The 72,089-nt window shown below is 31.9% G+C and overlaps 5 protein-coding genes and 3 non-coding genes across 9 annotated transcripts; 4 read left to right on the top strand and 4 right to left on the bottom strand.

Moving 5' to 3' along the window:
* Positions 1–1,016: 1,016 nt before the first annotated feature.
* Positions 1,017–1,089, bottom strand: TRNAT-UGU (transfer RNA threonine (anticodon UGU)). The gene has a single exon. It is a non-coding gene; the product is annotated as a tRNA-Thr (tRNA).
* A 4,397-nt stretch (positions 1,090–5,486) lies between these two features.
* TRNAT-UGU (transfer RNA threonine (anticodon UGU)) lies at positions 5,487–5,559 on the top strand. The gene has a single exon. It is a non-coding gene; the product is annotated as a tRNA-Thr (tRNA).
* Positions 5,560–6,388: 829 nt separating this feature from the next.
* On the top strand, positions 6,389–6,461 carry TRNAT-UGU (transfer RNA threonine (anticodon UGU)). Its single transcript has one exon. It is a non-coding gene; the product is annotated as a tRNA-Thr (tRNA).
* A 29,297-nt stretch (positions 6,462–35,758) lies between these two features.
* On the bottom strand, positions 35,759–37,276 carry LOC137919292 (cysteine synthase A-like). Its single transcript, XM_068762324.1, has one exon. It carries the CDS (start codon positions 36,896–36,898, stop codon positions 35,921–35,923), a length of 978 nt encoding a protein of 325 aa, XP_068618425.1. The 5' UTR covers positions 36,899–37,276; the 3' UTR covers positions 35,759–35,920.
* A 1,403-nt stretch (positions 37,277–38,679) lies between these two features.
* Positions 38,680–52,437, top strand: LOC137919379 (juvenile hormone esterase-like). Of its 2 annotated transcripts, none has more exons than XM_068762438.1 (4): positions 38,680–38,771; positions 49,380–49,520; positions 50,373–51,670; positions 52,014–52,437. In XM_068762438.1, the coding sequence occupies exons 2-4, from the start codon at positions 49,395–49,397 to the stop codon at positions 52,177–52,179; spliced, it is 1,590 nt and encodes a 529-aa protein (XP_068618539.1). In that variant the 5' UTR covers positions 38,680–38,771; positions 49,380–49,394; the 3' UTR covers positions 52,180–52,437. The 2 variants fall into 2 exon arrangements, with proteins under 2 accessions (XP_068618539.1, XP_068618540.1); XM_068762439.1 differs by lacking the exon at positions 38,680–38,771 and adding an exon at positions 45,024–45,067.
* Positions 52,427–59,306, bottom strand: LOC137919497 (uncharacterized). Its single transcript, XM_068762592.1, has 6 exons — positions 58,991–59,306; positions 57,094–58,391; positions 56,245–56,410; positions 55,390–55,542; positions 53,919–55,207; positions 52,427–52,795 (listed from the first exon to the last, which is right to left on the bottom strand). The coding sequence occupies exons 1-6, from the start codon at positions 59,123–59,125 to the stop codon at positions 52,621–52,623; spliced, it is 3,216 nt and encodes a 1,071-aa protein (XP_068618693.1). The 5' UTR covers positions 59,126–59,306; the 3' UTR covers positions 52,427–52,620.
* A 6,115-nt stretch (positions 59,307–65,421) lies between these two features.
* Positions 65,422–65,900, top strand: LOC137919319 (10 kDa heat shock protein, mitochondrial-like). The gene has a single exon (XM_068762363.1). The coding sequence runs from the start codon at positions 65,438–65,440 to the stop codon at positions 65,747–65,749; it is 312 nt and encodes a 103-aa protein (XP_068618464.1). The 5' UTR covers positions 65,422–65,437; the 3' UTR covers positions 65,750–65,900.
* Positions 65,901–67,233: 1,333 nt separating this feature from the next.
* On the bottom strand, positions 67,234–68,799 carry LOC137919141 (glucose-fructose oxidoreductase domain-containing protein 1). The gene has a single exon (XM_068762115.1). It carries the CDS (start codon positions 68,638–68,640, stop codon positions 67,435–67,437), a length of 1,206 nt encoding a protein of 401 aa, XP_068618216.1. The 5' UTR covers positions 68,641–68,799; the 3' UTR covers positions 67,234–67,434.
* Positions 68,800–72,089: the final 3,290 nt, after the last annotated feature.

Here is a 72,089-nt window from a genome sequence, read left to right as displayed (position 1 = left end):
ATAGTGACATGAGGCACATAGGAGGTCTTGTCTAAATAGTTTTGCTTTTTAGAATATGTTATTGCTTTTCATATATATATTTAAGATTAATAGGACGCCTTACTTTATAATTGTTTGCTTTTAATTTTTTTTTTGTATATAGTTGTACGTCTGGTTTATTGAAGTATATTTGGCTTAACTTACTTTATTGATATGTTTCTCGAAATATAAAAAGTCCACTTTAGTTATCGAAGTCTCTCATAACAATGCAAAGGACGATCACTGAGAAAGTTTTAGTGGATAGGAACCCCCCATACCACACTAACCTATTCTCCCCCAAAAGACGGAGTATCATGAACATTCAGAGAATTTTCCAAAAGGTCGCTAAATATAAAATAGCTATCATACTTTTTATATAAGCATTAAAGATTTTAAAAATATATATATTGTGTCTTTATCACTAGAGGTTACAATTAAATAACAAATAAATAAAACAGTACTTAAGTGAAAAAAAACAAAATCATGGTTAGCTTTGATGCCGATAGAAGAGAGGCAATTGCTCTTAATTGAATTTCATTTAAAATAATTACTCTATAATCACTAATTTTACGATCACGCTTGTAATGTTATTGCTACCGTTTGTCATTTACATGTTACGACGTTAACGGTTGTCATTTTATTATTACTTTTGTATAATACATATAAACGTTTAGGCCCGCTGATTGACGGAAAAGTCATTAACCTTATTGATAAATCAAAGCTATCTTATGAATTAATACGATACATCATACACGAAATAAATTTAGATTTCCGATATTATTTCTAATACTCAGACTATCATAACAACTCCAGAATATAGATCTAAAAATCTTTATATTATTTACTGTAATATTAATATTTAAACATGAACCTCTAGAATTTGTCATTATAATAAAGTCCGTTTTGATAAGTGTTGAACGTATTTAAACAAGTATTTATAATGTCGATGTAGTTAATATATGTAGATGTAGTATATAAAAATTAAGTCGTAATCTGAATGCCTCCAGAGAGATTTGAACTCTCGACCCCTGGTTTACAAGACCAGTGCTCTAACCCCTGAGCTATGGAGGCTACACTACTTAAGCAAATAAATTAGTTCAACTATATCGTTTGCGTTGGAAGTAATTGTAAATTTATAACAATTAAAATTAAACTTAAAAGCAAATTATACGAAATAACATGAACGCTCATCATTATTATCATTTCAGCGGTTGAATGACCACCGCAGGCCATTGGCCTCTCCCATATATTTCATAGAGCATGTTGCAACGACATTAGCAAGGTCGTCTGACCTAGGAGGTGGAAGCTCTACACTGCACTTGCCAGTGGGTGATCTCCGATCTTAAACTTTAACGCTCTAGCCATCTGTTTTAGTCCCCATGAGAACAATACGTCCGTAATAAGTGGTATTATTGGATGACTAGAGGCTAGCTTTTGTCCCAAGTAAGGTAACACAAAAACGATGCCGCGTGTAAGATTACGTAAGAAACATGAGAAGTATATAACTATGAGACAAAACCCGTAACTCTCTTAAATATATACATATAATGAATAGTCTTGAAAATAAAATCGTGCTTTAATACCCTTTAGCATCAGGTTGACGCAACACTTGTCTCTACACTCTACAAATATTATTTAAAAAAAGGAATTTGATGATTTCCATTCATATTTTATTCGGTACACACATAAATATATAGGCACTTATGACAACCAGTGAATTGACAGCTGAGATCAGGTGGCTTCAACTGTCGTAAAGATGTTTAAAGACGTATTTATATGTGCAGGTAATATTTAATGTACTTTTTGTATTGTATTTCCTTCATTGTCTCGGTGTTTTTTGATTAGTATTCTACTTCCTATAGTTCGATAAATACTTATTAACTTATTAAACAACAATCAAAAATACGCCAAATAGTATGAACAATAAAAAAACGAGCAAGAGATTACTTCCGACCAGTGCAATTAACAGTAAACGAAGCTTTAGCTTGTTATTACTAAACAATCTTACGAGTTGTGCATCTGGTATCAACTTGATCCGACGAATACAGTATAGAGTAAATGCACTTACAGAACTTTCTCGAAATATTTTATAATAAACTACGAGCACCCTATATAGCTTTAGCGGGAGTACGTGTCCGTCCGCTTGCCATTTTGGGCGCAGGCATGCAAAACAGCCGGGCGCGCTGACATCGCCCCACATCGGATCCCGGGCTACCACATTTGGTCCGTGTCCGGTGACCGACATCTGCGTTCGTGATTCGTGTGCGACGTTACTTGATCTCGCAAGACTTTATCGTAACATGATCGATCTTGTTTAATAACATTGTTTCGAGTAATAAAACTATAAAATTAATTCACTTTGTCCAATGAAAATTACTAACCCAGACGGCTAAGCTAAGGAACTTACTGCAAGTACATAAATTGAAAAATGTTATGTTTTTTACTTTCAAGACATACATGCATGACTATTTGTATAAAGTCACCAGAATAATATAGTCTTAATTAATAAGGAACTCAATATGCTATAAAGTTTAATTTTGTATGTTGTAATGCCCAAATCAAAATGATTCTTTTACAGTGCGTTTAAGACTATGATGGATTGGTCACTTTATCATACTAAGAAATACGTAAAAAAGTGTTTATGATCTTATCGCTTGATACTTCGCTTTGTACCATTGAATAAACTTAGAATTCAATATTATCAGTGTTTAAAATTATATAGTTCAGTTTTCGAGAAACAAGGAAGAAGGAAGAAGTTTTGGTAATCGTTTATTTATTTTTAATATTAAACATTGTCGAAAATGTTTATTTTAATATAGATATAAAGTTTTGATGATATTGTGCGTTTAAGTAAACTAGGGTTAGCTTCACCAATTCGAATTCTTTCCTACGGTGTTAAGATGAATATGTAAATAATATTTATTGTCGCCCATTCACAAAAGATTGTTATCGTTTATGTGTACATCTACGTGACGCAGTAAGTTTATTTTCGTTTTGCGCGCAATAACATAAGCTAGATGCTGTCACCGGTAGCCGACATTTGCATGTGGCCTACGCATCTTGTTAGTCAACATTACGTGCCTGTTTTGTTCAACAACCGCTGCACATCTTGGCTTGGTGGTTGCGTAAACGCATCGTTTCCAAGATTGCGTTGTACTCTATTTATCGCTATAAAACTGTAGCGTTAATCGAATGATGATTTGAAAGAGTATATCCTGGACTAGAACGCTTATAAAGTACGTTCATTACTTTATATATGATATATATCAGATAGGTTAAAGTAATTACTTAAAAACCTTCCAGGTTTCTTCCAAATCTTTTGAAAGAAATCATTAACCTCTCCTCCAGCGTCTGTACAATGGTTTACACGTGTGAACAAATTTTCATACCACGACAAGAACTATCAAGTAAACGTTACAAGGAAGAATAAATGTTAGACATTTTGAAGTTGCGTAACGTAAAATGCTGTTTGTTTCATCAGTGATTCCCTATCTATACGAATCGATATGTCACAGATTTTTTAACATATTACGCTTTACGCTCGCCGCTTATCTTTTTATGTACGAGGATTTAGAATGATATATCTTGACCACGTAATTATATTATACAGAAAAACAGTCAAGCTAGCGCACTACTTTTTGCGACAAAATTCGGAACTTATTGGTGCCATCTGGTAAGCAAACTTTGTAAACTAGCTACATGTAATTATTAGAGCATTGAAAAGCTGCGATATTAAAAAAAAATTAGGTACTTGGTTATTAAGGATAACAAACCAGGCGATAGCAAACGTCTAAGTCAAGGTTCGACCCGCTTGGGCGCCCTTGTGTCTGAATGCTAAATGAGTACTTTCGACAAGTCCCTTGAACCTAGTAACACCATGGGGCGTTTGATGGAGCCATCTAAGAGCTCGACAGCATCCCAATTTGACATAATAGTAGCGTGTAGGGGTCTAGGCCGAGGCTCACCCAGGAGCCATCGAGCTTTGCTACCAAAAAGCTGTCTTAAGCTAGACGCCTTCAGCGCTCAGCCGCCTCAAACTCTAGGAATCTACAACTGGCATTAGGACAGCAGTGTAAGTCTATTACTAAAAGAAAAGATGCTTAGTACATTTTACTCTCAAAACGGTAAAAAAAAACGCCGCATTACATAAAAGGCCTAAACCTCAAAAAGGCATTAGCTAAAATTCACGTTTAATAATTTCATAGAACAAGCATTGGTTATGTTGAAATAGTCAACAATAATGTTTATAATGCTAATATTATTAAAAAAATATGTTGTTTATTGTTTTACATCGTTGTGAGAAAAGGTAAATTAAATATTCATTGTCCACTTTATTTTAATAATTTAAAGCTATAGGGATGCTTGAGATTTCTTCATATATGACATCATATCTACTCATTTTTATCCTACAAGTGTTTTCTACGTCTCATAAACTAAGTATAAATAGAAATAAATTTAAAGGTCTAAGAATTGGTGTGTTTTGCCCACAAGATTTAAATATTCTAAAATAACCGACATAACCTTTTGGCAAGTTGAAGTGGCAGCAGGGAGGTCAAATACCGTACAGGACAATGGCCGCTGGGGCCTTTAAGTTCTGGGAGGACTACAGATGGGCAAATAGCGTAGAAAGCCCGCCCACAAGGTGGATAGACAGACGATCTTGTTAAATTCTTGGGAAACGCTGGATGCTTCTCTCATACTGGTCCTATAGAACATATATGTGAAGGCTTATGTCCAACAGCGTACGTCTTGCCGCTGAAAGCATAATAATGATGATTAAGCGTAATATACTAGTTTCCTTACAAGTGCTGAGAAACGGTGAAGGAGACAGCGATGTTATATTGTTTATACAAAATACGTGTTTCTTACCCTATTTTTCCTTAAGGCCTCAAAGGTTCTGAAAGGACCAGGCATCGGCTAATGCAACTAAGGAAGTCCTCCTGTAAGGTGTACAGACGACCATGTTAAGGTACTATTGGAAATCTATGTAAGAGTCCAATGTTCAGCAGTAGATGTCTTATAGCTGAAATCATAAAGTTAATGATATAAAAATGGATCGCCTAAATTATTGCCAATGCAAGTGACTCTAGTAATAAGGCTAATATTTTGTTAACTTTTGCTATGTACTAGTAATGTTCTTATGTACAGTAAAATGGAAACTATGCGAGAAAATTAACAAAACTTAAACTTTTTTCCTGTTTAATAAAAGAATGTTAGAATAATATTTCGTCAACTACTTTTTGTAAAAAAAGTGAAGCAGAAGTTCGAAAGTAATTGTTATTTATTATTAAAACATTAAATCAATATTATGATAAATCTGATTGTTTGTTCTATTGCAACAAACAATTTTTTATAGTATGAAGTCTATCAGAACACCTAGTTAGCAATGAATAGCGTCTAGTAAAGTCAAAGTAACACTTGCAAATAGAATAGAGTTATAGATAACAGTATGTATGTAGTATTATGCAGCCTCCATAGCTCAGGGGTTAGAGCACTGGTCTTGTAAACCAGGGGCCGAGGGTTCAAATCTCTCTGGGAGCATTACAGATAAATCATTAATTCGCTCAAAAATTTTTAGTGTTTCAATTATTTAACAAATCTATAAACGGTATATAGTATAAAGTAAAGCATCTTATTTATGAACTATAGAAATACATCTACAATCGTGAACCGAGGCTTGTAATAACTGCTGCTACAATAGCTTGAGGAATTGACTTTCATAAAGCCTACCCCGACGCAAAATATGGTGTACATGAGGCTTGTTTGCGGAAACCAGCCCGCTAAGGTAAGATAAATACAGAAACCAAAACTGTACGAATAAGCCATGAGGTGGGGGCCGAGGAAAAAAACTTGAGCCGCAATGTTGACGACGGCGTGACAGAACAGGGCAGCCAATACACCCCCCTGCCCTCTTCCTATTTCACCGCGCTTAAATCTAAGAGGCCGTAAAAAAATTTTTGGTACTAAAGTACGTCATAGACAATATTTGCTTTTTGATAGTATTATTAAACAGTCATTTTTTTTGTGTGAGACTTGTATTAGCCAGCAAGTTATAATTAACAAAATGCCAAAATCTTTATAACATATGCTTTGACTTTACCTTTGTCAAGACGGCGTTATGATTGTTGTAAAACTAATATTATTTAACTTATCAAATAGATTGTATATTATATCCTTGGGAGATAATGTTTTAGGTAGAATAATTTTTCAGAGCAATGCAACGTAAATTATTTTAATATTAGAATGATATGACTTATTAGTCAAGTATTGTATAATTTAACATAAGTACGGCGGCAAGTAAACCTTATCTCCAAATGAATACCATAGTAAGCAACGTAATTAGTTATATAATTTCAATATTGCAGATGTAGCCTCCATAGCTCAGGGGTTAGAGCACTGGTCTTGTAAACCAGGGGTCGAGAGTTCAAATCTCTCTGGGGGCAAGGAATTATGTGGCAATTACAGCCGACACTTTTTGTAATTTTTTTGTATAAAATGCTTAAAGAATCGTAGTAAAATATATGTGGTAATATATAAATTCTTTTGTACGAAACTTTTTAATATTTTTAAAAATAAACATTTTTTTAAATACAGCCACAAAAGAATTTATTATATTTTTTTGTAATAAAATTAATTCGAGTAATTATTGATATATTATTTTATATATATTAAATAACAACTTTTGCCACAAAATTTACAAAAAAGAAGTTCCATACCGAGTAAGCCCCATTTAGTTATAGATTCCTAAGAACCACATCAACATTCTCTTTGCTCTGAGCAACGCTACGGACCGACGTCACACAGGTTAAGCCTCCCCTATGACACCAATCCGGCCTGTACTAATCAAAGTACGACGCTTTCCGCCCTATCTCCGGGGACTTTCCACAGGGTAAAGGAATCATAGAGATTCTGCATGTGACCCCGACGGTTGAACTGGATAGAACCCTCAATGGGGCGTTCGCTAAGATGGTATATATACTTTGATATTACAAAACTTTAACACCGCGATTTAGAACTTTCGATCTTTAAAAACATTTATCGTCGAAATTTTTAATAAAAAAACATTAAAAAATATACTTTTATATCACAAAACCCAAATCTTAAAAACATATATCCAATTTATTTATTTTGCTTTTGAAAACACTATTTTAAAAGAAATTATGAATAGTTTTTGCCGGGAGCGCCATCTATTGAAAGAATATTACACTAAATTTTTAAAACAAATTTTACATTTAAATTGTTAAGTAAATTAAAATTTACTTGCAAAATTTCAAATTGCTTATTTCAATTTTTAACAATGAATAATATAAATATTTCGTTTCCAGTTTTAAATTCTCGTCAAAGATATTGTTTAAGATTATATTTGATATTTTTTCATTGTCACTTACAGTGTTACTTCATTTTAATGTTCAGTTGTGGACGTTCTATGGTTTAAATGATGATTATCTTATATAATATACGATGATAAAAATTAATTACTACATGTCAAGTTGATTATAAAACTCGTATTTTAGCAGTTTACAGAATCGTTTATTAACTTTTTAGGATTATTTAGTTCATAAATCATTAAATTGAAATATATCGATAAAATATCTATAGTAGCTAGCATTTAGACGATGTGAGAAAATAACACATAATACGTATTTAAATTATATTGTAACTCAAGTTCGTCTTAGGCAACTTCAAAGTTACTAACATTATTTATTGTAAGACCAATGTCATAACAAATAAAAAACAGTGAAATCTTCTTCTGTTTATTTTATACAATTTCTTGTTTGCTTTTACCTGACGAATAAGAAAACATAAAAAGTAACAATAAAGGCCATAACTCTCCGTCTGAGGAATCTCAGTGGCCATGACGAGCGTAAAACCCAACTTTGCTGTTCAAGGTACAGAGTTTTGAATAGTTTGTTTGTTACATCCGTGATTCGTAATGAGAATGTAACTGGAACGCGAGCAAGTTTAGATCTTATATGTACAAAGGTAAAGTATGTTTTCGCTTGTGAGTAGTGAGATGTGCAGACGCAGGTGTTCGGCCGCCTGATCGTCGCCGTGGCTCTACTCTCGGATATGGTATTCATTTATTAATTTGCTTGCGCTGACCAACACATCGAGATGCCACCGATATCAGTGCAAATCTTTCGCGCCATTTTTATTAGAAAGGAGAGAAGCGTGCTGTGTTCATTATAAAAGCTTGATACAATTACAATAAAATTTGTAAATTATATTTTAAAGTTTCCATTTTAATTTATATATAATCTATTTATGTGGGAGATGCCTATACATTTATTTGTTTTAAGACTATTTAAATATTTGTTTATGTATTTCGCTAATATTCGCATAAAGTTTGTAAGTATTTGCATTTGACAAAGTCGCTACATTAAGTCGCGCTGGAAGAAAGAAAGTTGGTGTTACTAATTATTTACTTAAAATAATAGCCTTTCTACGATCCCTCATATATATGAGACTTTCTCCTCCGATAACTGACTCATCACAATGGAACCATAAAACTTGAAATTAAGCAGGAATATTTCTTTGGACAAATAGAAAACAGTTAAAAATAAAAAAACGGATTTTACAAAATTCTACCCGATGGGCGTTGAAGGGCATTCATTAAAAAATGGATATATTCATGCTAATAATGGATTTTATAATATTACAATCTTATAAGGAAGAGCAGGCCATGTAAAACAATCGGAAGATATCTAGTATTGAAAAAAAAGACGCAATTAGTATTTAAAATCTTTTATTTAACGATGGCGTTTTTCAAAAAAAAATATTATGAATAAAATTTTATTTGGAGCACAAACATGTGTTGTGTGCCAAATAAAATGTTAACCATATTAAATTTATAAGTATATTTATGAAGTGAGATTTAAAATAGACTTCGAAGATTCCATTTTCCTGTTTAACGATTTTATTTTTAAAAAAGCTGCTACACACTTAGTACTTTCAATAAATACTTATTAACCAGACGCAGTCCAATATAAACAAAATTGTTTAATGAAATGAATTTCATACGGATCACATTATTTATTTATGTATTAATTAACGAAGATTATTTATAAAAAAATATTTTTCGTACACTCGAATGCTTAGTAACAATGTGGTTAATTTTCATTATAATGCTTTAAGGTACTTGATATTTTTTGTTTGATTACACCCTAACGTGCATTTTTTATGGTTTTAGTAATTTACTTTGTGGTTTTTATAGATTATATATCTTTGTGGTATTTATATATACTTAATAAAAAGTGTCCTTTTTACTATTTTCTCCGTACATTTCTATTTTTCTTAACTTAACTGCCTTCTTCATGCATAACTGAAAGTACGAAAAAAATAGCTGAATTAATAAAGCACATTCCGGAGTTTTTTGTTTAGTAATGCATTTGGAAATACTGTAATAATAATAAGTTTTGTAACCTAGTCTAGTCCAATATTACTATCATTGTAACAATTTGTACCGAAAGGCTATATATTACTAATTTTTATAGTACATCAACGGTTTACTTACTTTATCACTTATGTGACCTAATTAATTCCATAACCAAATATTTGTTGATATTCCATGCTCTCTAACTTTACGCGGATTACAGCTTTGTCAAATGAGATCGCGGATGTGTAATATGCGAACTAAATTATTAGACGAAAGAACTAATCTATATAAGATTTAGTATTTCAAAGATCGCCTTAAGTAAATCAATATTACCCTTGTCGACTCTTTCAAAATGTATTATAATTATTCACGGAGAAGTTGTGATGTAATTTGAAAGACGTATACATTACTTATTGATCTGTATACTCTGTCTTCTTCTAAATAACTAGTTTCAATTGCACCACATTGCTCTAAATATTTATATATACAATAACGGTAGTTATTTTATAAATTATAAACAGTAACTAAAACAGAGAGTTCCAAAGAGACTATTGCTATTTATTTCTGACAGGCGTTGAATTTTAGTATTCATCGGCATAATTTTCACCATACGACGTCCACAGCTAGACATAGCCTAGACACAGCCTTCCCATGTATTTACAATGGGATCAGGGGAAAGCGCCTAGATTTCAGCACCTTCCAACGATCTTAACCAGGTCGTCTTATAAGTAGGTAGACTTAATACGCAGCGCTTACCGGTCCGAGGTCTTCACTCCAGAAACTTAAGGTTGGCGGCCATCTGTTCAACGCGCTGTGTGGTCCGCTCAAAGTCACTTCAAATTGCCTATCTGCTGGACTGTCTATTACTTTCGTTTGTCCACGGACCTCTTCATTTTATTTAACCATCAAAATGATCGAATGCTATGAAAAATAAATATGCTTGAGACTCTGGCATATTCTGGCATTAAACTTATTTTTATTACAAAAGAATAAACTTTCTTAAAATTATTCAACGCACAACCACTTAAATTATAACCAATAACGTATTTTATATTAGGAAAAACACTTCTATATCCTATTGTGGTTTTTTATTTGTAACACAGGAGGCAACTATCTATCTAAGTTATGCAACAAATATATATAAACCTTTGTGGAATTAATAAAATTCGCTCGGACCGATCCCATTAACATAATTAACTCACAAATAAACTTAATTAAAATATCGTCGAAAGATAAAAATGGTTTAAGTAGCAAAGAACGCATAAAAATTATCATTTGATGGAGTATCTTCTTGTATTGCATTACCTCGAGTCGTAATTTGTCTTTTTTTCTGTTTTTTGTCAGACCACCCACATTGTTATCAAAGCAATCCATTGACTAATAACAAGTTAAAGGCAAATATAAATAAATGGTATTTCCAATACTGAACAGATTTTGAAAAGTATTGTTATTTTTTTAATGTTCGCGCAAAATTGCAATAAAAGGTGTAGCAAAAATACACTTAAAAGAATTATAGTTTAAATTCGCTGCCTAGAGCACATGCCTTCAAAATTATACTTCAAACGATTAACGTTTGGTTTTACTAGCTATCTAATTTAGAAACAATATTTCAGCTATTTACATTATTTTTCTCATGCTGACATCTTTTTCAAATCGTATCAATTTAATTTTTGTTACAATTTTTGTCTTCTGTTGATACATAATACACACGGTATTCTCTCTTATAGTAAGCATTTACGTGTCATTTTGAACTTAAATAGCTTAAATTCAGTTTTTAAGTTTGGAGTTGGACTGATTGGATGGTATTAACTAATAATGGATGGACAATGTTCAAACGAGTTTTAAAAATATATTGTAATCTCATAATTATAATATAAATAAATAGCTACTTAATCAATCTATATAGTTTAGGTAAAATGATTTTGTAACACGTAGGACATGCATTTTAGGGCAAGTGAAAAAACATGCACAGTGGGTGATAGTCGATAAGATTTAGTCATGTTAATCCTGGGAATTGTCGTTTAGACAAGGAATTAAAACATGACCCTTTTTCGTAAATTATGTTGCGTCTTACTGGTGTTGTGTAGTCAAGATATACATTGGAAATTGGGTTTTCTTTCAATTTTGTAAAAAATAAAATGACAAGAAGAGTTGACATAGAAATTTAAACCGGCATGCAGACATACCCATAAAGATTAAGACCGACCACTAATTGCTGTCTCCGGTATTCTTAAGTCGTTTATTACTTTACGGAGGCATTGTGCAACACAATTTCCGGCCGAGCTTGTACCCACATAGTTCACTTAGAATTTGTTTAACTTTGCCGCAGATGTCTGAGAACAAACTTTTGATTTTGATGTTTTCGATATCTAAATCCTTTTGAAATTCCTTTGTACTCTACTTAAATCTTTATGATTTACATCTATATTCCATAATCTTTATTATTAATATTATTTCCACCCATATACTGAATCATCACGATATCCCTGGAAACATAAAAGGCTTAGAGATTTGAGAGTTGGCAGGAACATTTCTTTCACCGAGTAGAGGCCATGTACGGGTCTCTCGAAATTTCTTGCATAAGAGGGATGTCACGTCGTTCATTAAATTGGCGAAGTATATAGCGGACAACAAGTATACGCATATGGTCTAAAACATTTTTTTTTTGTAAAAGCAAATAATATAAAAAAAAAATTATTAATTAATTTTTTTAACGGCATGCGAATGAAATGCAAAGTCTATCCTGTCTGCTACAACAGATAGTATATAATAATTAATTTTGTTATGTAGCAATCCGAATTATAAAAATGTTTTTTCTTACTATATTATCATTATCTTATTATCTCTTTAATATGGTGTATCATGAAATTAATTGACAGCAAATGAGCTATACAAATGTATAAAAATAAGATAAATGTAACTTTAAAACTTTTACGCCTATAACCAAGTTTCCTTTATCGCATCGATAGCATATTCATAAATATGCATGTGAATACTTTCTAAATCCTGTATAGACAAACTGTTTGCCTGGCTGCATTCCGGGGCCGGCGCCACGCGGAACTCGATGCCTCCACTCGCCGAATTCCATCCGATGTTTTGCAAACCAGTCGAAATGGAAAAACCCGATCGTTCTACCGTCTGTTTACTATTTTGGACTCGAGAATATTATTTGCTTTTGGTATTTAGAACGGCTACTGAACGTTATATATTATCACTTTATCATCCCATAAACAATAAGCGATCTCCGTAAAACAGAGTAAATAAAACATAAATTGTTATTTGTAAATGCGAAAATTACATTTTTTGTTCATTTTGTTCTCAAAATTAATTTTAAGTGGTTTTTTATTACATTTGTATCCAAACAAAATTTAAATTAAAAATGTGTTTTGTGTTACATTTTATTAACAAAGTATTTGATTCTTACAGTATAAAAGCCTTTCATATTAATAAATTCATATGCCTCATAAAAAAATTTGTAATGACCGTTAAAAAACCTTTTTTCTTGTCTGAAAAATTTTGTCGTGAAATTTTACTCGGTTCAAGTTTTTCAAAACTTCTAAAGCTGACTATCATCATGCCGGGCAGATTCATTTAGTATATTAGAGATGTCAAAGATAATTAAGATTTATAATGATCTATTTACATTATTTAAAATGGTTGTTTAACTTTTGTTGTAAATGGATCGTTTAAATAAAAAAAACCTTTAATTTAGTTTCATAACCTGTATATTCAATTTTAGTTTACAACAGCGTACGTATCTTTTGTAATCCGATAAATAGCTGAACAAATTGTAGCAATGTAGAATGTGACACATCCGTATTTGAGCCCGCGGACCGGTATTGACTATAATATGACTTCACAGGTGTACGCCGCTCTTTAACGGCTTCGCGTTCATTAAAATAGCGCTTCTCGCCTCTAAATTAGAAGATAAATTGGTGTGATATGGAATCAGGATATTCCCAACTAGAAAGTATAACATAAGTCCCGCACTCAAAAGATTTATTTTATAACACAGCTCTGTTTTCTTTTTATTAATGAGGTAAATACACAAGCGATTTATATTTCATTTTTACACGATAAATCGATATAAATTGTGACAATTTAAACATAGATTTAATTAGCTCCCCTATGGTCATTTTAAGAACTGTAAAACCTCATCTAAATAATAAATTTAAATTTAGAAATAATAGCCTCCTCTTCTTTTGTCATTAGATCTTTGTTCATGATATAGAAAAAATTAAATCTAAAAACTAAGCGTAAACTTAACCAAGGTCGGACTTAAGTCTAACGGGGATCATTTGGAGTATATATTAGATGGACAGTGACAGTTCTGATCAGCTTGGACGTACTAGACTTACACCGGAACACTAGGACCCTATACATTATCACAGAACACTGCCAATATGGCAATTATGTTTATTTTACCATATTTACGATGATATGTGTTTGCAATATACGTTTAATTCTACGTGACGATATTATTTATTTAAGAATTTCCACATACGTATGTGATAATAGGTGTGTAAATATCTTTTTGTGGATTTTTTTACTTATATATGTTGGTTGGTTGGTTACCTGAATGAAATTTGAACATAGTAAATGCTTTAATTGGACACGATACACGCGACTACTTCGTTGGCGTAGCAATTAATATTTGTTGTAAATCGTATCCGCGTTCGATGACAAAGTAAGATATTATATTCTCGAAATCCCATCCAGCATGTTTTTATGCCTAATAAAATGGTGGATAATAATATTTTCTAAGAAACAAATTTATGTAGGTTAAAAATTTTTACATACATAATTTTTTTCCTAAATATTTTTTACATATTGCGAACACGTTGTCGGATAAAGCTGGATGCCGGCCGCTGCTACCCAATCAGTCCTATTGGAAATTTTAAGAAAAGGGTTATGTCCAGCCTTGGACGTCCAATGGCTGGAATTATGATAATGATAATGATTGCGAAATTTTTATATTTCTGATAGTATTAATCATTGTATCTCCAGTGCCTATAAGACAAGTTAATTCTAACCAGGGCCACGGGTAATTACTATTTACATATCTATCCACAGTCATATCAATGCTCTCTTTGCAGTAATAAATTAAATTAAATTCTGGTTCTTGTTAGATTTTAACGAAAAAAAGATTATAATAAAGCCCAAAACCCAAGAAAAATCATTTATGTGAATTCACATCTGTACTAAACGAACATAAGATGACACGTTTCATTCTCAAAAATTTTCAAAGGTTTAATCTTATACTTTATAACAATACCAAGATTGTATGGTGAAATATAAGGCTACGGTATTGATTTATACCAAGACGTACTCCTAATAATCGGATTCTTAAATTATTTCGTATTTCTTATAATAAATATTGTTGAATCCTATAAATTACTAATAGGATTATCCTATTAATAATTTATAGCTTTAGCGGTAAATCTATGACATTTTTTTTACTATTTTTTTGATTAGACAGCGAAAAAAATTTAAACAAATCTCAAAAACAATATTATGACCTTATACATTGGCCGCTTGCGGGTCCCAGCATGTTCATAGTAGACTACATATTATGATTAATATTTAGTCCAGAATTATTTAAGAATTAAATCTCTTATTTACTTAATAATTTACTATATCATTGTAAAACCTAAACTTCCCGTTTACTTAATTTGTTTTAATCACGTACTATTTTATTCAAATTACTTTATTAATTTTATTGTTATTACAGTGTTTTTCAATAAGTTTGCATTTTGATATAAAACTTGTAAACATTATAACATTATGTATATTCCTAATAAGGAGAAACACGTTTGTTATCTAATACTAATATTTAACAGTATTAGAAAGTCATTGTTGATAAGAAATAGACGTAAATTGCCTGGGGCTTAAGTATGTATATCCAAAATTAAATTAAAAGAGTTTCTGGTAATAGCATCATCAATGCCATTAAACAAATTATGCTTCCATCAAGTTAAGAATTACGACATCCGATTGCTTCGTCTATGCCCTCGCCCTTTGACACGACGCTTCTCAAAACACGAGTGGGCGGCCATGTTGGAATGTCGTTGGTAGTGATTAAATAAAAAATATGTCTCCTGGAAGCGGCTAAACGGAACATAAATTACGTCGTAATGTCGAAGGCTCCATGGCAACAAGCTGTACCGGCCGCTTTGTAATGGCGCGTTTCAACACAATCTAGTCTCAATTAAAAAGAGAACTTGAGAGTGCGGACGACGATATTAGCGTGGACGGCGTTGACATCGTGACGATGAATATTCAAATTGAGGTGTAATTACACTTTACTGAGAACAGCATTAGCGAAACTTAAAGAGAGGATATAACCACCGAGGGATATTTTGTTAGTCGAACACTCCCGGTGGAGAGAAATATCTCTAACAGAAGTTAATTGATTATCTGACATGTTGGTCGCGGTCTTATATAAAACTTGTCTAGATAGATATAGCAGTACCAGAATGGTACTCTTGGTAATTTATTGAATAAAATGTTGCCAGTCAAAGTTCTTTCTACATTTCCTTGTAGCCTTTAATATGTATTCAAAACATTTGATTTGCTACATAAATACAGAGGCGGACATTTTAATTTCATTTTAGTATCGGTAATTTTAGAATACCACAGTGTCATATATCAAACGTCTCTTTCACAAAGACATTAGCGATTACAAGCGTGCACAGCAATATTTTGAATTATAACAGGCATTTAAAGAACTCGAGACACTGGTCTCCATTAATTTACTGAAAACATACAAATTATACTTTGTTTCCAAATTACCGTTTTTATAATCAGTGTACGACATATATTCGTTGACGAAATAAAGTATCCGATAAAGCCACATAGCGCGCTGTGGTCTTAAGATTTTGGAAAGAAGACTATACACCGGCAAGTGCAACGTGGTACGTCCACCCACAAGGTGAACAGATGACCTTGACGTAGAAAAAGAAAAGAGATACTGGCTGCTACCAAACAGTTTTTTCGGAAATCGGTAGCGAAACCCTGCTTGTTCAACAATGGATGATGATGATAATATTTTCTTCGATAAGAATATTTATTTTTCCTGTTCATAAAGGATAATAATATGTATCTTATCTCCTAAATAAATGTCAAATATTTCGTTTTCTTGCTAAAATTTATGATAATTTATTTCTGTTAATAGTTTATTGTAGTCGTGTAACTATAACTATAACTAACTGTAAAGTTGTATTGTTTAAGTAATAATCATTGCTGATGACATGGAGTATTAAAAGAATAGGTGTGACCGTGTGGTGGCTGCTGTGAGAGATTTTGGATTAAGACATGTTTTAACTTTTCCTTCCTAACGAATGGCGTTTGATATAAAAATGAATATATATTTAATTTAGTTTCAACGTTACAACTCTATGTATTTCCGCAGACTTGAAGTGTATGCTTAAAATTCAGTTTGCGATATTGCGAGTTGGTCGGCGCCAGGATGTGGCTGGGTTGAAGTGGTCTGCGCAACAACTTCCTCAACTCGTCGATACCTGATTTGTACCTAATGATCTATCATTATGTCAGAATGTACCACTTCATTACGCAACAAAGTCATCGACTCATTAAACAATAACTCATTGAAGTGATAAGAACTATTACAATGAATGGCGAAAGTGTTTGTAATCTATACATCTTATCTTCTATAAACACAAACGTACTGTCCACACAACCCGCATGATGCAATTGCATTTATTTCTTTGCATAGAATTGTCTTTTTAAGAAATATAGGAGCGGATAAATAGGCTACAGTAGTTTTAAGCTGGTTACAAGAGCTAGGAAACATTTGTTTAAATATAAATAAACTGTCCCCCGCCCGCTACGGGTGCCATAAAATGTAGAGAGAAATATTAAATAAATAGAACAAAAATATTCTGACCAACTATTATTCTTACAAAAGTTAAAGTTTTTAATGAGCTTATTTTTAATATAAACGCCCTTTAATAATTTTTACCTAAAATTCTTTTCATAACTAACTTTTACTCGGCAAAAGAAGTACTCTTACTAAATTTCAAACTTAGAAGCCTTATTGATACATAGATAACGTGTTGAGTCAGTATATATAGTGAATCTTATTAAATAGGTGACATATATGATTTATGATATGAAATCAATGTAGTGTAGCAAAAATTTGAGCTGTGTAATAACTTTATCGAATTTTAATTACAGATATCAACTATGTAACAGCTATTGCAATGAGAGAAAATATAAGAACAACGTTGCCACTCTCTTTCACGCTTCTTATGTTGGTTTCTTATTGGTTCTTATGTTGTTGGTTTCTAATATTATATTAAGTGCTTTGTGATTTCACTTACAAATTACAGTGTATTTTAAAAATCCTTAATGATTATCATTTACACTCATAAAATATCCACAGCTGGATGTAGGCCTTTTCCATAGATCCTCACATGACTAAGCAAGCAGATATTTAACTTTGTTCTGGTCATAAATTCATTGAAAGATAATAAAACATCTTAAATCAATAACAAGTAAAACGTTCAGTCTTGGCGACTAATATTACTTTGCATCCTTTTCCAGTTATCGTGACCACATGTTGAGACATCAAGTAAATAAAAACAATGAGTTTCACATAACACTTGTTCAATGTGTATGTTCATATTGTCGATAAAACCATTATCGGCACAGCAACCGCTCTGTTTCATGACCGATGTCTTATAACAGACCGATAAGTTTATCTTGCCCCTAAACATGTACAATAGATAACCTACCAATTATAAAAATCAAAATAAAAATATATATCACTAATTACTTTGAATAATGATAATGTTAACTTCTATTGTCTAACAAAATACACGCTTATGTTGACAGCAATATGGCTTACGCCGGTATTTCACAATATTTTGTAAGAATAGGGATTTATCAGTAATCAATCACTGTATATTCTTATATCTTAGAACACGCTGTTATATTTCTATAATATCTACGATATCAATGCATCATTTAAATTTATTATTAAAGCGATTCGCAGATGTCAATCATTTGTCTGCAAAGATGGGTTAGTCTACAATTATCTTTAGACGAAAAGGATTTAATCATATGCTTGAATAAAACATTCGAATGTAGAGCTAATTTACATTTTTTATTTTGATTATTTATTTTATATTAATTATAATGCATATATTTAAAAAAATCAATTAATTATTGTTACATAAATAGCCATTTGATTTACGTGAGAACTTATTTATATACTTACATCTGTAATTGCATAACATTCGATCATCGTCATCATTTCAGCCGCAGGACGTAAGCCTCCTCCAATTCTTTTCTTCAAAATTTCCAATGAGACCTGAACCTGACCTGAGCACTTTCCTTACCATAACATGGTCATCTGTTTTGAGTTCTATGTGGCCCACTGTCATTTAAAACATATATTATCATCACATTTCTGTCCAAAAATTTAATCATATGTATTACTTTGGTACTTCTTTTATTTAGACAACTAAAATTCTAAGTTACATAAGTCAATTTACGAGAATATTTTCCCAAGTTAAAAAAGTTATATACAATTTGAAAACATTGAGGAAATAAGAAAAATATAATAAACATACAAGTCAAAGCAATAACTTGTGCATGATCGGCTTAAAAATTTTTACACAGCCGGACCGATAGGTTTTCTACGATAAAACTCGAAGTAAACGCGTATGTACATCTTCGGAGCTATCTCCTTGTACAGGTGCAGTAATCACGGCAAGGAATGCCATGGCAGGTGACAGCAGGGAACTAGCCCCGCAGTCGGCCGCGGGCGGCGTTAGAACGTTCAAATCACTTCTATCAACCGCAGGACTATGACCGCCCATAGACTATACAAACTTAACACAAATCATTTTCATTTTTTCTTCGTGACCATCTTAAGTCAAATTATGCTTAGTGCAGATTAAACAAAAATAAAAAAAAAAACAATCTTGTACGAATACAATACTTAGCCATTTGTCATAGGCCAATAATTTCGTTTAATTAAATTTTTTTTTACCATAACATCAGAATAACATTAATTGAACTTAACAATACACACTGCAGCTTGTCGCACGGAATAAATTATATTGAACTTTGTGGACTACTGTGCAGCCTTAGACATCACTGAAAGATTAAGCGTAAAAAACGCATGATGCTTTTTATAAAATTTTCCGAGTGTAAAGTACCAAATTAAGTTCTTTTGTGATGATATTTTTAGCGTCTCTGTTATTAAGACTGTACGTTTTTTTTAAATTTGTTTAATTCGTTTTATTAATAGGGCTTCGTCTATAAATTGAAGAGTGGAGCAAATACTGTTCGGACTGAGGACAATTAGTATAGCTTGTTGACGTTAGGTGTTCAGTTTAGGAAGGGAAAGACCTTCTCTGTGGCATTTCAGAAGTGCCTCAAGAACATATAGTTTCTGTAAGATTTTTTGTATGATCCGAAAGATTTTTTTAGTGGCCTTTATGACAGCGCTCTGTGCTTTTTCTAAGCCAAGATTGTGTAATGCGGCTACACCGGTCCTAGATAATATGTAATCTGCAAAGATTACATATTAAGAAGATAAATTATAAAAACGAAGAGAAATGAATGCTTTTTATAAGTAAGTTCGTTACATAACTTTGAAAATAAATTCTACTATTAATATGATTATCATTTCAACCGTCTGCTGCTAGACATAAGCCTCCCCTATATATTTTCAATAAAGCCGACTGGAAACAGCCTGTATCATATCTCTTACGATGATATTAACATGGTTTGTCCACCGTGTTTGGACGTCCATCACTGCGCTTGTGGCTTGTGTTGTCCGTGGTCACAACTCCAGAACTTTAAGGCCACAAAGACCTTCCGCTTAATATAATTTCGATTAAGAAAATATTTCTAATACCCTTTAAGAACTCAAGAGGACTTAATTATTAGGAAAAATAAATTAAAAATACTGGTAATGTTTTTGGAAAAACATTAATGTGTAAAATGTACCAACAATTTTATTTACTTTATTTGCTTATATAAGGTTTTAGATAATTAAAAAGATTGATACGGGTGATGAGTAGTTTGTTTCAGAATTTATTATTGATATATTACCTCCTTTCCTTTTTCTTCTTTTAATGTAATAAACAAAGACCCCATGGGAAAGAAATAATACGTATTAATGTGTCCACTGTTGGGACACAAACCTCAGGCCATATAAATAAAGTCGGAAATTAATTTATTCGCTTAGAAATGCAAGCAGTTCTTTGGTTTTTATAACAGGCGTTTTAAACAATGATATAAATATTTCTCTAATTGGTGAATTATGTTATAATAAATATTGCAAACATTTTATAAAAAATTTTGTCCGCTTCTTACCACCAACTCGCCTAATGGAAAGCGACGATGTGGTCGAAGGTAAAGCACGGAGACTCAGCAAATAAATATTCACTCTCTGAAGAGACCGGGGTTATAACAGAGATAATTTATTGTACCGTTTTATTATTGTACTATACTATATTGTATTGTTATATATTATACTACACATATAAACATATACATATAAATATATATATTTATAAATATGAGTGTGTGTGTGTGTGTGTAAATATTTATGAATACATACAAGAGTTGTAATTATAAAATATATTTTTTAAAGCTAAGAACTCTATCAAATCTTGAGGGTAAAATTAGCTGACCTCTCCTCCACAAAAGGAATATTCCAACCAAATTTCATGTTTCTTAACCTTATAGTTGTAGATATATCGAAACCCAGAAGCAAAAGCAAATTTTGTACCTAAAACTCGATTTCAACGATTTAGTAATTCTGTCTTTTGGCAATGTACATATACGGTTTCACAATAATATTTCAGATTAAGTTAAGAACAGGAGTCGTTTAGCCAAATTAAAAAAAAATTAAAATTTATGAAGATCTTTTGAGTTTTAGGCGTTTAACATTACTTAACTTCAATGTTAAAATATTGACCAGCTGAGTTTCTTTCGTCTATTTAAATTTAAATTGGGACATTTTCGTGAAAAGAGAAGACGATGATTAACAAAATAAAAAGAACTTGTACGAAAATTATTTCGTGCAAATATTAAAAAATGACTCATGTAAATACATCTTTAAACTTCTTCACAATTGCTGAGTCCTAGTACAACTATAGGCCCCTTTTACTTCTTTACCACCTTGTTGAAAAACGGTAATTCAACTCCTTTCGGCGTATATGGTATAATGCTATTTCATTAATAAAGTGCGTTGCCGATACCGTAAATAATTTAAGAATTAGATAAAAAAAATTCTCGTGTCTCACGCGATATCTGTTTTGTTCCATATGTGCGAGTTAACTTTTTCTGTAACGTCTAAATACGGTATGTCTAGACATTGCGCGTTCTGTGGCGCGCTGTAATTCTAGAGGACTACGAATACGGTATGGTAAGTAACACGATTAAAAAGTACCGCGACAGGTGGCTGGCTGTTAGAAAAGCGTTAGGCGACTTAGTGAGGCGGGCTTCGTTCGCCTTGCTATAAGATTTGTAAGGAATTAGTAATGTATTAGAAGCCATTTATATGCGTTCAAGTTGTTACTGTATCTCTCGCTTTAAAAAAGCGTTTTAAATATTTATGACTTTTAATACCAGATAATATGTATCTTTCATATCTGCTTTATCATTATTTGGCATAAATATTTATCTAAGAATTTCTAGATGCGTTTTGACCACCATAAGCAATATTAGAATTAAATCTGATTTTAATATTTTCACTTAATTAACGAAAATGAGTCCAATTTTTAAAACATTGAATATTCAAAATTAGATTTTAGAAGGATAGATATTCATAAATCTTAAACAAAAATTAAATATTGTAATTTAAACAAATATTCAATTGTTAGACGCAAGGCTAAGTGAAACTTTATTGTTTAGGCATTTCTTATTCTCTTTTTTTTGTTATTAATGTGTATCTTCTTATTCGTAAATTCATTAATTAAAACGAATTATAAATTTGTTATTTCAAATAGGCTTTTCTAACCCCTTTCGCAAAGTCAATAAATTCATGTAATGTACATACATGATTGGTCCTAATTTTAACATGTACCTGGCAAGAAACTTGATAATTACTCTTTTTCGCTATTTTACTTTATTTTTCATATTATAAATCCATTATTTGTCAAATTAAAAATCAGTATATTTATCCGAGCCATGTTTGTATCCTATATATTCTTTAAAACAATAATATGCTCCATTGATAGTTAAGCTATGAATTTTTTCGCTGATAAATGTGAAATTGCAATTATTAACGAATGATGCCACGCACCAAGGGACATATACAGGGAGTTTAAACTTTAAAAGATTATAAAGTTTAAATTCACTGTACGTGCGCCGATACGTAGTATAGCGGTTAGATATTTTATTATTATCTCTTAATATTCGGATGTACAAAGCGTTTTTCCCTTCTCCGTTAGTTCTGTATGTATGTAATAAATGTACTTATACGTAGGCGCCTCGCACCTGCCAACGTCTAATAATCACGGAATGGACTCTCTAACACGATTCTAATAGGAAACGCTCGTAATGGCCGCCGCTGCCCGCCACCTGCTCGCCTCCTCCAATCACACACGATCTCTGATTAAACACCTACAGTTTAAATGAAGCTTTATTGTTCGTCTGTCGTTAAGAAATTTATGATTTAAGCACACGGTATTGTGTGGGCAAAACAAATATCTACGCTTATTCTACGCCGTAAAAAAATATTCGTTAACAGTTAAAACGGGAATGGGAATAGCCGGACCTTCAGTCGTTTCATTTAAAAACATCATTAGTTTGATGTTGTTATTTATTGTTGTAATGATTTTAATATATTTATCATTGACACATATGCATATAAATGTATGTATATATATGAATATGTGAAATGGTAACCCAACGGTATGGGACTGAGAATTGCAATCGCAGGTCGAAAATTCGATTTCCGGGATACATTTTTATTTATGGTTTAAATTTTATGTAATAATTATATAGGATTGCCACGGCTTTCAAACAAATTTTGCAGAGGAAGGGCAGCAGCGTCCTCGACATTAACGACCACAGTGTAAATATATACACGTCAACTGCATAGTGAAGGACAACTTATGTTTCTTTTATCTCCTTACTATAATCATCCAAAAATAATTACCTTAATTTTTAAGACAGCCAATTGTACTTTTATTAAATCAGTGTATTTCGTAGTATTTGTTCCGTATACAACAAATAGTATTTATTAAATTAAATTGTATCAATACAGTATCAGTACACGATTATAATAATTCTTCGATACTTGAAATATCTTAATTTATGTTTTATATTTTTATTAATTTATATATGCTGTTCAAGGAAAAGACTTTTCGCTGTTGTCGTGTACCCTTACATAACAGTTGGCCGGATGTACAACATTTGTTTATAAAATAATTTATTAGTCAATTAATGATTATTATTTAATCTTATCATAGCTATATGTCCCGAGTACAAGTCGTTAAAGCCAGCGCATTCAATTAAATAACATTGCATAATAACATATACATTTTCATTAATAGAAATTTCTATTTACTTCATAATTTTTGCTTGCCTATTTTAACATAATTAACGTAATTAAGTGATGTTTCTTTTTTCAAACCTAAACTATTTTTTATTTTTTCGTCTGTGTGTTCCAATATATCAACTAAATATAGATCGACTTTTTATTAGCCTTATTTTATTTATTGAATGTTGGTAGAATAAGCTATAATTTAACAACGACGTCAGCTTAGTAATAAAATAAAAATAAAACCCTATTTAAATTTTAGAGACCTGATAAATCTATCAAACATAATGAATCTTTTTTTTTTTAATTCATGATAATTAAATATTTGTTGACATTACATACGCAATAGCACTTTTAGAGTGTGACTATATCAATACATTTACTTTGTCATGTGATCTATGAAGGTAAAATATTGTTAGATCTGAAGTGACGAGTTAAAGTTTTGTTACACAACATTTTAAGCAACACTGACCTTCTTAAAGATAGAGCGATAACTCTTATTAGCTGAGTAATTTTACTGTTATAGTAAAGGTCTACCCACCGAAATATAAAAAGAGTACTGTGTAACGGTAGAGAAAGATGCAGCGGAGAGAAAGATGACCCATTTTTTAATATATTAAGCATTAGTAAAATGACAATATACAATAATATACATATATAATGTAGCACTGTATGTCAAAAAATACACATTTAATCTTTTAATATATATTTATTTTAATTGTAATGTTACGTGTCCACGTGCTTCATGTCGCAAGTATAATTGTAACGGAAGTACTCCCGCATATATAAGTACATCGCAATGCAAAAACTGATCTCAAATGAGCGCAAATGACTGCGTCCTGTAAGGCGAACAGGTGCGCTCATTACAAGTAGAAAATCCACCGAGAACACACACCTGTCAGGAAAATGACAATTTTCTCTAGCCCGAGTACGATACTCGCTGGTGAGGCCTGCGGCTTTCAGGTGAACGGAAATGTTACTTAAGAGTGGCAGCCGTGTTAAAGCCGATATGAAGCCCGTATAAACGTTAGTGGAATACAATGTAGTATCTAATTTAATATTGATAGTTTCTGTGAATCATAAAGGTTATTAACCAGGACTTTTTAAACAAAACACAGTTAAATACCACGTATTCCTTACGAAGGAATACGTGGTATTTCACATTCATATGTTTTATTCGCCTATTTTCTACATCTGTGTGCCTATTAGATTAAATGATACAGTTTTCGAAAGTTGAAATAGCAATAAGCTTGTAAAAGAGATCCGCTGCCAGAAAATAATGGTCATCCTTGTAGTCACATGCCTATTTAAGTTAAAATTTCATCTCCCTCTCTCTCTCTCTCTCTCTCGATCCTTCTGTAGAGGGTAGAGACGCCTATTGACTCCATCAACCATCTGTTTCCATCGTTTGTGTACCGTTGCTTGATGTATTGTGTCACTATAGTGCTACTGGAACCGCTGTTTCACGCCTTATGTATCCATTGCTTTACTGGCAAAGAGTAAAAAATCCAACTCCTGCGATATCTGATCTGATCAAGTTTGGAATTTTGCCCTAGATTTTATACCTCCACTTTCCCAACCACTATCAGACTTAAGTTATTGTCAACCATATGAGCAACGAATAAATCGGGTAGTCATCTGCTTGAGAGGTTTGTGTCACTTTTACAATATATTTGAAAAAAAATATTAAAATAAAAAAGTTGATAAATATTTAAAATATTTGTGGTTTTGATAATAATTGCATACCTAGTTGATTTAGAATAGAATGGAAGATTTGATTTACTTAATCAAAAATTGCGTAATATATACATGACTATCATTTTAACATTTTTAAATTCGGACGCAGGCCCGGGGCCTAGCTAGTTAAAAAGGTAATGCTGGCACACTTTAAATAATACGTTGTCACGACAACTCGAAACGAGAAATATTAAAGGCCGTGAGCACTACGTGACCGCTAACAATGAAAGTTGGAGAGATTGATATTGATCGGGACTCTTACGAAACTCGAACTGGATGTAGTGACACGCGCGGAGCCGCAGGGGATATCTAAGTAAATTATAACCCACCAAGTTCCCGCTCGCAACTTTGTACGCGTGGGTTTATAATGATGAAACGTGCCGAGGAACTCGTAATCTATTTTGACATGAACATTTCTTTACTTCACAAATGATTTATATTTAAATTTTATAAGAGATTCGAATCAGATATTGAAATGATTTTTAACTTTGATTTTAAGCAAGCTTATTTAAGTATATGTATATTTTAAGTTTTTACGCAATTACTTTGTGTTGTTATATGTAAAAGTAACGCAAGTGTAATATTTTTCATTACTTAAGCCGTATGATGATGTGAGTTAGCGAGCGCAGTTATTTTTCTTTGATATATGTTCAGAAGATGTTCCTGTACTTCGTCGGTGAATATTTTTGCCTTAGCCAGCACTTCAGTAAACCACGAAAGAGGCGGGTAGAGTCTATTCCATTCGCAGCTGTCATTGTAATGTTCTCATATTTTTGTACCTAAATAATGTCTGTATCCAAGTTAAAAAGAAGATTATAAATAGTCCTCCACTCTTTAGTAAAGGCAGTCCGTTCATTACAGCATTATAAATAAGTCATAGTTTAGTTTCTGATAAGTCAGTTAAAATTTTACTTTACTTATTTATTGTGACTCTGTGCGGGATTCATTTTCAAGACCCTTTTCTGACCTCCGAACATTACTTCACTACGACTAGGTACTCGAGTATAGATAACAAATAAAAAAAGAGTCGGAATTATTATCATCATTTCAAATATATGATAACCTCTGCTAAACGTAGGCACCCCCATAGATTTCTAATAGGAGCAATTGAAAGCGGCCTGCACCCAGCGTCATGTGACGGCCGTAAAAAATTCTTTTGTCCTATCTAGCGTAAAAATGAAAAATTCTGATAAGCAAAGGCATTTTTTTTTTAAATTATATGTCTAAAATATATGAATTTGACCGATATCCCATATAATTATGTTCATCCATAACGTATTACGGTTATGAATAAATGCCGTTTCCTCGTTGGCATTTATAGCTTTACTAGGTAGAGTAGAGATGGTAATGAACCGAAGGAACTGCAGATCGGCACTTGCATTATTTACTTATTATTTCTGAACTTAAACTTTTTTTACTTGATTCACTGAACGAATCGATAACTCAAACTAAAAAGTATGAATAAAAAAAGTATCAAAAACTAAACTATATGTCCGGCATTCTATAAGTGAATACTACATGAAATGAAAATAAAACAGGAATTAAGTTAAACTTTGATTTTCTTAAATATTAAACGTTAAGCATAATAATGGACATATATTTAATATAATAAAAATATATAACAAATATCGTCATTTTTATATTTTTTTGTTTTTACATATTAAGGTGTTAAACACAATTAAAATTCACAAGATAATACAATCCAGCATTGAGCATTGCTAATCCAGCGTTTGATTCCTAGGATACAGTCTTATATCATTATTTAATTTTTGTGCATTAATTATATAGTAATGCAACTGCTTACAAATAAGTTACTAGAGAATGAGCAGCAGCGTCTTCTGCGTACCATAATACCAAACTACATGCGATCGCCAACCCAACTGCCAAGCGTGGTGATAATGGTCTGTCCCTTGCAGTGGGCCTCTATGAGTTAAAACGATAACGAAAAATGTAATTTAAAAATCCTATAGTACCCTTTGTACATAGAGCTTAAATAACAAATCCATAATTTTATTTATTTTGAAAAAGCATGTCACGCAATTTCTGCATATAATATCGAATTATTCCCATATATGTCAACCCAATAGAGAAAGTTGTAATAATTACTTGAACGGAGAAAAACGAGCAGTTGAAAAATTGCACCGAAAAAATGTAACATAAAATACAGTATACATGTGTAAAACATTAACTCATGCAATGAGCACAATGTTAATGGCAATAGCCCCTATGTTAATGACTTATTTATAAATACACATTGCCACGGTGAAACAATTTTATTTTAATCTATATATTCTAGTAATGGAAATAGATTTTTCGTATAAAAAATTTAAAAGAGACGTAACCTTTAAACACACCATGGATATACCGTATACGAGACGGGTCCATCCCGCTGTAGGGAGAATGTCCGGATACGGTGCCTGAGACAAATGACTCACGTAGCAGGTTTAAAGCTTCTTTGCAATACATTGGCGTTCACCGATTGACTCCTCTTGTAATTTAACAAAATTTTGAAATGTTCATTCTTGACAAGTCTCAATTCAGTGGGTTAAAGAGAGATTTCGCTGTCATACATTTCGCTCTTGCCGCCAATTTTCGAAGACCTTTTTACGTAATATGCATTAGCCGTGTTACAGTTCAATCGGCAATCGAGTTAAGTCGCGTACTTTACAGTTACTTTTTCTTTGGTGTACAGTGCGATGCAAATAAACGTGACAGTATTGTATTGAATTGTTTTTGTGAAGTTTTTGCTGTTAGCTCTAAGGCTTTTACAACTTCATCGGAAATGAGTTCACGGAACGGAAGGGTCCGTGAACTATACTACACATACTACTACATTATGGTACTTTAATGCTTTCTTCCAAAAAGATATATTCTAATGATATGCAATCGCAATAATTATCTATATGTCATAAACGATATAGCTTTTGTCTCTTTTAGATTTTTAAAGTCAAATTTTGCGCAAGAAATTCACTTTATTTCGCCCACGTAAACCGAATTGTGACAAACATATTAGGTACAAGTGTTTGCAGGTGTTCCTTGTAAGTGGCCAATAAAGTTTCGTGTACATTACATATTTATTTTAGTTTTAAACTTTTAAACGGCCTCGGCTTATACAGGATGTTCGAAATAAGCCTCAAAATTAAGAGTTTTTCTACAAAATTACATATTTGTTAATTTTTAACATCTCATCTAATTATTTTAACTTATTACTTTTATAATTCTGTAATTTATTTTAGGTAAAAAAATGTTATGCAAGAAACTAATGTAGTATTATTTGCCTTATATAAAACAGATGTTTAAAATCAAAGCTTTCTAAGTCAAATTAAAAGCAAGTTTATTGACACATGTATTGTATATTAATAGTACTGGATAATTGCCAATTATTTCTGGCGTTTCATTGACAAGGTCTTTTTGCGTCTATCTTGTCTATTTTAATCATCGAAAGAGAAGTGATTTTTCTAAAGTAATTATAACATGCATATCATTCAAACTTAAATTAACACCTAATTAAGAAAATGTACAATAATTATCGATTTATGAGTAGTACAATAATTATCTCGTATATTAAATATATCGTAGGGGGATTAACGATGCAATGAATTTTCAATTATACTCGTTTATACTTTTACAAAAGGGTAAATGTTTGAAGAAACAAAAGTTTATTATTTATTTATTATTGTTATTAGTTCTTGGGCCAAAAAAAAATTTTTGTTTAAGAACTACGGTTTTGTTCTTGCCTCTACTCACAGATTTTCAGAGGATGGGCAGCAGCATTCTCTTCGTACCATAATAGCACAATACGATCGCCAACCCGCCTCCCGATAGTGGCGACTATGGTATATTATTTATATATATTATCTATTACGGTACAAAATATCTAAGGGGGGCTATAAATGTTTTTTGGAGAAGGATATGCCTTGCAGTGGACATCTATGGGCTAAAACGACAAGGAACCGTCTAGAATTAAAAAAGCCTCTAGGCAGTACATATTATTTTATTTAAAAAACTATAAAACCTTACTTGCAAGTATAACTAACTAACTATTTGTTAGAGAGAAGCGATTCATACAACTGTATTATCCGAAATATAATCGATCGATGGGTTAAGTCCAGATAGACTATCTATATGAAACCGTTAATTACTACACTCAATTTAAGGCTTAAAAGCTCAAAAACTTTATCGTCTTTTACTATTCAATAAAAAAAACGTAATGACGGAACGCGCTCTATAAGATGTGAAGACAGGCCACCTGTGCACACTTTGTGGTTCCCACAACGCCTCCGCGTCAATATTGACACAGATTAAATCAATTCCATGGATGCGCGCTATCTCACGTCACATGGACCTGTCCGAAGAGGAAGCACACCGTTAAACACGCCTACACACTCCCTACTTACAAGCAAATTAAATAACTAAGACTGAAGACGGATGCCTATTGAGCAACTTTTAAAAAAATTGCTTCAATTTAAGCGTATTGTAGTACGTCATCCGTAAGAGTGATTACACAAGATCTTTTCATTCAGAACGCAAGAATCTAGACTTGAAAGTGAACTTCAGAATTTCAAACTGACTAAAAAATTAAAAGCGTTCAAATATAATGTATGAAACTTGACGCCTTGGTTCGAAACTTCTTTCGCGCCTCACCTTCGTAATAAACATTAGAAACGTTTATACATCGCGTGCATAATACACGTTTTAAAAATTTACCACTATTAATAGGAAATGAATACACATTTATATTACATTCTAAACTAACCTGTACTGTCTTGTGCAACGCTCTTCCACCTGTCTACATCTAGAACAGAATACAGAGGACGTGACAAATTTTATACAAGTCATTGACATCAAACTTATAATAATTGATAATATTTGACAAGAGTGTACGATTAAGAATAAAAATAAAATAATAAAGATCGTCAAAACGAGTAGCGCCAGCACCCATCATGACCATCGTGGTCATCAATAGATTGGCTATATTCAAAAGTTGAGGGGCGCTGTTAGCCGTTTTGGCTTTTACAGCTTCATCGGACTCAGGGCTCGCGGATCCGAAATCCGCGAGCTAATAAACTAAATGAAAATCTACCTCAGATGCTTCACCTGACGTAAATTTGTTTAGGAATATATTTTTATGAGTGTTAGGTAAAAAAATACTTCCTTCTTTATATAAATATAATTTAACAACGCTAACGTCATTATCGTGTATTAAATTAAAAATATTTAAAATTTAACTATTATTAAAGTAACTTTTTATTTCATTAAATTTACGTAATGAGTTTTTATTCGTTTCTCTAATAAAATACTTACTTATTTTTATATATTCCTCTATACTTAACTTTTCTTAATCAATTACTAAGCTACTTAATACGAACGAAAAATTAGAAATTACCCTGTAGTTGGTTAAGTAACAACTTTTCTGATTTTACAAAAAGTTTTTATAACCCCGTTTCGACAACCTTGTTTTTTTTGAGTAATCTCGCACTTTTATAGCCTGTTTAAGTTCTCATATACATCAAATTCTTCCTTGTATTATCAATGTCAAATAATCGCTGTATCAGTATCATTATTAATCATAAATAATTTCAAAAATAAATCACTTAGATCATATCTAGACCTTCTTACGACAAATCACTAGGCTTAAAGTAGATTATAATACAATCATTTGGTTCGATCAACTTGTCTTTGGATTAACAATAAATTACAAAATATCTCTTCAAATCTAGCTACGAACTATCTGGCGTTCAAATCAATAACCATTTTCTTTATTTTAATGTATCTAGTTATTAGACAAAAATGGCGTAAAACCTTCAGATATTTTTCGAAGATTGTTTAATATTGTAAAAACGCCTTTTCATTGATGTTATTACATTAACGAACTTCATTAGGAATATTAAATAATAAATTGTATTATTTGAAAACTATGTACTATATATATATACTATTAACTACAAAAAAGAAATTTATTTGTGATCACAAAAAAAAATAGTTTCGTGGGCACTTTTCTGATCTGATCGCGTTTAAGATTCTAGTTTCTTTAGAATTACGCTTTGCTGGCATTTTTCTCATAGCGTAAGTGTTTGTACAAATAGTCTAAAGTATTATGAATATATAAATCAACCTTAATATAGATCTTGTGCAAGCCCACTATAACCCAGTTAAGTGAAAAGTCGCGCTAAACTAGTTTCACGTGAAAGCCTAAGTCAAGCTCCTCTCTTCTCTTTCAAGGAGACCTCCCTTTACGTCCAGTCACTCCAGGTGCACACGTCCGCACCTCTGCTTAAGTAGCTTGAAGGCGTAATGCCCTAACAAAAACTTCCAGAGGAACCCTCGTGCTAATCTGCAGCAAACAGATCTCGGCAAAGAACTTCCACGACTTTGCCACGTTATAAGCGGTGAAAATGTAAATTTCAACGGATAAACCGTATTTATCTTTACACAAATAAAATCATTTAAATAAATTTAGACAGTTTTGTTGGCTTGTACGTCGAGAAGCGGTCAAAAATATTCAAGAAAGATTTCAATTGTCGTACAGTTCGCATTATTTTTTTTCCGAAATATACGTATATTATTATATATATCCATATTTAAACTACTTTGCGCAACATTGCCCAAATTATGCGCCCATGCGCATAATTAGCAGCACCTTACAACTTAATTAAAATTAAATAAAAAAAATTTAAGGTCGTAGGAAGACAACGGATGAAGGCTACTGCCTACTACCCAACCGGTCTTATTTGAAATCGATGGAAGAGTCAATGAGACCTACGGACAACAGATGTGATGATGATAATGATATGTTCATTACATATTATTGTGGTATTCTCTTTCGTTCATCATTTTCACCTTTAACGCAATAAATTACTCATTGTCTTACATTTTATAAACTCTTATAAACATCTTTGTTCAAATGTGACTATTAAGGATTAAGTATGATTTGTTGCATAGTTGTAATTACAAAGTTTAAAGTTCGCCCTTTTAAATCTTAATGGCGCATGAGCTATAAGCTTTTAATCAATAATTGCAGCACTATCTCTCAAAACCTATAATGACATCTGTGAATCATTAGAAACATACCGAATATACTTGAGTGTGTGAAGATTTTACCGTTCACGCAATAAAAATTTCAGTACTTAGAAGACACATTTTATTTATTTTGTGCCAGGAATAAGCGCTTGACCCATGGTATTTACAACTTCTTCGGATTTGAGAAGGCAAGTTTGTTAAGCAGTTTAGCCTAATTTGCAATTAGGATCGATTACATATCTTATTGACGAGAAGATAAGTCTACCACCTGTTCGGACAATATATGCCTCAGACTTGATAAGAACAGGTGAAAGAAATTCAACGAGACTATATAATTATGATTTATGATATCATTTATCTATATAAATACACATATATTTATATATATACATATTGTAAAGTCATATATCATTTACAGTGTGATAGTAAAACGTCTACATAACTCATAAAAAGATTTAATTTAGTTTTACGAAGTAGTGTTTTATATGTAAACTTCATGGGTAAATCGATAATATTTTAGCGGACTTATTTTATTTCCTTAACCCCCTCATAGCTGTTTCTGTTCGAGCTGCAAATCGCTTTAAGTATGCCATTTCGAGCGTATCAGAAACTGTTGAGTCAAAGCAGTCATTATTTATTGAATTCCTGGTCTGGAAACTAGACTAAGTATTTTTGGATAATAATAAACTTTTGTATCCTCAATGACATTTAGTCCAAACATCAATAGAACACATATTTGTGTAAATATGATCAGAAAGTTCGCGCTAGTAAAACAAATAGATAAAGTTTGATTAGGCACTCTAATCTCTCTAAAGACCTCTCAGACACGTGCACAAATAAGCAAATATCATTATACTTATCTCAACCTATTCTTTGCCGTTATTTTTTCCTTTATTAATCCTGTCTTATTGTCTGTTTTGTAATGTTTAATGTTTAGTGTTATGTGTATTAAATGTTTAAAGTTTTCGTATGTGTTGATATGTCTAAAAAAAATAGAAATAAAATCTGTATGTACATCTAGTGTGAACGTTTTTAATAACATAATAGTAATTATGCCGTAATATCAAAGTCAAAAACTTCGTATATTTACCCTTACACGATTACATTATCTGATAAAACACTCGTAAAGATAAAGATTCTTAAGGTTATATTCGATGTCAATTAAATTTATACATTAGTAACAAATAATATTTTTTTTTTATATCGAACAACCGCTTATAAGAATGGCGAAAAATTGAATTGGCATCATTTTCTGAAACAGCTATGAGGTCGTAAAATTTCGAAGAACCGCCCATCTAACAAGCGGAGATCGTTTAGTAATTGGCAGCAGCTGCATCGCTGGATAGATCACTTTTTTACGAATCCACATGGACATCTTCCTAATAGCTTGTTGTGAAATCAATGGTCCTAAATTACATATGTGCACGACGTTAGTCTCCATCGGAATCCTTTTAAAACTTACACCGCCTCGTTATAGGAGGTGTTCACGCGTATAATTATGGTCATGGTATTTCTTAACAATTTAAGTCTTTTATATATTTGTTTTGATCAACTCACGAAGAGATTAAAACACATTCATAAAATGTATAAAATTTAAAATACTGCTGGCGGCAGTTCCATCTTTTAAGAGACCGCCTAAGTAGAAATACTATATTCCGGTTTTAAAAACGCTTTAAATAGTGATATTACTAGGCTAATAAGTAGATGAACATTTTGCTTGCTTGATTTCTGTATAGCTCTATATATAAGATCACTGGTTAAATTTACATTACCAAATTTTTTGGGAGACATTAATTTTAAGAAAGAGGATCATCATCGATTCGCCCATAGACGTCCACTAGAAGAAATAGGGCTCCCACAAAGATATCTATGTAGCATTATGGTACGCAGAATGCTGTTGTAAATCCTCTGGAAACTTGCTTGTGCAAAATGGCAATCTTATATAAATATTGCACAAAGTTTGAATTATATATAGTATTGTATACCGGGAATGAATGTAACGCAGTTAAAAAAATATTGATATACTGTTAAAGAGGTTACTGTTATTACTGCCAAACGTGTTTTTTAAAAATATATTTACACATTTACCTGCACATTTTTAATCATGAAAAGGTCCCTGAGTTGCGAAACGGACAAGATTAAGGCAGGTGTAGGATGTTACTTTAATTAGAATTCTAAGAAAAATATTAGAACCTAACTCTTTGGAGCCATCATCCTTCAAATTGCCTAATGATAGCCGGTGTTCATTTCTTATTCAGGATTAAGGCAAAAATTAAAAAAAAACTACAGACTTTCTATTTCTTTTGTTTAGTTTTTGCTTTACCGTAGGGATATACTCGACAAAATACTAATATATATATATATATATATGTGTGTGTGTGTGTGTGTGTTGTGTGTGTAATTTTTTCTTTATATCTATATAGATAATAAATATGTTTGTAGTATAACAAACAGTTATACACATACACATATAAATACAACGTCACAAAGTCATTACCCCGGGATTGTTTAAAAAAGATATTTTACTATCGTTATATAAATCGCAATTTGGAATGTTTAAATATGTTCTGTTGAGGTGCTTAGTTACTATTTACCGCATTCATTACAGAAAGGACATGTCCGTCTCAAAACGTCTTGACAAAATCAATGACGAGCTGTTTTCATACCTCCGTCTTCTTGCGTTCCACCACTTTGCCAGATTTCATATGACAAATATTATACCTGTAGTGTTAAAAATATTTACCACTACTTTGCAAGATTTCATATGACAAATATTATATCTGTAGTGTTAAAAATATTTATCGCGCAATAACATCAATAGTCACCCGTGCTTTTCACCTACTCTTGTATAAAACTCTTTCACAACCATGAACCTTTCAGATCTTCTAAAAAGAAAACGAAAGAAGGGAAACTCTAACATCCTCAGTACATTACAAAACGAGTATTATCAAAAAGAAAACTTACTTAAAATCGTACAAGACACTTTAAGTATCAAATTTAAATCAAGTTAATAAAAGTACATCAAAATAAAACGATAACAAATAATTTTAACATAAAATTTTACTAAACACGCGAAAACCTAACAAATATTCATACCCACATCGTGTAAATAATGTAAAGCATTACAAGAATAAATATGAATTAAGAATAACATTTATAGATATTTATTGATAATTATCGTAACATATATAGTACTATGTCTATATATAGTATATATTACATAACATGCTATTAACTTTTTATGAACATTCTTCTGCAGCTGGGGGGTATTTCAATCCTGTATCGTTCAGTAAGGTCACCACCCACGCATCTTTTGGTAACTTTCCTGATTGTAAAAGTTTCACAGCAGCGGCAACATTGGCGCCGCTCGTGTATCCAACGTACAGTCCTTCCTTTTCACCGATCAGTTTCTTATACTTAATTGCTTCTTCATCTGTGACGCTAATCGTGTCGTCCATGTAATCAAATTTGAAAAGATTTGGCACACATCCGTAACCAGATCCTTGGAGTAAATGCAAAGGTTTCGTGATCTTCTCTCCTTTAATAGGCTCTGAACCTGCTGGCTCTACTACAAATGAAAGTACATTAGAGTTCTTTTCTTTTAAATATTTTGACGTACCCGTGAAAGTTCCAGCTGTACCAACGGTGGCAATGAATGCGTCTACATGATGGCCAGTTTGTCGCCAAATCTCTGGACCTGTGGTTTCATAATGAGCCTCGGCATTGTCTTCGTTATTGAATTGATTTACATAGTACGCTCCCAATTCCTCTACGAGTCTCATACCTTCTGCTTCGGCTTCTTTCACATCAGCCAGAGTGACATTGCCATACGTCCCTTCCACTTGGGGCACGCAAACGCAATTAGCACCAAGTGCTTTCATATGAATTGCTCGTTGCACGCTGTTACCTTTAGACATGGTGAGTGTAAGCGGGTGACCAAGCACCGCACACACAACGGCGAGTCCACAGCCTTGATTCCCTGATGTCACTTCTAATACAGGAGCTCCCGGTTTTAATGCTCCATTTTCACGTGCCTTTCGTATCATATGCAGCGAAGAGCGACATTTAATTGATGCGCCTGGATTCATAAATTCACATTTTGCCAAAATACGTCCTGGTCCAGTATATAGTCTGTCAAGCGCCACTATTGGAGTTTCTCCGATAAGGTCCAGCGCCGAGGCTTTAATTTCGTTAGTTTCACCATTGACCATTGCCATTGTGAATTGGGGTTTAATTGACAAGTTGTAATTGACAATTATTTGAATGTGTCTGAACACGAACTGATACTGTATATCAAAAGTAGCTGGTTAAATGATAGCGGTCCATGAAGGTCAACTAGGCGACTACACACGACTCCGTCGAACTGTGCGCCGACTCGGCCGCAAAACTGTCGGAAGTAGTTTAAACTCAACTTGCGACGGCGACTACAATAGATCAATTTTATCAATATTCATATACAAATATTAGTATATTTGCTTACGTCGAAACAAAACCACTGTTTAACTAATTTTTGCAAATAAAAGTTACAATTTAACTAAATTACCACGACGTTTGTTCGCGCCGTGAGCATCGTTTAATTACTGTGTCAAGCGCCGCTCGTGTCGTCTCGCGTCGCATTTCTATTATCTAACTAAAGCCAAATATACATGTCAACAAATTACATTATATTTGCGCCAACTGGCAAAACACACAAAAAGTGCAAATGATTGTCACCCCTCGGCAGCGGCACGATTATGTCACAAGTGGCAATTGGGAGATATTTAACGTCCTACTGTAATAGTTGACGTAGAGTTCGTTCAAATTATACTTTACCTGTATATGTTTATGGTTCAGTTCTATTTATATCACAGTCGTGGATTGAAAGTTACAAGTGCGAACGAAATTAATCTTTTTTTGTAAGGGCATAAGGTGCTATTTGTTACATTGTAACAAATGGTCTTTACTAGTAGCCTTCAGACCCACCAGATGTCAATACGGAGCTAGTCCATTGTTAACAAATATGGGTACAATTGTGCACAATGCTTTACATTATTGTATTTAGCGATGGCAAGGAGGTTGGAGAAGCCAAATGTCAGCAATTTGATAATTGGGGTGTCCATCGATGAAAAGGACCAATGTGGTGTGTTCTAAACAACATTTGTCCTTTCTATAGTCGAGACATTCTCCTTTTAAATGACCAAATTGCAATTTTTTTCAAATTTCGAATTAATCTGCAAATTATGTTACCACAAAAATAAGTGGCATAATATTATTGATTCATATAAACATAACAGTTTTGATCCGCAAACAACGGGCTTGCAAGCGCTGCATAGGACAGGACGTCCTCTTGTAAGGAGTACAAGCTAATTCAGGTCTTCGGAAGACGATAGATGGTGAACGTTCTATTGAAAATCTATGTGGAAAGCATATTTCCAGCAGAGGGCTTTTATTTTAACCGTGCTACAAATGCGTTATTCTATTGTAGTTCAAATAATTCTTCATAACTTATAAACTTAACTTAGTACCTTTAACAAACAAAGATTCGCCGAAACGTTACAAATTATGGACTAACTTCTTAAACTAATATTTTAAAATGGCAATAAATGTATACTTCGTTTTTCTTCAATTTCTATAAATTGAAAATAAAATAAATTTAATGTGAAAGCATCCGAACACACGACGAAACTATCAGCATATTTTATTGAATTCATGAACAGCACACTGTTTGACTGCCACATGTTTCCACTTCCAGTCCAATACGATATAGCTACAATACGCTTTTGTTTCAGTAACAATAAAGTACAATTAACTTAACTAATTGGTGATAGTGTCTTTGAAAATATATATAACTTCGAGATAAGACAGCATTCTAATCATCTATGCCTAAGCTAGATAATGTTCAACAAGTTTCCATTTAGAGAAAGGATAAGGAGTCATTATCTGTCTCGAAGGTCTATTGAAAATTAGAGGTCAAATAGTCTTATGATTTTTGGCGTTTTCTTTCACCATTTGTTAATGACACAGAGGTATAATTCGGGGTGGACGTCTGTGATTGTGATCCATTTCTGAACCGCTGCTAAACACTCGATAAACTAACTTTTGAGTCTTAAGGTAATACAATTTTAATTAATACGCTTGTAATATCAAAATTTTTCAATGGACTTAATTTGCATAATGCCTTATAGACCGCTATTTGGGGTCTTTAGACCTGGTCACTCCGCGGAGCGTCAGCCGAAGCGATCTAAGAGCTATCTAAGAGAACATACTCTACTAGACTGTAGCGATATTTGTGTTAGTATATGTAAAGTGTGTTTAAAAATGTTAATAATGCGTTTAAAGTAGTTAATTTTAAAAAGAATCAATTTTTTTTTGTAGTAGACATAAGTCCAACAGCGTTTTTATTTTTCTAAGTGCGCAACCATAGACTTTCTAAAACAATATAAAGTTAACCGATTTTCAAATACCTTTTTAATTTTATTTAAGTTTAAGATAGTTATTCTGGAAAAACACTTTGAGTGTATTATAGATATATTAAATACTTATTTTCTAAACGATATTTTTATTTATTAATTATAATTTTTTTTTAATTTTTTTCTTTTGATTGGTGGTACCGACATCTTAACTTTATATTGTCTCCAATTGTAAAAACTTTCTAACTTCTTATATCAACATTCTTCTTAATTATTATTTAATAAACCTTTAAGTTTTCCGAGAATGTTATTTAAGATCCAAAAAATAATTTTTGGATTTTATTTAATCTAACATCTCTTTACTTGATATATGTACACGTCTTATAACAAACCATCCATATAAATATAAAAAAAATGTTTTAATGTTCTTACAAGGAAAACGAAAACCTCTTGCCATCAAGAACTACATCGCCTCTCTATTTTTAAATATTTTTTTCAATGGACGGAATTGTCACTGCTTCCCATGGCATTTGCACATTCTGTTTGAGGTGGTAGGGCACAGCGACTAGCATAAGTCCTCTTTTTAAGTAGCGAAGCGGCGGCTCGGGTTGCTTCATACTACTATTTTTGGTTGACGGTTAATGGAGTGTCTAGGCTTAAGGTGTCACTCAATTTTGTTTTATAGTTATGCAATAGAATAGCGGGCTGTTTATCAGTAGCCAAAAATTTTTTTTTCATTTTCCACTTTGTCAACTAAAAACTTTGTCAGCATATATATATATATGCATTGCATTGACTCATACTATTAATACTGACGTAAAGAGATACATACATAATGAATGTTGATTACGTATAAAGAACTTGTTATGGGCTATCTTTTGTATAATATTGTTATCAATTTTAAATGAGTACATTTATTTTCATATTGTCTTATTAATGTCGTTCAATGATCTCTTAAATATAACATAACGATACATTTTTAACAAAACACAACGATAAGCACTACGTATAATTGATGAATGGCTATAAATTATATCAAAAGACCACATATTAATTAAGTCTATGATCTTATCTTCCAAGGTTTAGTTATACTTTAGGGTTTATGTAAATTAAAATCTTGTAACAGTCGTCTAACATTTTTGTGGTTTTCATTCATGTTGAAACCATACAAATGTTCATTTATTTATCACCACTACAACTCTGATCATTGAACATAGCTAAAACAATCCCAAAAAGCTTATGTGCTGTTTAAGAAATAAGACTTTTTGACGGTTATAACCAAAATCTGTTCTATCATGATGAAGTCGTGACGGCACCGCAAAAGACCGCTACATTCAAAGCATGGTAAAAAAGTGTATAATTTAATATAAATTCTGTTCTAAACAGAGATCACAATTTTAATTTTGAGTCGTACATATAAAGGGTAATTAATTATAGATTAAAAGATTTTACTTTAAAAGGGAGAATGTGTTGTAACTCTATTGGTGTCAATTAATGTACGATACACCAAGAAATCAATGGGTTTAGAAATAATTAACAACTTAACGATAATACAGTTAAAAAAAACCTTTTTTAAAATTCGAATGCTACATTTCAAAATAAATTATTTTGTTCTTTCTGTCTCTTCCCAAAAAAAGTAGTCTCTGTACTGCCAAAGGAAAAAGTAGTATTAACTTTTGAGGGTAGTTTGAAAAAGGTTTGCTGTCAAATAAGATTTACATTTACCTCATTAAAGCTTTTATAGCTGTAACTAATCATCCTGTATAAAACGTAGACTTTTATCAATCGTAATTAACACTTAAACAAAACCATTACCATAAGAATTGTTTAAACACCATATACGTATGTCAATACCAGGTATGTCGATATTAGTAAAAAATCCATAACGACAAAAACTTAAAACATGGATTCATCATGAATAGTATTTGCCAAAGCAATATTATTTACAACGTGTGCAAAAATGGCCTCCAGCTAATCATATACACGTCGATACCTAATAGGCGATATATTTTTCCTGAGGTATTTAAAAAAAACACATCCATAAAATTAATTGGCAACACTATTGAAAAACAAAACAATGCATGAATATGCGATTGTTTGTTTGACTCCAAAGTCATTTTTCAAGTTAATTGAACCGAAGAGATAAGACGTTAAATTTAAATTTCGTTGCGTTTTTCAGTATGTTTTTATTTTGTACCATCAATTATTTAACGTTGGTTTGGGGATTATGAAAGTTACGCTACGCTGTACATATAACAGTTGCCACTAATTGTATTGTCAATAAATTTAAAATACAAAATTGACGGCAGCGCCACGTTTCATTAAGACATGATGTAATACGTCCTTTTAATATAACTATTTAGCGCTGTAAACTAAAAACTACTTCCGTGGTATTATTCGGTGGCAGAATTAATATTATACATTACAAACAAACGAAGCCTTGTTTTTATAAACAGGGTCTTGAATTAACGAATTTTGAAATAAATACTTTCAATTTATTTATTACTCATTTCATTATACCTTATAATACAAACCTAATTGAAAAGAAGCTGTACTTACTCTTGATATAAAAGATTATGTAGGTATTTAACAGATGATTGGTTATAAGTATACAAGTCTTTGAGAGGTGAATTGTGTGCTAGCATAGCAGTAGCTTGTGCAACAGAGGAATGAGACTTGCGATCGTAGGCCGCGTATTCGATTTCCGGGATACAATGTTATTTAATTCACACTCTGTGCATTAATAATATAGGATTACCACTGCTTACAAATATAGTTTCTAGAAGATGGTCACCAGCGTTCTATACGTACCACATTCCCACTCTGCGATCGCCAAGCATAGCGATTATAGTATATCCTCCATAAATATCTTTGGGAGAAGCCTATATATACATTGCAGTGGACGGCTATGGGTTGAAATAACAACGACGACGTATAGCTCATTAGTTGACAATTAATCGACTTGTATAATGCACTCTCTCCCAAAAACCAAAGGTTTCAGAAATAATAAATAACGTTACGATAATATAGTAAGAAAAAGCATTTACAAAATTTAGATTACTACTCATAAATAATTATTATTTACTATCCGTCTCTGCAGATTGCACTGCAAGAAGTTATTCTCCTGTCGTATTCTAACAGAAATATTGACATAACCTATTTCAGGGTGGTCATAAAAGCTTTAAAGTGTTTTGCTCATGAGTATAAATTCACCCCTTTTAAACTTTTACACCAGCTAGAAACAATCATCTTGTATATCATACTTCAGATCGCTGCTGCGTTGACAAGCAGTCACTAATTTCGATACAAACATCGTTGCAAAGCATGTGTCGCTTACCCAACGTTAATAACTCTCATTTTAAATATAATTCGTATTTACAAATTATAATAAATAAAATTTGTTAAAATATGATAAAGTTTCAGCGCCAGATATTTAGTTCTCAATGATGAGTTTAAAAAATAATGAAAGGTCAGTTAGAAAATGGGCCTTGGTAGAGAACAAGGCAGTCCCAGCACTATTCCCACGGGCACGCACCTGCGTCGCGGCCACACATCGTACTGTACAACACCGATACGTTGTAGAGTATCCAACATTCTGTAGAGATTCCGTTATTTCACAATTCATTTACTTTTTTTCATGTTATTCTTACAATAATATTAATAAATATTATCTAACTGTGGAGTTGTAGATAAAAGGCATTTTACGAATTAAAACTATTCAATAATAATCGAAACGTGTGGGAGAAGATCTAAATGTATTTTTAAGTATAAATATTTCTTCGCTCATTAATCATCATCACTTCAACTGTAGGGCTTCCACTGCTGGACGTAGTTCTCCCCGTAATTATCAATAAAACCGGTGATAACGGCCCGCATTCTGCCACATTCGACGACCTCTAACCTAGTGAGTTGTAGTGCGCATACCGGTTCCTCACTGCGCTTACCGCTCCGTGATCTCGTCTCCAGAACTATAAATGGTGGATACGTGCAGTCTCGCCACGCTTGGCCAGCAGGTATACCCAGTATCTTTTATTTAAAAAAATTTTGATAGAATCATGATGCAGCCTACTCTCCGTGAATATTTTCCCTTAGCCGGCTCCTACGGTAACTACTAGAGGCGTGATCTAGTCTGCGGCGGCCACCATGTCCGCTGGGGTCTTAACGTTCTGGAGTGGAGACAAACCACTTTCTTAAGGTAGTCGTAAGACGTGCCTGTGTCTAGCACAGTCCTTTTTAAAGTGGTTCTAAAATGAATCTATCGAAAAAAAATTATCGAAGACGCATGTGTGCCTCACAGGAGGTCCTACGACTAAAATGATGATGATGAAGATAATGATAAATGTGTTTGTATAAATTTAAGGTCTCCCCTTACACGTATTGATTGTTATATTCCATACGTATATATTAAAAGTATAAAATATAATACGTATAAAAAAGGACAGACAGTTTGGTCACCCCAATTCAAACCCGCATTCCTCGCGTCGCCTACACAGCGTCAGATCAATCCGAGCCGGGGCCATTCAGCACCAACGAATCTCACGCCGCACAATCAGCTGCTTTGGAACGCCGACGTAATTTAGGCAACGTTTTCATTAATTTCAAAACTAAGACTTCTCACGATCTTTTTGCCAATATGAATATGAGTATAGAAATGAAATAAGATCAGATCCTTTTATTAATTATTTAAAAAAAGTACATAATGTAAGCAAGGTTTATTGCTCTATTCGTTTAAAATTCGTAAAAGCTACGGTTATGATTATGACGTTAATATTTGTTGTTTATTTTTACCATAACCCAATGCTCTGTTCTATTTCAATCTTAATTGTTACAAGCTGTTTTTAACATCACAAGATAAAACTTTATTTATATATACATATAAATATAGTTCCACGTTGGTAAAAGTATCTCAGCAAGCATCTTTATAAATGATTTCAATTTCTACCTAAGTTTGGTATTTGGTTAAGCAATCAATTTTGATTAAAATCCCATTGCTCAAGTTGTATGAGTAAATAACACTTATTTCACGCTCTGCTATGCGTGAAATAAGTGTTATTTACTCATTGACAAGACAGACACTTGACAAGCTGTACAGACGAATTGAACAAATGCATAAATACGATACACAAAAAAAATATAATAAACTGTTAGTATGACTGTCAATTATTTTATACAAATAAGTTAATAATAGCTAAAATTTAAATTTGATAATAGCGACATCTTGTGGTTCAAATGAACTTCATCCACATAAAACTTCTCATCAAGTGTTAGTTGGATATTGAATTAATAATTATTATAATCTTTAGGAAATACAAACACAAGAATTAGGCGATCTTAAATTTGAATTTCCTTATAGTTATCGTGTAATTATTAATATTTACCATGGTAAAAGTTTATGATATAGTTTTTTAATAATTTTCTTATTGCCGATAGATAGCGTTGTTTTAACTTATAATAAATTTACGGTTAACCTTTTTAAAACCTTTATTAACAAAATCGACTTAAATAGGAAAGATATAAGTAATCATAGTATTTTTGCAGAATTAAAAAATATACTATGGTGTTTTTTTTTCAATCGCAAATGTATTTAGACAGGTTCGGCGTTAAGTTAAGAATAAAACGAACTGAATTTCAATAGTACACAATAGTATTACTTCTAAATCTATCGTTTTATATACTTCATACTTACTTTAAAATTTATACTTTCTGTAATTTTTTTCCATTGCTGTAATCATTCCCAATTTAAGAATATGTTTTATAAGTAATAAAACAGCATATGACACAGGAAATCCAAACATCTTTGGCTCAGCCAATTTCACCAAATGACTATTATCCTGTTATACGTCTCTGAACAAACTAAATTAATACATAACAAGAGGGTAGAAGCTAGTCTCCTATCCTTCGTGATTTTTTGGGTTATTGTAAGTCATAAAATATTTGACAGTGTATTTGACAGTAGACATTTGTGGCAAAGTGACTTAGTCTTGTCCTGTACGTCTGGTAAGAAAAAAATATTTTTTTATTTTTTTAAAACGGTTTTTTTCCTCTTTATTAACAACAATCCCACTACCATTCTGTATTACCCTCAACGCAAAAATTTAAATTTGTGCAACTTGATAAATAACAATTAAGATTTCTACTAATATTTTATATACCAACGAATAATGATGATATTGTCAAAAAAGGTTCACATCTAGGGGTGACTTATGGTTTATAATACAAAATCCTCCCAAACAGTTTTTTTAAAAGGCAAAGAATGCATGCCTGGTCAGTGGCAAAATTTAACTAAACAATAAAAAAGACAACAACAATTTTTGTCTCTCTTTTACTCATTTCTAGAAGTAAATCACGACGACCCCTTTGCTATATACGTCTACACTGAAGGGTATTATAAAGTAAGATACAATATTTAAAATTATATGACGAAAAAGTTGACCAAAAAAGTGAGATTCTAGATTATTACAATAGTTCCTTACAATTTCAGATTTTAACAGCAACAATTTTATTCTTAATTAGGGTTCAAAAAAGTTTAAAAACATCACAATTAAGCGAAGACAAAGTTTAACTTTGTTTATTTCTTACGAACTGAGTACTTACATTGAAAGGAACAATATTTTAACGACATTATGAAATAATTCTCTTCCTGATTTTATTATAACCATCCACTTTATCAATATTCCAGTCCTATATCTAATAAATCTATCTCATTTGGAATGATTTAAATACAATTAGTGTTATCGCAAAAAAGTTTTAGTCTATTAACCTATACGTTAAAGATTGGTATTAATAAAAACTAAACATTTTATAAATCATTCTACTAACAAACACTCATTTCAATAATATCTAAAGTGACTATATAGATATACGTCATATATTTTATGATCAGTGTTCTCTTACTTTTAGCGAAACGATGTCTACTGCTGGACTCAGGCCTTCCATAGATATAAATTATATATCCAAAACCAAGTGAAGTATGTTTAATAATGCTTAGGAATGATTTCAGTAATAGAATAATTAAAACACCGATGTATACAAGTGCCCATTATAATTATGAAAAACATTTGCATATATACGTACTGCCATAAATATTATTAAAACCTAAAAATTATTTAATAATAAAATATGCACATGGTTTAAAAAAATAAATTATATAAGCTGTACTAGAAAGTGTAGTGCAATAAAATTTAATTGTAAACCAATTACATAAATATGTTTTTAGAGCAGACTGTATAAAAATCCATGGGCAGGTTCGGATGCACCTGAGTATTTCACGATGCGACTCGCCGGCGCCGAAGCTAGTCTGTGACCCCAAGCTGACCACAGACCTCATAGGTTATAGACTTGACTACAAAGAAAAAGATTTACTTTATTAAACAGATCACAAAAGACAAAAATGGAATTTATTAAAAAAAATAATAAGGAAAACGTTGAGTAGAAGCTGTGATTAAAATATCGTCTTCGTCTTTGTTAAAGCCCATAGACACCAATTGCAAGACATAGGCCTCCTTCCCCAAAGATATCTATGGGGATATACCATAATCGCCACGCTTGGCAGGCGGATTGGCGATCGCAGTGTGGTATAATGGTTCGCAGAGAACGTTGCTGCCCATGCTTTGAAAACTTGTTTGTGAGTAGCGGCAATTCTATATAATTAATGAACAAAGTATGAATAATATAAGATACCTTCGATCGCTAGTCTTACTCCACTACCACTAGGATACGATTTCTCTGTTTTGAAATATATAGTTTTTAGGTGTTAATTAACGGAATCTATAAGCTTATAAACCAGTAGCCGTTATACCAGCCTCAAGTTTATTATTTATAAGTATTATCTCCTGTAGTAAATAACTAGGAATACTAAGCACGAAAACCTATACATAAATAAATTAAATCGTCAAATCAATTAAAAAACAAACTTTACAAGTACATCTGTGTAAAAAAAAACAAATGTAGTCTATCTAAGCTGACGAAATTATAGAATGAATACATTTATTTATCTTGCCTACATCTAGACAGGTCTATTTGAGATGTTTTTTAAATTTGTTTTTATTTTTATGTTTTGGCCTCTCGTTTCCTTATCCTATTTTGGGACAGGGACTTATATGTACAATTAACACTTACATTTTTATTTTAAATATCATCTTTTATTCGTCTATATCTATCATTAATTTTTCTTTTATGTTTCATATTATCTACCCTTCTTATCTTACTTTAATTCCATGCATTGCCTTTCATACTTTGCTCATACTTATTTACTTTTGTAAAATTCTTCTCTTTTAACATTTTTACCATAATTTGTAATTTTACTTTTGCTTGTATAGTAATTTGATTCACAATGTTACTTTCCCCTGATTTATTTGTTTTATATAATTTTACCTTTTATTTATTTAAATGTCCTATTTGTCTGTTAATTTCATTCCTATCATTGTTGTGTTTTTTTATATTTATTGCTTCCCCTTTCAGTTTGCGGCAGTATCTTAAGAATGTGTGGCGACATCCGTTGTCGCTTATTAGAGAGGAGATGCTTTCTTTGTCTATTTGGTGCTAAGATTCGATTTCGCACCGTAGCCTTTTTATTCCGTACATGGGCCAGCAAATTAATAGGTGTACCACGGTCTGGCCTACTTCTGACGCTCTCCGTGAGTTTGAACCCGTGTAGGTATTCAGCGCATTCTTCGCGCCCCGTGAACATTTTAACCAGACTCGTGTCCACCTCTGCCTGGTGGAGTCTCCTATATTCATATGTGGCGCTCGGGAAAAATATCCTTGTCGAAGCCGTTGTTTCTTCTAAGAACCTATTATTCAAAATGTGTCAAAGCTGTCCAAGTTATTTTTTGGTGTACAACTCAGCAGCGCCCCGCATGGCGCAGAACCCCACTCTCACCTGGTTACGATGCGGCTGCGGTTGGTGGAAATCGCCGTATCGGTAGCTACGGTGGCGAGTTAGACTTCCTCCGCACTTTCCGCAAGAGACCGCGTTTAGCTGATTGCGGACCAGCCGCCTTGTAGCCGCCGGTGCCTATGCACTGGCCCAATATATAATTATTGTCGCTAAGACCACCATATAAATTGTTCTGATTACCTCTGGCCGGTAATGTGAGCGGCTTCAGCGCTCACATTACCGGCCGTTATTGCGGCCATTATTACTAGGATACTTATATAGTTTAGAAAAATACCACCACATTACAATAGGCAGGGCATATCATTTCAAATTAGATTTTGTGAGTGCTTTACCTATATGGTCACAAAATATATAAGAAAGTCCAATCTATTTATTTAGAAGTCTGTGCACTGAGTATTGTATTGTCTCGAAACCATTTAAGGATTCCGTTCATTCTACACAAACTTCATATATATCCTATAAATCAATTTTGGAATCGTTTTTCACGGAATTCGTAAATTAGTATTTGTCATATTTCTTCTTGTATTTGATAGGAATTCGCTGAACAACTAAACAATTAATGTTTGAGGTAAAAGTTAACAAGTTTTAATAAGTTCTCTGTATAAGATTTATGTGTCCATAAAATAAATTTGTACAATAGTTCCAGGCATTTTTTTGCATACGATGTTTAAAGTATTCGCACTACGCTGCATAATAAATGTGTAAGGAAATAAAGGTTTTACCGGGTACGATATATACAAATTTTTTTTAATGCAATTAGTTATTTATGACAATGTAAAATATCTGTGTGCCTGCAGAATTTTAAATTCAAGTGAAATTTAAATATACGTAATAAGAAGTTTTTAAACTTCATCGTCATTGTCATTTCAGCCGTAAAAGGTCCACCGCTGAACATAACCTTCCTCTAAAGATTTCGAATAAGACCAGTAGGAAGCTGCCTGCATCCAGTGTTTTCCGACTACCTTAACAAGACGGCTTACGAGCGCTGGACTGAGGTCTTCAGAACTTTAAGGCTCCAGGTGGCATCCTTCTCGTGTGGTATATGGTTTGTCCACTGCAACTTCAACTTGCCATTCTACTGGTCTATGTCGATCATTTTCGTTCTTCTGCTCGTCAATCTACTCTTTCCTGATTCATCGTATATTGAAGTACTGAGCACAACTTTCTCTATGGCTCAGTCAGCGTCTATAAGATTATCAAAGAATATTCAGCTATTTACATAAAGAATAAAATTAGATTTTATTTAACAAATTACGTATTATTTCATCATTTTATCAATTTTTTCTTCTTACATTTTCTCTTATATTTTATGTTTTACCTGTTATCTTAATTCCCGTTGACTCTTATCACCTAAATGTGATAAAATTTTAATGACTGTAACTTTTATTTCTATTGTCGACTATTCGATAGAGTTACTCGTTGATAATGGCCGTGTATTTACCACAAGGAAAGTTAAAAGGCAAGACGTCAAGAAACGATAATGGATTTGAATACATCGAATTCTTGGGGATTCCATATGCTAAACCACCAGTGGGAGAATTAAGATTTAAGGTATGGCTTGTTCAATATTATCTTTCATTGATGTAAGTTTCTTATTTTATTTTAAATTAAATAAAACAAACACATATAACCAAGATTTAACAAATGATTTTTAATAAAATTTGTACTCTGGATTTTAATATTATTCCTAAGAGTTAATAGTAACTAAAAGTGCATTGATCGAAAATTTATGAAAATATGGTAATAATAGTTTAGTATCAATGGGCTGAACTAAGGTTACGTGTTCCTTGTAATAAAAATTATTCTTTGGGATCAAAATTAAACTTTATCACTAGCCTTAAACTTTATTACAGCCAAAATAGTTGTTCTCCTAAAAATTATTATCAATTATGTTGCTACTGATCGTTTTTGTCACGGCATGGTTTCTAACAGATGCATACATTATGCAGTAGACCATCAGATTTTATTAAATTAATATTTTAATAATCATTGTAAAACAAGCATTTTAAGTAAATATTTTGTTGTATCAAGAATTTATTGTATCATTATTATTAGAATAAATGTCGCATTACAAAATAGGACACGTGTTGTTATAAAACGTATTTTACTCTGAAAATTTACCTCAACATTACATTTAATAACCTTAAAAATTATACAACCTAAGAAGTCTCTCTCGTTAAAATAAATCTCGCCAATATTGCTGTAGCTTCTAAAATTACAACGATCATGATGTTGACTAACAATCCCAAAAGAAATGACGCAGTAGATTTTGTTTTTCAAAAGTTTGAAGGAGCATCTTATTGTTATTGGGAAGGTGTACTATTACAATCATAGTCTGTTTCAATGTACTGGTTTGTGTATCGTACAAAAATTTTATTAATTATTTAGTACATATCATTTTAGAGTCCGCAGCCGGCAGAACCATGGGAGGGTGAAAGAGATGCAACAACCATCAACAAAAACAACATTTGTCTACAAAATAATATGTTAAGCGGACAGCTTGAAGGAAGCGAGGACTGTCTTTATCTAAACGTATATACACCTAAGATACCAGATGGAAAGTCCGAGTTACTACCAGTTATGGTGTTCATACACGGCGGTGGTTTCGTATGTGGAGCTGGAATCGTAACTGACGAGAATGGACCGGACTACCTGATCGAACATAACGTTATATTAGTAACAATCAACTATAGACTTTCTGTGTTTGGTTTTCTATCCTTAGATATTCCAGAAGCATCAGGAAATATGGGCTTAAAAGATCAAGTAACTGCACTTCAATGGATCCAAAATTATATTAAATATTTTGGCGGTGACAAAGACAACGTAACCATATTTGGTATAAGTGCCGGTGGAGCATCCGTTGAATATCTTACTATTTCACCGAAAGCTAAAGGACTTTTTCACAAGGCTATAATGCACTCTGGGTCTAGTTTAAATCACTGGGCAATTAATTATGAACCAAAGAAGCTGATAAATAAACTAGTTGAAAATCTAGGCTATGAAGGATCGCTTGATGATAACTTTGCTTTATACGAATTCTTATTAAATACCGAAGGAGCCGCTTTGACTGCAAGTTCATTTAAAGTCTGTGACGAATTCACCTCCAATAGACTGTTCTTTGGTTTTGTACCCACTATCGAAAAAGATTTTGGCAACGGGGAAGCATTTATAACAGATCATCCCTATCGCTTGCTAAAGCAGGGTAATTTTAACCATGTATCCGTAATAAAAGGATTTTGTAATAAAGAAGGGTATCTATTAAATCTTGTAAGGCCGAATACCGTATTAAATGTTCTGGAAAAGAAAAACTTTACTGATCATTGGCCATTTGATTTAGATTCAGATGACAAAGACTTATACCGACAACAGCTTTTACAAGCTTATTCCGAAAACGTACACCCCGATGATGATCATGATAAACTTGTTGTAGACTTTTTTGGTGACCTTGATTTTGTATCCGGAATTTGGGTCGCCGGACAGTTGATGGCTAGCCACGGCACGCCTGTACGTTTCTATGAATTTTCGTACGATGGCAAAATCAATTTCTTTAAAAACGTTTTTGGTATGTGTAGAAAGGGAGCCGCACATGCTGATGACCATACTTACGTTTTGTGCCACCAAAAAGCCAAAGATGCGTACGGTCAGGATTTATTAATAAGAAATGCTATGTCTAAAATGTGGGCTAATTTTGCGAATACAAGGTAAGAACGACAATCTTTTAAGATATAATGCCAACTAATTAAAATACCAACTTTCTTATTCAGCGCGCCAGTGTATGAGATAAATTAGTAACATTTTGTCTTTTTTAAAGCAAAGTTTGCTGTAGAAAAAACGGGTAAAACACGTCTTTTAAACATTTATATGCTCAACTTTATATGCTTTTAAATCATAAAATAATCGATTTTGATACCGTAAATCTGATAACGAATTATTTACATTGCTTACTTATTTGCCGTTACCAGCTCAAATACTAAAGATTTACATAAAAATTATAAAAAAAAATTCTATGTACTATGTAGATAACGATTTATTTATGTTTTCCAGTTCGCCTACACCCGAAAATAGCTCGAAAAATTTACCGAATTGGCCTGTGTACACAGAAAAATATCCTGTATATCTTAATATCAATAATGAAATCAAAATACAAAATAACTACGAACCTAAGAGAATGTCCATTTTTACGAAAATATTTCAGAAATATGAAAAATAATAACAGCATATTAACATCGTCATATTTTTTCATATTTGAAATTTCCATTAATTTTTTTAATAAAAACTATTTAGTAATATCTACACACGTTTAATAAAGATTATTCTTTTTTTAAATTGTTGATATAAATTATTTCACTTAATGATAAAGTTAAAAAAAATCAACGTGTAATTCAAATGCATTTAAAACTGATTTCACGTAACTAGGTAAAATAAAACAATATTTTTAATTGAGTATAAATGGTATGTATTTACATTTATTGTCTATCGTAATATATGTTTAGGACAATAAGATATTTTATATGATAAAACAACCGTCTGAAATGAAAAATCTGTTATTAAAAAAATTTACTTGCTAATTTTGTCATTTTCCCTTTTATATTTTCCCTGTCGAATTTCCCATATCAAGGTATTAATTTTCAGAAAAACCTAAGTAATGTCTTTATTGCTTGCAATTATAATACTTTGTATACAATTCCTTCAAAAGGTGAGTTCTTTCTGGGTTCGGTTCACATTTCATAGTCAATTTATCGTCAATAAACAAGTACATCATCCGATCTTCGGTAACAGGTTGCCATTTTGTGGTGATAATATTGTCAATTCTTGGAGTTGGGTTACTAAAAAAATAAAAACTGATTAAAATGTATAAAATTACATAAAAAAGAATCGCTCAATCATCTGCAACTTCTTAACATTTCTTTTCATTTAATCGCTGATACTTCGCTTTTAAAAGAGTAAAAAGGAAAATATTTATAAATAATGATTTCTAACATTGTGACGTATAACTTTGAATTAATATTTAAATACCTACCTATTTTTCAATTAACACAAATTTTTCGCTGCCCTGCCATAGAACTCGCTATAGGTATCACAACTCTGTGGCCAGGCATACATATCAGTATTATAGTTGAAGTATATTAAGTCATGATTTAAATAATGAATATATTATAGTTTACTGTTAGTAACATCCCTACCAGGTTGATTTATTGATTTTAAAGCACAATAAATAGAACCTGATTTTTTTTCATAACATTTGAAACACAAGAAGTAGTAATCTGTATTAATATATGCGTCTCTTAGGCAAATAGCTTATAAGTATGAGAGGTTAATTGACGGTGATAGATATCGTTTGTACTGGGCTGTCCCGAACCAAGAGAGAGGAAGGATTACTGTATTCCTGCAAAAAGCTTAGCTTGACAAATTACTGGTCGAAAGAGACACCAAATTCCATGGATTCACCGTGTGGACAACGGGTCAATAGCGTTGTAAGAAGGAAGGGATACGATATTCGGGGCTGACGACCCACATATCCTAAACCGCTAGAGAAACCTCTTTGCAATGCATTAGCAATCATTTTTGCTGACCAAAATCCTCTTCGCACAAAACCAAATTTGCCTATGTAGGATTTCCCCCCTCCGTCTAGAAATTGTAAATAGAAATATATAGGCTCTGACTATGTTAGAGAAAATTTTGTTAAACAAATTAAAAAAAAAAAACAAAATTGCCAACGTTGTTTTAGAGGCCGTTCCAAAAATAAACTTATATGCACTCTTAACAGGCTAAAATCCTTCATGAGGTTATATAGAGATCTTGCTGTTATACTTCTCCCTCCCACTTCTACTGTATTCAAATTCACAATGAAGTTATTCCCGATATCTCAATAAATATTATGATAAATAATAATTAGTAATAAATATAATTCTAGCATTTCAAATCTCCATCTAATAATAATATACATACCCGTATTTTGCAAAGTTTGTCCACATCGTAACCATTCTGTCCCTTACTAATTTGTCTGTATCCGAAGCTTCTTCTTCACGAAGAAACTTCGCCTTTATCAAATATCCAGCATCATCAGCATGAGAGGCTCCAAGGCGTACAATATTTGCTTTCTTTTTTAAAAAATTTAAGTTACCGTCGTAAGAAAATTCATAAAAGTACACAGGCGAATTTGCTTTCGCAATCAATGAAGATGCTACGTAGAGACCTCCCAAAAAATCGACATCTGTAAGAAAATCTATCGCAAATGAATCTTCATCCTCGTTAATTTTTTCACCGTCAAGGTATATTGCTTTTAATTTGTTTTCCATTTCATTTTTATCTAAGTCTTCAAAGTCAAATGGAAGTTGAGATACAAATTCTTTTTCTGTTACTAGCTTTTCAAGTTTCTTTGGGAAAGCAGGTAAAACTGAGAGACCTTCACGCGTGCAAAAGCCGCTTATAAATGGTACCTTCATAAATTCACCTTGTAATAGCAATTTATATGTAGACTTATTTATGACTTGCTCCCATTCTCCTTGTTTCTCTATTGTAGGAACAAAACCAAAGTGAAGACCTCCACGCCTTTCAACAGAATTACTAACTAATAAAGAAGCTTCTATTAATTCTTCGACAGGCATTTGTTGTAGATATTGTAATAAGTCATGGTCATTCGTTATGGATTCTCCCTTTGCAGCAGGGATTTTCGAAGCTAATGTCCTAATGTCATTGTTTTGCGCCCAATGTAGTAGTGATGAACCGGATTGCGCAATTGCTTTGTGAAATAAACCTTCACTCAATGGAGACACAAGAAGGTACTCAACACATGCGCCGCCGGCACTAAAACCAAAAACGGTGACGTTTTCGGGATCTCCGCAAAATTGGCGAATATTTTTCTGGACCCATTTAAGCGCTAGTAGTTGATCCCTCAATCCCATGTTACCGGGAGCTTCTTTACGATCTAAGGATAGAAAGCCCAGAATACCAAGTCTGTAATTTAAACTTACGATGACAACATTCTTTTCGACAAGAAAATCAGGACCGTGAGCTGATTGGTCAGTACCGTTTAAATACGTGAAGCCACCGCCATGCAGAAATACCATTACTGGTAATTTTGAGCCCTTGTTATAAAGGTGGGGTGTGTATACATTTAAATATAGACAATCCTCAGCCCCAACCACCGTTCCTGTAGTCTTATCATATTGTGCACTTATATTACATTCCAGTGTGGCATCTCTTACATCATCCCAAGGTTCAGGCGGTTCGGGTATCTGTGGCAGAAACCATTACAAATTACTGAAAACATTTGTTTAAATTATACCTAATGGAAGTAGTATCAAACAAGAGAAAAAATCGTTCGAACCATTAATAAAAAAAATTCGACACATACAGGAAAAAAACTCTTATATTTTACGTGATTTACTTAATGAAAAATATTTAAATAAACACTTACAGAAAATCTTAATTCTCCAATAGGAGGTTTAGCGTATGGAATTCCTTTGAATGTATAAAACTGTACTCCATTTATTGTTGTACTGATCGCTCCCCTCAATTTACCTTCAGAAATCTCAACTTCTGGTCCGTTCATTTCACACATATAATTAAACTACTGCGTATATGTTTGTCTTTTAAACAGCGCAAAAATTAACAGCTAAAACTATAAAAATGATATTTCGCACATCTCGTAATAAACTACGTAATATCACTCATGTTCATTATAAATTTCTGATAAGGCGACCTTAACTAGTTTATCATTTCATAAATATTTTTTTTCGTAACATGTACCTGCTGCTATAATTACTGTAGATGTATATAAAATCCCATACAAAACTACAGAAAAATATTGAAATCCTGCAGATCTTGAAATCTGTATGTAATAGCTTCTTCCAGTTAATTTTTCAGACACATTTAAATATTTCTATAACAGTAAACGTGAAAAAATTTTATCACTAAAAATAAAATACGAAGTAGAATATACTGAATGCTTTATTAATATTTTAGCCGTTATATTTTATGTCATATATTAATTTTATTTGAACAGGCATTTTAATAGGAATTGCAATAAAACTAAATATTTTAACATATATATATATATATATGTATATATAAATTAAATTCAAAAGCTTAATTAGAAACATTTCATGTCTTTTTCTACTTGTTGAATACATGTATAAAAGTATAAAAATAATTACACGACTGTTCTTCAAAGGTTTTAAGCAATTGACACTATAACATTATACATGACAATAAATACTTATTTTAATAACTATACTATTATATTAGCTGAAACTTTATAAAGTTGTTTTTATAAAACATTATATTTCTGATAAAGTTCTTCATACAACTTTGTTCTTTTTTGAAACGGCTCTTTCCTCATAGATAGGTCTTCATCAATTAAAAGATATGCCATTCGGTCGTCAGTGACAGGTTCCCATTTAACATTTATAATATTATCAATTTTCGGCGTAGGGTCACTGTAACAATTAAAAACAAATTATGTTTGAAAAACTTTACATTAACAACTTTTTTTTCAAGTGAATTGCTTTCATAATCATCGTGTCGTGATAGACTCCCACCCCATGGCTTATTCCTCCCCCAAAGACCGCCACAACGACCGGCTTTGCCCGCACTCAGCAACTTCCCCCAGACTTGATTATGTAGTCTGTCCAACTAGTAGGAAGTCTACCCAAGCCGCGTCTACCTGCTGGTGATCTTCGCTTTAGAACCTTTTGGCCACAAGGGCCGTCAGTTGCACGAATGATGTGCCCCGTTTACTGCCTCTCGTTACGAGTAATTCTACATATTACGTCAGTTACCTTTGTTCTTATACGAGTCTCATTTCTTATTCGAACGTAGAACGTAACTCCGAACGTAGCCCACACCATGAAACGCATTATTTGTATATATTACATATAAATCTAAATTTACGATAATATTCATATACATACAGAAGTAATCAAAATTTTAGCGCGACTATTGAACTAATGTACATGAGCACCCCTGATTTTAATAATTGTTAAAAAACATTATCATGTACCATGTGTAATGACATGAATAGAAAATAATGAATAATTATAGTACTCAAGCTATCTAAAGGGAATGCGCTATAAGGTAATTTAACCTGTGTGCCAAAGATTTTCCGTAAAAAATAACTTACCCAAATTTAGCGAAATTTGTCCACATTGTAGCCATTCTGTCTCGCACGAGTTTGTCGGCGTCACAAATGTCTTCCTCATTAAAAATATCACACTTTATCAAATATCCGCCTTCGTCACCATGACAGGCACCTTCTCTTGCAATGTTCATTTTCTTTTTAATATAATTAAATTGGCCAGAGTATGAAAACTCGTAGAAATATACCGGAGAAGATTTTTTAGCTATCAATGAAGTGGCTACATACACGCCGCCCAGAAAGTCTACGTCGGTGAAAAAATCAATCGCGTAATAATCGTCATCTTTATGAGATCGATCTCCGTCTAAATACACCTGTCTTAATTTAGTTTCAAGTTCTTCTCTTTCTGTTTCATCAAAATTGAAGGGTAATTCGGATATAAATGATTTTTCTCTTGCTAATTTCTCAACTTTCGGAGCATTAAGTCCCAACATCAATAGACCTTCGCGTGTACAATATCCACTCATAAAAGGTACATTAGCAAATTCACCTTCACATAACATCTTATAAGTAGACTTATTAATGAATTGTTCCCAATCCCCAGATTGCTCTACTGTTGGCACAAAACCGAAATGGATGCCTCCACGCCATTTATCATCAGTTGCAATAACTGCCATTGAAGCTTGAATTAATTCCTTCACGGGCATTTCTTTCAAATATTTTAAAAGTTCATTATCATCTTTAATTACTTTATTATTAACATTAGGAATTTTAAAGGCTAATTCTTTAATTTTATTATTTTGTGCCCAATGTAAAAGAGATGAACCTGATTGAGCAATAGCTTTATGGAATAAACCTCGAGTCAATGGAGATAAAAGTAGGTACTCAACAGATGCTCCACCTGCACTCACACCAAAAATTGTGACATTGTTAGGATTGCCCCCAAAGTGCACAATATTTCTTTGCACCCATTTCAGTGCTAGTAATTGATCTTTTAAGCCCATATTGCCTGTTGCATCTTTGCAACCCAAAGCTAAAAACCCCAGTATGCCTAATCTATAGTTTAAACTTACTACAACAACTCCCTTCTCAACAAGATAATCAGGTCCATGGTGGGCATCATCAGTACCATTTCCAAATAAAAAGCCCCCTCCATGAAGAAACACCATAACAGGTTTATATTCAGGCAGCTCCCCACTAGATATACATGTTGTATACACATTCAAGTAAAGACAATCTTCGTCACCAATAAAAGTATTTGTTGCTTTGTCATACTGTGCACAAATATTACAGTCTTTAGTGGCATCTCTCACACCTTCCCATGGTTCACAGGGCTCCGGGTTCTGTAATCATAATAGGTGCCTCTAAAATTAAATTCAAAAATAAGTAAATTATGACAACAATAAAATTTAATTTTGTTAGGTTTTAAAATTCAATTAACAAAAAATAATTATACAAAACCTTCAAAAATTAATTTCACTACAATCAAAAGTTACTTATAACTCCTACAATGAGATTTTTTTCCTTATTTTATGTTCAATTGTATATGGAATGTGGTGTTACACATCTAATTTTCTACAATTTCCAGGTTCAATGGTTAACTAGAATACTATCAAAAACAAAATTAACTAAAAATTTTGAATAGATATAGGAGGGAATGTTGTCTATTTGGCATGTTTCAATAAGTATGTAGTTTAATTATATAAATTACATAAATAGTTAAATAATTAATTGTGCTTACATTAAATGATACAAACATGATAAAAATTTTATGCAAATTATTCAATGTTATCATTAACATCTTTAAATAAAGATGAGAAACATTTTCAAATATTCTTCCTTTTTAGTATTAATAAATAATGATGTTACCATATATTAATGAGGCATGCAGTATCTTGACCAGGTAGTAAATAATATATTTACAATAAAAAAAATAACTTACAGCAAACCTTAAATCTCCAATTGGTGGCTTTGCATATGGAATGCCTCTAAATGTATAAAACGTATTGCCTGTTAAGGTCTTATTTATGAATCCTTTCAATTTACCTTCACAAATCTCTACTTCTGGCTGTGACATTTTTTCAATAACGGTTATAAGTTCTAAAAAGTTAGTTTTTTATATCAAGCTTTGTATATGAATATAAAACGTTTATTACTAATTATATGGGGGACTTGAAATTTCTTTTTTTATTATTAATGTTACGAATAGAGCATGCTCTAAAAACATACACTGCAAACATTAGAATGGTCTTATTTTATAAGACATTAATCTCATGCAATGTTGGTTGCTCCATATTCACGTTCCTTTTTACAAATTAATGTCATTTCAAAAAATAAACTCCTATTTTTTTGGGAAATATAATGCTCTTTAATTTAATAATATATTGAATTTTCATAAACGTTTTATTTTAAGTAAGATAATTTAGATACATTTATGAAGCAACAGAAATATGTGATATTTTTTGGTAAAGAGTAAACTAGAAAGACAACTCAAATAAAAAATAAATATCATCATATTTTTCTGTATGATTACAAGCAGTCAAAAAAACAAAAGCACAGTAACACTTACATTCATTTATTTCTTAAATATTAAATGTTATAAAAGTGTTAAATAATTCTATTTACAGGACATCGCAGAATACTTTGATGATTAAACTGAATTTGACTTAAATTCTTCAGGTGATTAATTCTTGCCACAAATTTTTGTACGTAACATTTTTTATATGTTATCACCTTTTATCATGTTATAACATATGATGAAATATTTAGTTTAATTGAAGGTCACAGCGAACGTTTATGCAAAATAACACCACACATTTTTTTAAATAAACAATACTATTTTTATTCATAAAAATAAAAAATGACAGAGTATAGAATTTTAAGCAAAGTATTTTTTTTTTTTTTTATGGAACAACTAGCTGTGGTGGTGTACATAATCATTGTTATGTGAATAGTGTGTTAATGGAAATTTAATTAGAATAGAAATTTAGTTAAAGTCCAAATTTTTTACTTTAAGGGTGTTAAAGAATGAATTCAAGGATAAGAATGTTGTGTACCAAATTAAAAAAAAAATGAAACATTAATGTTAGAGCCTAAAGATAAGATAAAACATCAGTATTGCCTGCAATGCCGCAAGAACTTGTATGTTTAAGAATAATTCAGTTTCTAAAAAATAGTTTGCTGAAAGTTTTATTTTTATAATTCTTATCCTAAATTCTTTGCTCAGCAAAAATCGATCAGTTGTATAAAAACAACCAGTAGGATCACATAATTATGTTATATTACTTATTTATTTTACTTTATTATTTATTTTCTAAAATCATAAATTCTCTAAGGGTAGTTTAGTGAATTTAATTTGTTAATGAAATTCACACATATAAATATGCACACAGCGAACATACTTAACAATTGCCAATGAACTCCCGATACTATGCATAGTTTTATATTTACTATGGTGTCATCTGTTCTAGGGTGTATATTCTAAATTAACTTTACAAATGGGTCAATTATTTTCTATATAGTTCTCAATATAATTGCAAAATGTTTTATGCTCATTAGCTTGTCACAAAAAAATTGTTACTAATTTACATAGTTCGAAATAATCGTATTTTATTGATCTTAATATTATCAATTGTCAATAGTCAAACTAGGTACATTTAAATTCTTATAACATTCAGGTAAAAGAACAAACGATTATTCAAGGTTTTAAAAAAATTGACTGATTTTAATTTCCCAATTTTATATAGCAAATAGTCATGAAAATTATACGTCTTATAAAAATCCAGTTCAAAAATTCCTCTCCATTGTTTTGGCGGCACATTTAGAGCCTTTTTACTTCAACAAACCAATTCAAATCCCTGGCAGTGAGATAGCCGGATGCGCACCTGTGTGGTTCACTACCGTTCGTGGGAACCACGATCTCTACCAGACCGTTTAAAAATATTCATGCAGTTTCAAAATTATATTATATTCGACTGTGAACCTCAGTACATTGACATAAGACATAAATATTTTTATTTAGTTGTAACTCAATCTTTGTATAGACATAAAAAGCTGTACAAAATGTTGACGCTGTCTCTGTTGTGTTATTTTGTACGCTTTGAACATTCAGATAGACTTTATAGCAATTTTTTATTAAAAACTGTGACCAGAATACCTGAGGATGTATAGACAGTTTAATGCAATAGCTCGGTGGTCACAGCGCTATTGGTAATGTGGCGATGAATATAAATTTTTGCCTGCACGCAGTTCATGCAACTTAAGTTTTTGGCCGACTCTTTTCAACAGATCATATAATTCCGAGATGGCGGTAGCTTGTTCACCGATTGACTTCACTAACCCTTTTATAATGTTACAAATAATTGCGCGTTAATACGTACTTGAATAAAGATTTTTTAAATTTTAATTTGAAATGAGTTGAGTTGATTTGGAGTATGCTTAAGAAACTAACCTAAACATTTTTTTCATATTATGAAAAATTTAGCACGATAATATAAAACACTACATAGCAGTACAACTTACTTATCTCCGTGTTAATGTTTGACTTTGTGACTTAACAAGACGAGGCTTTATAAAGATTTGTAATGTTACGCCTAGTAACCTCAACCTTTATAAATTCTTCTAACCATAAGCAGTTTTTAATACGTAGGTAACTTTTATTCTAATCTTTCTCTAATTCTAATTTTATAGGCTGTCACAGAATCTGACCACGTCAGACAAATAACATTCGTATTTATCACGTCACTGCAGTTCGTGGAATAGTGAAAAAAAATCAATATAAACATTGGCCTTGCAAAGTGATTTAGCACCCAATCTCTTTGTATGAGTGGCATAGTTTGATTCACATAAAGCATCAGATTATTTCTATGAATTGTAAATTTCTGAAATCGTTTTCAACAAGGCTTTACTTTTATCTGACAAACCTAGGCAAATTTTAATTAAACTAATTTTAATTTGAGAAAAATACCTTTTAATCAATATTCGGTGTATCATATGCTTTAAATAAAAACTATCAATTAAAAACTGTTTTATTTCAAATTTTAAACTTTTGTTGTCACAAAAAATTTAATAAAATGCAATTTTTACTTTTTAATTTACATTTAGAAGCATGGTCACCCCAAGACTCGTGAACTGCTTGCAAAATTCGTTTTACATTTGGCCGTGTGAATCCGATCACTGTCTTCATTTAACTTATTTTTTGGTTTTGTATTGAAATCTTTTTATTGGCTACTTGAAAAGATTTGTTAAGTAATAAAAAAATTAAAGACTTTTCAGGTAAAGTAAGACAGTAAAAATTTATTAAAATTTTGATAAATTATAATAAACCGGATGATGCAGTTATTTTCCTTTTAACTGCAGAATTAATGAGATATATTGTTTTCAGTGTGAAAGTGATTTACTATATCTTTATAACAGTGATACCTGCATTTACTAAATTCAAAATAAAAAAAATGTATTTGTATGTTGTATATGTATGCTGAATTAAAACGTATATCGTGGTCATAGCACCATTCTCTTTTTATTCTCCAGGAGCCGCAGATCAAATAATACCTTTAGGCAAACTCTCACTCCTCAATTTTAAAATAGATGAATGTCTATAAAATACGAAAGAAAGATGACGTTATAGAGAAATTAGTAGTCTGAGGTACATTGAAATTTTCATGTCTAGTGAATTTCCTTATATGATCACTCCTCAACCTATGCATATTAAGTGTTTCGGTGAGGAAGAAAGGCGGGGGATTGTGAAAAGATCCGTACACTGACATGGAGCTCATGGCTGATCAGCCAAGAGCACACGAATGAGAAGAAGAAATATCTTGTCGTCGCTGGCGTCTACGAAGTACCGATCTCATGTTTTGCTGTTTATATTTGTGGACAACTGTGTACGGTGATTCAATACCCTCCCATGTCATCATCATCTTCATTACAGCTGAAAGACGCTCATTATAATGGCATAGGCCCAAAGATCGCCACGATGAATGCTCTTGCGCTGCCCGAATCCAGTGACTTTCCGCGAAATTGATTATGTCGTCGGTTTACCTAGTAATGTCTGATTTGTCGAGTCATTAATTTAACAAGTTTATTAAACCATAACTTGCAAAAAAATCCCATTACAGTGTCGAATATTTTTTTAAGTAAATGATTGAATAATGATGAATGAATTTTGAAACATTATTAAGGCTATTGAATGTGACCACACAACACTAGCCATATTCGTCTGATTTTGTTGTGAGCCCTTCTCAATTCATGACGTGTTTGGAACTTTCTTTGCCATGGGGAAGCTAAAAATTATGCTAATTCCTATCAAATTGAACTCTTTTGGCATTCTTTTCTAGGGGTACTCAAGTGGTTACTCGAAATGATATTAAGCGGATAATAATATGCGTAAATAAATTAATGGGTAATTATATATAAGTTCCGATCAGCCAACATCTTTTCAATAATTTTCCACGTGGTTCTATTAATTATTCGTCGCGAATACGTTTTTGGCTTTTAACATAACTTACCCTAAGTTTACGATCAATGTTGAAATGAATATTTTGATCTTAATATTATTACGATTGAAAATTATTGTTCAATATTATGTCCTTAAATGTGTTTCGTACGCAATACTCAGCCGGGCCAGTTTGGACATGTTCCCACAAGTTCATCGACAATCGCATAGCTTTTTTTCGCAAATCGCATACCTTTAATTATTATGTAAATTTCTGATTCAGTTACTATTCTTAAAAAAAATCCATTTGAATTAGTTTCATCGCAAATTTCTCACCGGAATTTGATTGTTAAGTTGTTTTTGTTAATTATATATTGTTACTAGCTGATCCCACAAACGTTGCTTTGCAAAAAAAATTAAAGTTTTTATTTAACAAATAAAAAATAAAAGTTAATCGTAGGAAGCTGAAAATTTAGCGTTGTATATATTTTTGTATGCTGTATCATAATAAAATAAAAATCTAAAAATTTGTCTTAAAAAAAATTAGGGGTGGACTACCCTTATCACTTAGGGGTATGAAAAATAGATAGTAGCCGATTCTTAGACCTACTGAATACGCATGTAAAATTTGATAAAAATCGGTCGAGCCGTTTCGGAGGAGTACGGTAACTAACATTGTGACATGGAAATTTTATATGTTAGATTATTGTCTATGCAAAATAATAAACGATAAATAGTTGATATTCTTAGTTCTAAAATCAAAATCTATTAACAGATAACAAAGGATACTGAATTATTCAAGTAAGAATACCAAATAAAATGCTATGCAGTTTTATATGAGAAATGTTATAGTACATAACACAATGACTAAATGTAACATGACGTAATAACAATATCATATTAAAACTGATATAAAAAGCTATAAGATATACCTGAAGCTCGCCAAAAACAATACGTGATTTAGCGCTAAGAGTTAGTGTTTTTATGTGTGGGTGTGTATGTATCTGTGTGGGGTCTCTGGCATTGTGTAGAACTTTGCCTTGTGCTCGCGCAGGTGTGTCCGAGACTGGCCGGCGCCAGAACGCATTCTTGCGGCGGTCACGGCGTCGAATATTCTGCGTACCTACTTGATGCAGACAATAGAGTTCGCTTCAAGTACACCAAACTTATTTACAACGCATTGTCAGACAATATAATGTTGTGTCAGATTTTTAATTTACAATCCAATAACCTAATACATCATTATGCTTTATTCCAAAGTAGTTATAAAGTATTATGAATTATCGCACAATTAATATTTCTTTTGTTCGTTTATTTATTCAAAAGAAAAGTTCAAGCCGATCAAATAGGCAGTACTTATTTTATATATGTAAGAGTGATAAGCGAGTGTTTACTACTAAACTAAAAACATTGTCGTCTCAATTTAGAAATATATACAATTATGATTTCCTTCATATGAAGATCGTTACCAAACGTAAAATATTTTATCCGAACGAAAAGTACTTAAAATTGTTTAATAATAATAAAATATAAATATAAGTCTTCACAAATTCAATATTTGTGTACACAGCGCCATCTAGCAATATATGTGTTTTATGTTATCCAAGTAGTTCGTCTATTCAACACTAGATGTCCAAAATAAAATAAACAAAAAAATTACAAGAATAAAAATATATATTAATATTTGAATCTAATTTCGATTTTAATAAAGTCATTATTTAGATACATACAATTTATTTTATAATACCTTTATTAAATAAAAAAATTGATTCAAACTGGTAGCTTACAAATTCGGAAAGGCAACACTTGTAACACATGGATTTTAGTTCATTCAAATTCGCCTCCCGGCATCAGAATTTGAACAGAGAATATTCTAGACTATACGAAAAAGTATTCCTTGCACAATAAAACTCATTGTTGGTGATATAAACTTTCTTTGTCCGAAATAAAGCAAAAATGGCTAACGCTGTTAAACGATTAATTCCTCTGCTTGACCGAGTTTTAATTAAGAGAGCGGAAGCAGTAACAAAAACTGCTGGCGGGATTGTTATTCCAGAAAAGGCTCAATCCAAGGTACTTCGTGGAGAAGTGATTGCTGTTGGTCCTGGCGCAAGAAAAGAAAATGGAGATTTCGTCCCTGTCTTAGTGAAAGTCGGCGACAAAGTTCTTCTCCCTGAGTATGGCGGCACCAAAGTATCTCTTGAAAATGACGAAAAGGAGTATCATCTCTTCAGGGAGTCGGATATTTTAGCCAAGATTGAAAATTAATTTTAGTTATAGTTTTAGTTTCGCGGGTTTCGAATTGGTTCAGACTTGTTAGATGTAGCTATGTATGAAAATGTGATTGTGTAATTGTCGCTGATGTGGGGTATAATGTTACTTTCTTTCCATTTATTATAACATTGTTAAATAATATTTGTGTATTACTTACAACTTCCCAACTTATTACCCCTGTTTTTTAAAAAAAACCTTCATTTTTGGAATAGGCCATAACCTCACTTCTGACTAGAATTTTGTTACGTAAAATTTCTATTTCAATATATCCTCATCCTAAACCGGAAATTAATTACATCTATTATATCATATTCTTAAAATTCCTGACTCTGGCTATGGCCGAACAATATTTCAAAAAGTTATTCTTTTTAAATAATTGATTTTACTATCGGTTGTCGTGATTAATTGATCGTACATAATTTACATAGATGTTGAAATAATAAATAAAATGTTACGGTGCCTACATTCACACTAGCAAAACTTAGATTGAGAGGTTATCTCAGTGCTGGAGAATTTACATGTTTATCAGCCTGATTTATAACATAGCATTAATACCTCGTGCCCAGGCGTAAACTGTGACTTAAGATAATTTTTCTAAAAGTTTAATGTATTTATTTCCAGTTCCAAAATTTATAGTTTACTCCAGAACTAAGGATGTCATATCCACATTATAGTTATTTTGAGCATTGTATGACCTACCAGTTTCATCATCATTAGGCAAAACACGTTCTCGGCTTGACGTAAGCTTCGCCCATTTTCCAATAGGATCAATTGAAAGTGGGGTGCATCCTCTCTTTCAACCCCCTTTACAGTTTCATACTTGCCTCTACTAATAATGAGAGTTCCTTGTGAATTAGAAGTGTCAAATTTCAGCTATTTAATAACTACCATCATACTGGTTTTGAGATGTAACCTTTAGCTTGTTTTTTTTCATCTATGCCTGGACAACATATTTTATTTGTTCTCAACATAAGATTTAAGAATCAAGAATTTTTCTTATGTTCATTGAAAATATTAAACTAGCTCTTATAACCTAATGTTATCTTTAACATAGCTTCTTTTGAGATCATTCAATGTCACATAAATAGAATTTAATATATAATATCACCTTCACAATGAACAAACATGCCTTCTCTTTTTCGTATAAAACAGTTCCTTAAATATTCTGATATAAATAGAAATTAAACAAAAGTAATCAATCATAATTTTTTATTACATTCTTTTAAAAAAATACTTTCAAATCAATTACAAATACTGTATCCATAAATCGGGTACATTTGATTATTATGGCAAGTGAATATAACATTCCATGCTATATCTAGTTAAATGAGATTGTTTTGTATGGCATTAAAAATATATATTAATTGTTAATACTGCAGTTTAAAGACTTCACTACCTATTACTTATATAAAAGTGATAATATTACTACATATACTGAAATTAATATAATTTTGTAAAGTAGAATCACAGTGATCTGAATGAGATTTTTGTCAATGTTCTTTTCTGACTTTGACTTTAATAAACAGATAAAAATTAGATCTTTTAAGCCAGGCTGATGGAAATAAGCAACAACTATAAAAAAAAATTAGCCAAATGAATTTCCTTAAAAACGTGTGAATGTTACATGAATCACTACAGTTCTTCTTTTAAAGTTACCAAGGATTACAATTGAAATTATTCTATTGTAAGGATATAGTTGTACGTCTTACAGCAGCTGAAAGGGCAGGGTTTGGGTCTGGAGGTTCTGTTAGTAATTGGACTGTGGTCCAACAACCATCTTCACTTGACTTTCTTAATGCTTCCATAGTGGCTTGGACTCTTTGTCCATCCTCAAATGTTGCTGCTGCTCTTACAGGTTCCTTTACCCAATCCATCTGTTCCGTTACTGGAAGGAATGCTTCTTTTAAAGCGCTAATCATTTTGCATAAGCCTTTTATGTATGGTTTTGGTATAACACTAGCTGTGCAACTTAAGTCTTCAACATCAACATAAATAACTTCTTCCTTATCTTGAGATCTCTTATTTTCATCTTCGGGAATGTTTTTAGATGCAATTTTATGCAATTTGCCATGCAAATCTCCTCCCCTTACAACCAAATACCCTTTTTTACTACAAACAAATATTTCTTGGTTAAAGCATGGACCAGGTAGATGATTGTTTAATGTTGCCGTCACCAATAGACCTTTATCCATTTGTAACTGGAATGAACAGAAATCTGGAGCAGTTATTTTTCTTATGCCATTTACTTTAGCAGTCTCTTCTACAAATGTTCTCAGTACACCATGAACTTTTACAACTTTTTGTCCCGTAAGAAATGTCACAAGATCAATGACATGACTTCCAACAAGAGTCAGAGTTCCACCTCCCATAGTGTCATCACATAACCAATTATAGGTATCTCCAAGCAATGAACCCATTTGTACACGGACATCTATTAAAGTCAACTCATCAGGATTGCCTAAGTAACCCTCTAAGATAGTTTTTCTCATATGACTAAATGCTGGTAAAAATCTTAAAGAATGATTTATTATGGAAATTAATGTTGGATAATATTGAGCAGCTCGTACCATTTTAAGTGCTTCAGCTTGACATAATCCCGCGGGTTTATCACATACAACATGTTTTCCTATTCCCAGGGCTTTAACAGAAATTTGGGCGTGAAGGTTTGGTGCACACACTATGAAAACTAAGTTTACATTCTTCTTCAATAAAACATCGTCGATCTTGTTAGTAAAGAAAGGAATTTTCAATTCCTTGGCTGTAATTTCAGCTTCCTGAAGAGTTGTACCCCATATTGCCTCTACAGAAAATCCTTTTTCTCTCAAAAACGGGACCAATACTTTAGCGACTGATCCAGTTCCAAACACTCCTATTCCGGGAAGCATTTTAGAGAATTTATGATTATTTTAAATGAAATATATCATTTAAATTTATTTATTGAAATAGATGGCTTAGAACTCGTATTAAAACAGCAAAGACAACGAAAGCAGTTACATAAAAGTTAAACTGGAAAAAACTTTGATGTAACTATAACATTGTTGTAATCATTGTACATAGCAATAAAAAATTAACAAATTTTCATTATTTGACAGCGGTGTAGTTGTCAATGTCAGTTAAATAACGCGAACAAAAGTTTAGAAACAATCACAAGTTAATTGTTTTATTATGCAGCTTTTTTTATTATAACTAAATTTTTAAAATATTTCATGTTAAATATTAACTATAAATTTGATACGATTGTAAGTATAATGGATAAACATTATATCAATTTTTTTTAGATCATGTGGCAGGTTGTTGGTAATATTACTATTTAATTAAAATTTTATAACTATCATAATTTGGCACATTTGGCCTCCTTTGGTTTGATAATGCAATATTGCAATACAAATATTTCAATAAAAGTTAGTGATAATGTATCGTTGCTTTGTTGCCACTATTTGATATATTTTTTTATATATTAACTTCAGTTTATAGGAGCAATTTTGTTCAATACCTTAGGTCATCTTTCAATTCATTTTTTCTTTTTCGTAGTAAAATTTTGAAATGCACGTCTGCGTGTATCATTAGAGTCACTTACATGGACAAAAAGAAAAAGGGATAAAAAATAAACAACTTATTAATTTAATTAGTTTTTTTTAATTTAAAATATAGCCTTTTGAATGAGTACACTCAAAGAAATTTTATTACAAGTTTTTACGTACTATTTCAGTTAAGAATTTTTGCCCGACCTTATTAATTTTTCAGTATAGTAATATACTTGTAATTGAATTTTTGAATAGAATTCTGAAATAGAAAAGCATTGCTTATTTAGATATTTTTGTTACAAAAATTCCGTAAAGGTTACCTACGTTTTAATATAGAATTTGTGTAAGTGGGAAAAAGAATAATATTTGTTGAGAAAACAACGTGCACTGCGCCGTAAGTCACACTAGATGGCGCTTAAAATGAAGCACTTCGTCGGCCGGTTAAAACCAACGTCTTGATATTTGCCACCTGGAGTAAGTAGGGTTGTCGACGTAACTTTTACGTATAATTAAAAATTAGATCAATACATGTTAAAGAGTGTATTGGATCACTTTTAATATTCATTTATAATTGTAATTGTAAAATATTATTTTTATAACCGACAAAAATTTATGTATTTTAAAATCTGCTGTTAATAACATAACTGCATAACTACATTATGTATCTAAACTTTTGTACACAAAAAGGTTTTTCGGGATACAAAGATATTTCATCATTCATTCATCGTGTGTTACAATGAGAAAATTATATACCACCGTAAGAAACTTTTTAAACATAACAACTTGGAAAATTGTAGTCTTTAATAATGTACAAATTTGAAACAATACTATTACTATTAGTAACCATGAAGTTCTACTTACAAACATATATGCGATTTTTAGGTTTCATTGTAAAAAATAATTTAAAACATCGTATTCAAATACATAATATTAAGGGCAAATTGTATATTGTATAATTGCAAATATACAAAATGGTACAATCATTTAAAATCTTTAATTATTACCAATATAAATTTAGAGTTTCACGTAGGCAATTATTATATACAAAACTGTCTTTTCTCGTCAACATCTTTGTTATTTCATTCAAATTCAATTATTTTGTACCCAATTAGATGAAATAACAGTAAGTAGTGGCCCCGGGGTGCGTCGAGTTTTTAAGGTGTCGAACTTAAAAAAGGTCTTTGGCGAAGCTCTTTCTGCACTTTATCGCTTCTGGCCCGCGGAATCAGCAAATATAATTCGTTTTTTTATTCATTCTAATTTGTATCTTTAGTCTTTTTTTTAATTTTTTTTTCGCTTTTACTAAACGTAGACAGTTGGGAGAAGATTGCCGCTATTTGATACGGATCTTTTTTCGCCCAGTTGCGAGTCACGAAAGCGTTTTATTATTATTTACAATTTTTCTTATGGGTAAATACAGCTAAAATTTATGTATTTACATACAATACAATTTGGAACTTTTATTCAATTATACATTAAATACCTTGAGGTTTAGGACAATGTGCCGGGCCGACTCATCAAAAGATTCTGCTGCAGATTTTTTCCTGAGGAGGTCCGGTAAGTTGAACGTACCTCCGTTCAACTTAAAGTTTTCGCACAATGTAAGTCCGACTTTATCTATTTAAAAGAAAAGAAAAAAAATCGGTGTTGTTAATGTTAAACTAATCTTACAACTTTATAGAATTCAGAATGCTGACTCATAATTCGCCATTTTAAAATACTAATTCTGTAATATACAACAAGCATGAGTATGCTTTGTTTCTGCTTTATTAAATTATGTATTTTGATTTTTTCTTACAACGATTTCAAATGATTTTGAAATAATTGTTCCAAAAAATTTAACAGACTGTTTAACGGTTATTTTGAAATTGATATAGACATCCACAATAAAAAACGGTTTTTCTTAGTTGGTTTTCCCTGCAAAACTTAAATTTGTAATTTTTAATCATTAACCTAACGTAAAATAATAGCCAGTTATTCATTTTATTAATTCATATGTTTTTTAAAATACACATGGTAGTGTCAGGAACATCTAATAGGTAATCTAAAATCAACACCTAAAAACGTTTTTTACGCTTGCCGAAAAATATATTGTTTAATACATTAAAGGTGTGAACCCTACGTATATCCTATTTGAAGCAATCTTTCCGATAGCACACAGAGCCACCGCAGTTGATCATTTCCACAATTAGGCGCGAGCGACTTCAAACAAAAGTTTAGCTCACAGTAAAATATTGAATGTCTGCACTAATTTGTAATTTTATTTGTTAACGGAAACGAAACTTATCACCAAAAGGCCGCGTTGGATCACTTGTAACTGATGTCCGACAAAATATTAATTCCTTTCATAATTTATATTCATTGAATTCAAATTGATAGTGAGATTTTTTATCCAAGTTAATGTAAGGTTAAATGAATTTATTAAAACGAAATTTAATTCAAGCGTTGTTTTGTTTTTATTTGTCTTTTAAACAAAAGGAAATAGGATGTTTATTTGATTACTATATTTCAATTTCACGTTCAAAAAATAGTATTACTATTTTTATAACATTTCCCTCTAAAATAGAAATTAAAAAAATATCTTATAATGGTAAATGGTAATCTGTTTCACCTGCCACGGATATATTAGTCATTCAATATAATAGATCTTTTTAGCAGTAGACGTTTATTTCCATTGGGACTAGTCGAAAGAAGGTCTGCGTTGAGACGACTTTAACAAGATTGTCTATTAAATTTGTGGGTGGACGTCCTGCGCTGTGTTTGCTGGTCCGTGGTCTCTACCCCAGAACCTTCAAGTCCCAGCGACCATC

This window comes from Battus philenor, unplaced genomic scaffold, assembly GCF_028537555.1.
Source record: "Battus philenor isolate CCGP_79_NKW_IND1 unplaced genomic scaffold, ilBatPhil1.0.hap1 SCAF_16, whole genome shotgun sequence".
Lineage (NCBI taxonomy): Eukaryota > Metazoa > Arthropoda > Insecta > Lepidoptera > Papilionidae > Battus > Battus philenor.
The sequence above is the reverse complement of the archived record's forward strand: the minus strand, read 5'-3'. Positions and strand labels throughout refer to the sequence as shown.

What these genes read in the sequence shown, in the direction of transcription:
- LOC137919292 (XM_068762324.1), bottom strand. Translation starts at nt 36,898, where the DNA reads ATGGCAATGGTCAATGGTGAAACTAACGAAATTAAAGCCTCGGCGCTG.
- LOC137919379 (XM_068762438.1), top strand. Translation starts at nt 49,395, where the DNA reads ATGGCCGTGTATTTACCACAAGGAAAGTTAAAAGGCAAGACGTCAAGA. An exon ending in TGGGAGAATTAAGATTTAAG is followed by an intron (nt 49,521 to 50,372) that starts GTATGGCTTGTT and finishes ATATCATTTTAG; the next exon opens with AGTCCGCAGCCGGCAGAACC. An exon ending in GCTAATTTTGCGAATACAAG is followed by an intron (nt 51,671 to 52,013) that starts GTAAGAACGACA and finishes TATGTTTTCCAG; the next exon opens with TTCGCCTACACCCGAAAATA.
- LOC137919497 (XM_068762592.1), bottom strand. Translation starts at nt 59,125, where the DNA reads ATGTCACAGCCAGAAGTAGAGATTTGTGAAGGTAAATTGAAAGGATTC. An exon ending in TTGGAGATTTAAGGTTTGCT is followed by an intron (nt 58,392 to 58,990) that starts GTAAGTTATTTT and finishes TTATGATTACAG; the next exon opens with AACCCGGAGCCCTGTGAACC. An exon ending in ACAAATTTCGCTAAATTTGG is followed by an intron (nt 56,411 to 57,093) that starts GTAAGTTATTTT and finishes TAATTGTTACAG; the next exon opens with TGACCCTACGCCGAAAATTG.
- LOC137919319 (XM_068762363.1), top strand. Translation starts at nt 65,438, where the DNA reads ATGGCTAACGCTGTTAAACGATTAATTCCTCTGCTTGACCGAGTTTTA.
- LOC137919141 (XM_068762115.1), bottom strand. Translation starts at nt 68,640, where the DNA reads ATGCTTCCCGGAATAGGAGTGTTTGGAACTGGATCAGTCGCTAAAGTA.